The 72,089-nt window shown below is 45.1% G+C and overlaps 1 protein-coding gene across 2 annotated transcripts; it reads left to right on the top strand.

Moving 5' to 3' along the window:
* The first annotated feature begins 16,372 nt into the window (after positions 1 to 16,372).
* On the top strand, positions 16,373 to 49,172 carry LOC138303664 (epidermal differentiation-specific protein-like). 2 transcript variants are annotated; one of them, XM_069242972.1, is made up of 3 exons: positions 16,373 to 16,434; positions 19,462 to 19,562; positions 45,162 to 49,172. In XM_069242972.1, exon 3 carries the CDS (start codon positions 45,206 to 45,208, stop codon positions 46,217 to 46,219), a length of 1,014 nt encoding a protein of 337 aa, XP_069099073.1. In that variant the 5' UTR covers positions 16,373 to 16,434; positions 19,462 to 19,562; positions 45,162 to 45,205; the 3' UTR covers positions 46,220 to 49,172. The 2 variants fall into 2 exon arrangements, with proteins under 2 accessions (XP_069099073.1, XP_069099074.1); XM_069242973.1 differs by lacking the exon at positions 19,462 to 19,562 and having other exon boundaries at positions 16,391 to 16,434.
* The last annotated feature ends 22,917 nt before the right edge of the window (positions 49,173 to 72,089 follow it).

The raw sequence follows: 72,089 nt of genomic DNA, 5'->3' as shown, positions 1-72,089 counted from the left end.
AGTGGAGAGATCCATCCACTACATCTGTTCTTAGCAGGATGAAGTACTCTGGGCACCATGCCCCCTTCAGAACCAGTGGAGACTGTTATCCACTTGAGAGACTGTGGCTTTGCACTCCCCAGGATGGAACAGTGGGCAATCCACCCACTGTGGAGACTTGAGAGACTGTGGCTTTGCACTCCCCAGGATTGAACAGTGGGCAAACCACCCACTGTGGAGACTTGAGAGACTGTGGCTTTGCACTCCCCAGGATGGAACAGTGGGCAACCCACCCACTGTATAGACTTGAGAGACTGTGGCTTTGCACTCCCCAGTATTGAACAGTGGGCATGTGGCCCCCTCGTGAATTTGGCGTTGTGCACTCAACCGGCTGAGGTGCCCCCCTTTTCCCTCCCCCTGAGGTCCCTGTTTTGTTGCTCTCTGATGCCCCTGAAGTGTTACATTCATTTTCTATTGTCTTTGCATTCTTCCGGGGCGGTTGGGGAGAGTAACTGTGATGTATCCATATGCATTAGTGTGTGTGTTGTAGTGGGTGTGGGTGGGGGTGGGGGTGTTGCATGTGTGTGTCCCTGTTTTTTCCCTCCCCCTTCCCCTGTTTCATAGGTGCAGTACTCACCTTGGTCTTCGCCGCCGGCGTTCGTGCTCCTGGTAGAGGAGCAGGAAGACTATTGCAGGGAGAATTTGGAGTTCCGGGTCCATGGTGTCCTCGTTCCTCGTGGGGTGTGTAGAGGTGAGCGTTTTCCCTTCGGAATCCTGTTTCCGCCGTTTTTTTATCCGTGGTGAATCCGCCCCGGAAAAGGTGGCGGATTGGTGGGTTGTAATAGTGTGGGCGGTACATTGTCTCCCAACAGTCTGTTTGCCTGTGTTGGCGATAGGGAGCCCATAAAGTGCCAGTGCAAAAACAGCACATTCCTCCCCTTTCCCATTGAAACAGTGCTGCAAGGTGACTCGCTGTGCTTTACTTTTTCATAAATGTGACCCGCATTCTCACTTAGGAACATGTTTACGAGAGGCTTGCATTGTGTTTGCACCATGCAATGTAGTATATGCGTGACACAATATACCATGAGTTATGATGCCAGGCAATGCCGCTTTGCTTGAGTAGCTTCATAAATCTGGAGTAGTGCCACGCAGCACAAAATGCTGCGTTGCTCTGCTCTGCCCTGTGTAGGTGTTGTGGTAGGTGTCCCCATGCAAATCCCATGGATTTTGATGCATTCCTAGATTTACAAGAGTTTGTAAACCTGTAATGCACGAAATCTTACGCCTTCCACAGCATTCTGTAGCACAGGTGCCCCTTCCTGCACAAAAACAATCCTGCATGCAATGGAGGCACCCTGCATTCAAAGGAGGCACCTTTTCAACATGGTTGAAGGGTACCTGCATTTGTGCTAGGCAGCCTATTGGGCACCTCTGCAGGGGGAATAGTCAGGAATGTGCTGTATGCCTTAGATGAAGCTCATTCTTGCCCTTTCCCAGTGACACATTGAGGTGCAGCAAGGTAACTTGCTGAGTTGCACTGCACCACTTCTTCTTTAATTTGGCCAATACTGTTCTCTTTAGCCACCAAGTCTATACTGGATTTTGAGTGGACTCATGTTATAATTTTCAAGAAGTGAGAACACCTCAGCTGGCAAATGCCTCAGTCCAGTGTCAAACCTAAAGCCAATGCTGCATTTTCAGTCAGCAACACTTTGCATTCATTGACTCACAGCAGATATATCTATAGAAGGAGATGTTTGAACCATCCTGCAGACTTACTGAAGTTACGAGGGTAGGTATTAATAATCGTTCCCCATGTTAAGGGATGTTTTGTGGGAGCAGAAGCTTGCAAACAACACAACTCAATTTAATCAATTGGCTTATTAATTATTTGCTCAGTCAAATGTTTCGTTCTGAAGATAAGAAGCAAACACTATACTGTTTTTTTTAATGTGATGTGCTAATCAGTCTGCAGTTTGCTTAAGTTATTGCATTTGCATCAGACTCTGTGGGAACGTTTTCAGGAGCCCTAGAGTAGGCTGTGATCATGAGCCCACTTGATCATCATTGTAGCAAAATCAACCAGCTGAAGGCTTTTTCAGTGAAGTGGTGTGGGGCTGTAGGCTCAGAACGCATACAAAACATTCAGGCCCATATTTCTGAAAAATGGCGCACAACTGCGCTAACACAGCTGTGCATCATTTTATTTTAATGCCAGCTAATGATATTCCTTAAAGCCCTCCGTGCGCCATATTTATGAAATGACGCACAATGGGGCTAAGGAATGGCTAGTATCACAAAAAAAGACGCTAGCCGGTGGGGGACGGCACTAGGGGGGAATGGTGCTAGTGGGTCAGAAATCACGTTAGGCTGGTTAGCGGCAAAATATCTGCCGCTAATCAGCCTAGCGTCATTTTTTGATGCACAAGCAGCCAGAAAATGACTCCTGTCTCAGTATAGACAGGAGTCATTACCACCACCCCAATGCCCATCACAGGGGACCAGTGCTCCCTGGACAAGCCCTACAAACCCAGTACCAGGCAGGGGGCCCCATGTAAGGGGTCGTGAGTGGCACACCACACACATACACAAACACTTACCTGGGATGGGCTCCCTCCTCCAGTAGTCTCCCTGTGATGTGGGTGGTGGTGTTGCTGGGGGTTGCGGTGGGCATCATTGTGCCCATTCCATGGTGTTTCTCCATGGAAATGGGCCGACCTGCACATTAATGCCTGGTCTGACTAGCCGTTAAATAATGCAGCTAAGAGGCCTCTTACCCACTCATTCCACTTATGCAATATACTGTGAAACTAAGGGCCAGATGTAGGAAACTCCCAAATTGCGACTTGCAATTTGCGAGTCCCTGCGACTCGCAAATTGCAAGTCGCAATTTGGGATTCACAAAGGTGTCTCAGACACCTTCTGCGAGTCGCTATGGGGTCACAAAGACTCAGGCCACTCACGGGGATGGAGGCCTGTTGGGAACAGCAGACCTCCATGTCTGTGACTGCTTTTAAATAAAGCAGTTTTTTTTTTTCAAAGTGCATCCCGTTTCCTTAAAGGAAAACGAGCTGCACTTTGAAAAATAAACCGAAACCTTTTGTTTCGGTATTTTTCAGGGCAGGTAGTGGTCCATTGGACCACTGCCTGCTCTGAAAAATTATTTTTGGGTCCAGTCACAAAGGGGAAGGGGTCCCATGGGGATCCCTTCCTGTTTGCGAGTGGGTTACCATCCACTTCAAGTGGATGGCTTCCACGGTCGCAAATGGAATTGCATACCACTGCGACTCGTAAATAGGAAGGTAACACCCCTTCCTATTTGTGACTCTGAAATGCATTTTGCGAGTCGGTTCCGACTCGCAAAATGCATTTCTACATAGCGACGACGCATTTGCGACTCGCAAACGGCGATTTTCGCCGTTTGCGAGTCGCAAAGTCGTTGCTACATCTGGCCCTAAGTCTCAAACAGAACTCCACCTGCGCTTTGAAGTGGCAGAATGTCTGCAGGCTTTGAGCTGGCTTCAGTCAAAGCCTCCTAATGAGAGCTTCCTTCATTCACTCATAGGCCATATGGTCTGTCACAGGCATCCTTGCAATGATGGATGTACTTTCCAAGGGCATGCACCCCATTAAGGCTCTTTGTGGAGTGGCCGCATTGGACCTTGCTCCCCTATACACCCTCCTCTTCCTCACAGGGCACCCTGTTTTGGATTGCAGGAAGGCGAAGGTGCTCCAAGTTCCATGGCAGGTGAACCTGGTGTCCTGGGTGATGTCCCCTCATCCATCAGGGAGGCTAGCAGGCCTTTGACCCCAGTCCTGATCACAGGCAGAAGACTTGCAGAACTTCCCCTTCTCACACTGCCCATCTGGCTGCTTGGCAGATGACAAATATTTGGGGACTCAACCGCCCCTTCTTATAGTACTTTGGCAGACACCTAATGTAATTTAGGGTCATGCTCTTTGAAGTTTTATATTGAGGTTATGCTTCTTTTGAAGTGGGCAATTTTCTTTAAAGCTTCCTTCATGAAAGTGGTCAGTCACGGAAGGCACGACTCCGAAGCTGATTGTCCACAACATAATTCATTGGAGTGACCAAAGTTTACACGTGGATGTCAGCCACAGTGATATGTGCATCAGTGGGTTAATCCCAGACCCCCCGTCTTACTCTCTATGATTCTGCTATCAGCCCCATCGCTCTTCCAGAGATTTATAAAAAAATCAAAGAGCAGTCTATTGAGATGTAAAGGGAGTCCCTTCCTTCCCTCCAGTGTGTTCCTCCCCAGCTTGCAGTAATGCAGCGATACACAAATCTGTCTGGGGGATTCTCTCCTCATCATGTCTTTACCAGGCAGGCTTGGCCTTCTCAAAATGGAACCCATGGTCCTCCATACATTGTACCATTGCAGGCACACTCACCCCATGTACATTCACTGCACACTTTGGGTCCAGGATTGATACCTCTATAGATTGTACCCTTACATGCACACATGTGTTCATTACACACTCTCAGTCTGCGTGCACAGTTCAGCACTAAGGTGGTCATTACAACCCTGGAGGACGGTGTTAAAGCGGCGGTAAGACCGCCAAAAGGCCTGCATGCATGCAGGATTGTTTTTGTGCACCTTCTTGCACAAAAACAATCCTGACAGTCTTTTCCCTCTTTCTATGTGTGCTGCAGAGGACAAAACGAGGATAAACAAAGATATTTCTCCTTGTTACACCTCTCCTGGGAAAGCGTACCTTTTTGATGCATTTCTAGGTTTACAAGTTCTTGTAAATCTGTGAATGTGTCAAAATCCATAGATGTTGCGTGGGAACACCCACGCAACAACCATGGGAATGCCTCCCTGGCGCAGAGTAAGGCAAAGCAGCGATTTGTACTGCGTTGCAATACCCAAGATTTATGAAGCCACGCAGGGCCACACAAGGTGGCCTAGTATGACTTCATAAATCTAATTTTCCTTTGTGCTGCTCTTACACCATGCTGCGTGGTGCAAAAGCGGTGCAAAGGGGCTCATAAATATGCTGTGTGTAGAGCTAGTCAGTTTTGCGCTGATGTCAGGTAAATTTGCACTACTTTTGAATTGACATTTAAAACTAGCAAAATGGTCTTGCTGCATAATTTGCTTTTACCAGTCTAATTTATGTGATTCAACATTAGCAGGTGCTATAGATAAAATGCAGTTGATGTACACACATTTGAGAAGTCTCAGATGTGGGCTGAGTCTTTGCAACTAAGGATAGCAGAATTGCAGGAGTTGAAGTGGCTGGACTCCACAGTCAATCTCCTAAAATCTTGGGAGGCAATTCAATGTGCAGTTGGACCGGTGGTGCTAGCTGTTCACTGCACATGCAAATTACTATCTGTTAGAAATGGGGTCTTTGGTTGGCAGTCAGGTTACCCCCTGTCCAAGCAAGGACCCTCACTCTAGTCAAGGTAAAGGAAAATCACCCTCAGTTAACCCCGGTTTCCCCCCTTGGTAGCTTTGCACGAGCAGGCAGGCTTAACTTCAGAAGCAATGTGTAAAGTATTTGTACCAACACACACAGTAATACAGTGAAACACTACAAAATGGACACCAAACCAGTTTAGAAAAATAGGTAATATTTATCTAAATCAAACTAGACCAGAACGACAAAAATCCAACATACACAAGTCAAGATATTAATTTAAAAAAGAATAAGAGTCTTATTCCTTAGAAAACAGTGAGAATGCTGTTGTTACACTAAGTACCTGGTTAACGTCAAAAATATAGGCAAGCGTGTGTTAAAAAAGGCCAGTGATGTCTCACTCGCAACCGAGCCCGTGCATCGTTCCTTCTCTGGTCAGGTCAGCGTGCGTTGTTTCTTCTCTCCCATAAGAGAGTGATGCATCGATTCCCAGATGGGCACCTCGGGTCCAGGTGGCTTTGAATTGGTTTTTCACGCCCAGCGATGTTGCTGCGTGGGGCTTGCATCGTTATCAGCAGCCACTAGCAGGTGCTGGCATTGTTTCTTCAGCCACGATGCATCAATCTCCCAGATGGAGCATCGATTTTAGCCGTGAGGCCAGCGGCGCACCGTTTATCAGCCACGTTGCAGATGGTGCGTTGAAAGTTTCCCAGCACGGCGCTCTGTGCTTCACCCTTCAAGGGCCCAGAGACAGGTTAGGGCACCTCTTGGCAGGACAGGAGTCTCAGCAGAGAGTGCAGGTGCTGGCAGGGAGAAGTCTTTGATGTCCCTGAGACTTCAACAACAGGAGGCAAGCTCAGTTCAAGCCCTTGGAGATTCTTCACCAGTGGGAAGTCACACAAAAGTCAGTCTTTGTCCTCTTTCAGGCAGAAGCAGCTACTGCAGGCCAACCCAGCAGAGCACAGTCACACGCAAAGGGGCAGTACTCCTCCTCCAGCTCTCCTCCTTGGCTGAGATTCTTCTTGGTTACGGAACTAATCTAATATTCAGGGGCTTGGGGTTCACTACTTATATCCCTTTCTGCATTTGAAGTTGCCCAACTTCAAACAAAAGTCTCTGTTGTTTACAAGATCTTGCCTTGCCCAGGCCAGGCCCCAGACACACACCAGGGGGTTGGAGACTGCATTGTGAGAGGGCAGGCACAGCCCATTCAGGTGTAAGTGACCACTCCTCCCTCCACTCTAGCACAGATGGCTCATCAGGATATGCAGGCTACATCCCAGCTCCCTTTGTCTCACTGTCTAGAGAGGATTCACAAACAGCCCAAATGTCAAACTCACCCAGACAGGGAATTCACAAACGACAGAGTCACAGAATGGTTTAAGCAAGAAAATGCCTATTTTCTAAAAATCGAAATTTTCTAACTGACAATCTGAAAACCAACTTCACTAACAGATGTATTTTTAAATTGTGAGTTTAGAGACCCCAAACTCCAAATTTCTATCTGCTCTCAAAGGGAATCTGCACTTTAATAATATTTAAAAAGAGCACCCTTGTTAACCTATGAGAGAGATAGGTCTTACAACAGTGAAGACTGAATTTAGCAGTATTTCAATGATAGGACATGTAATCCACATCAGTACATGTCCCACCTTAAGCATACACTGCCCCCTTCTCAAGGGGCTACCTAGGGCTTACCTTAGGGGTGCCTTACATGTTTGAAAAGGGAAGGTTTAGGCCTGGCAAGTGAGTACACATGCAAAGTCGAATTAGCAGTTTAAAACTGCACACACAGACACTGCAGTGGCATGTCTGAGCCACGTTTACAGGGCTAATAATGTGGGTGGCCCAACCAGTGCTGCAGGCCCACTAGTAGCATTTGTTTTACATGCCCTGGGCACCTCTAGTGCTCTTTACTAGAGACTTACCAGTAAATTAAATATGCCAGTCATGGATAAGCCAATCACCAATACAATTTACACAGAGAGCATATGCACTTTAGCACTGGTTAGCAGTGGTAAAGTGCCCAGAGTCCAAAAGCCAACAAAAACAGGTCAGAAAAAGGAAGGAAACAGGGCCATTTCCAACACTATCTTTTTACTACCCTAGTAGTACTTGGAAGAACACATTCATTGCTTTCATTAGATCCCAGTGCACCCTTGCTACACCACTGTCAGCAAGTGGATGTTGACTGTCTTTGACAACATCGCAAGGCAACCGGCCAGTCCAGCTTTATAGGTGACAGCCAAAGTTGACATGCTGAGAAAAAACACTTGTGGCAAACACAGAGCATTTAGCTTTATTTAAAATTGGATTTTACCTTAACACTCACACATTTTGTAGAATTGAGCATGGACTGACCTTTCACCCATAGGGAGTACTGAGCCCACCATTAGCAGGTCCTTCCTACCAGCTTCCATTACCTTGAAGAAAATCTAGCGGGTGGGTCAGTGGACTGTTCTTTTCTCCACATTGAAGAGGGAAAAGAGGAGCAAGGCATCAAAAAGGCCATTGGTAAGAATATGGAGCATTGTGCATGGGAAGAGTGCAGGAATCAGGAGAGTTAGATAAGTAAGATGAGCATTCCACCTTGAAAGGGGTTTCACTGAATCTTTCCCCTTTTAAACTCATTACTATCTCCAGAATGATACACGTTCCCCTCCAATGTGGCAAGGTTTAGAGTGAACAAGAAAGTTAGGGAGTAAGACTGTGCGTTACATTTTGAGTGTGACAACTGAAGGTGACAGAGGGAGTGAGTAAGTTAACAAGCTTGTTAGGGACTTAAGGAGTGAACAAAAGTGACTTAGGTGGAGAATGAGGAGGGAAACACCATGTGAGAGAGGGCTTAACTGGATAACAACAGTCCTTATCAAGGTGAACCACAAATGCCACTTAATTGACCTGTGCTAAACCCTCTGGTAGCTTGGCACAAAACTTAATGTAACTTAGAGGCAATGTGTAAAGTATGTATGCAGCACACAAGCAGTAACAAAGTGAAAACACAACACAATAACAATCCCAAACACATTTAGTAAAATAGTATACATTTTAATAAAATCGTCCAAAATGACAAAAATACAATCAGTAGCACTACCCATATGTAATCGTAGAGGTTTAAATAGAAATAGAACCAAGAAAGAATGAACAAAGTGTTGAAACCTGGTTGCGCTAGACTGTGACAAAGTCACAAGTTCAGGCTAACCACAATGGCAGGCAGGATACAGGGATGAGGTTAGTCCAGCTGAAAAAGTTGCCTTCTCAAAGACCAGTGCAGAGTTAAAAACGTCAAGATTTCACATAAAGAGCTCAACTGAAGCTACCCAATGGTTCAGGATCTGGGAAGACACCTCTTGGGGATAAGCAACTTACTCCAGCAGAAGCCAGCAGGTCCAGCTGCAGGTCCCGGCAGGGCCATTTTCAGAAGGTGAGGGGAAGCCTCTGGTGCTTGTTGTGCCCCTGGCTCAAAACAGGAGGCAAGCCAATTGACCCTTGGTGTCACTCATGTTAGCCTGGGATTAAGGGAGTAGGTCCAGTATTCCTTTTCAGAGAGGTGGGCGGGCTGCAAGGAGCAGGTCAGTCCTCTGAAGAGCAAGGCAGGCTTCAAGCTATTCTTAGGCCAACAAAAACGAGTTCAACAAAGATAGGACTACTTTTTGTGGGTCATACAATGAGTGCTTCTGCCCACCAGTAGTATTTAATTTGCAGGCCCTGGGTACACATAGACACCATATACAAGTAAATTAAATGTACCAATCAGGTGGAAGACAAGTGTACCATGTTTTAGGGGGAGAGCAAAAGCACTTTAGTACTATCTGGAAGTGGTAAAGTGCACAGAGTCCTAAAAAAACTATGAAAACAGGATCAGAAAACAGGAGGGGTGAAACGAAAAAGTATGGTGGTGACCCTGCACAGAGGGTCAAGTTCAACAATACTCCAATCCAGCCAAAGACCTGGGTAGCCAATTAATACTTTGATAGCTTTCCCTGTCTAGGTGATAAAACATAGACAGTGGGTCACTTTTGCAGTGGTACTTATTAGTTCTATGCCCCTCCGATCCAAGTTCGATCCCTCTGTCACTCTCTCCTGAGCCAGTTAGCAGACCTATTGGGAATTCTCCTCACCGGCGGCCCCCTTCTGTGAAGCTTCTAACCGTAACGTGTTCACAAATGCACCCCAGCAGGCAGAGTGTACCACCATGTGCAACAAAATAATGTGGCCCATTCCGCCTCTTGGATCACATTTCTTTCCCCAACCCAAGGAAAACTGTGCCCATAAGGACAGCAACCAACAGAGGCCACTGGCAGCTGTGAGTGCTAACAGCCAGGCCCAGGGTCAACAACTGCCAGGTGGGAGCTCCAAGTGGGGCTTGGGGGTAGTACCCACTCAGAGCTTTCTCAGAGTGGGGGGAACCACTCCAGGTGTTTTGCACCCTTCTTCAACTTTTTCTACCCTCAGTTCAGTGGTGGCATCCTGGCCTCTCAGTCCATGGGCTGTGCCGTCAGGATGAACAGGTACCTGTTAGGCCAGGACTTCTGGAGAGAACCACCACCCCCCAAAAGGGTGACACACTCTGTGCCATGCAGCAGTCTGGATTGTACAGCGCTCCAGCTCTCTATCTCTGTGACTGCACAGGGAGCATCTCCAAGTCAGAAGTTACATCACCATTGTCAGTTTTAGGGTGCTCTGTTGTCCGAGCAGGCAACCCCTGATCTACAGATGCTCCCAATGTGGACTGTTTCCACCTCCTGCCCATCTATTTGGGCATCAGTACTTTCCCTTTGGGTGTAATACCTCCCCCCCCCCAGACACGAGAGCTTTAAGGGCACCCTGGTTGAATGCCCCTCCTAGCACTTTTAATACCGGTGGTTACTCATTTCGTAGAAAGCAATCAATGGCCATCTAGAAATTAACTATGACCCTCATCAGGGTCACTCTCCCACCCTATTCTAGGGGTACTAGAGCCATTGGGCAGACAAAGGCATGCCCAAAGGCCTGATTTATCCAACACACCTGTCCGTGTTCTGATCTGGGGAAGCCAACCTTTTCACTACTATTGTCTGGCTCACACCACTCTGGGGTACCTCAGAGCAGTGACAGAGATCCTATTCACTGTGATCTGATGGAAGTGCCACATCTCACCCTGAGGAATCACAAGCCTACTCTCTGAGTCTATCTTCCAACTAAGGGAGATCAGGGCATGTTCGTTTGCTCCAGGGGGACTACTTACCCCTACGGCCATATTGGTCATCCTTGTAGAGTTTCCACCAGTGGGTAGTTTCTTGGGACAGATAGTTGCCCTGCTTGTGTCCTAACTGGAAACACTCAAAGCAACAAGGTTGGAAATGGGGCACCCTTGGTCTCCATCCACCTGAACTTCCCACCTGCATTTCAGAAGGGGAAGGTGAATGGGAACTCTTTCCCCCTTCTTACTCTGGGACTTGTCTGTGTTACCCTGTACCCTCCCTCACTCTGCTTGGGGTAACCTGGACCACTCTTTTTGGGAGCACCCAAGGGACCTTCACATGGACACTAGTGCTAAGTCAGTAGTCCGCATCCTTGGCAAGCTCCCTGGGATCAGTGAGCTTGCTATCCACTAGGTGTTGGCACAGCTCTGTAAAACACCTGCTAACCATGCCTTCTCTGGCAATTAAAGTGCAAGCTACTTATAATCTTTTGCAACACTGCCCTTTACCCAAAAATACGGTGCCTTGCTAAAGTAGTTGACAAAATCTACCCAGAACTATTGGGGCAAATTGTATCTGCCCCTAACCTTTTACTTATACCTTTCAGGATGCAAGACCATACTTTTCAACAAGGCTGTCGTTCATGAAGGGATACGTCACCCTGTTTCCCTTCTCTATGACCAACAGTGTATCGCTCCAGTCTCTGGAAACGTGCCAATGTAAATCCAGAGATTGGCTCCCCAGTCCTCCCTGTGCATCTCTAGTTCAACCCCATAAGCCTCAAACCACTTCTCAACATCATCCCCCACAACAGAGTTAGGCACCAGGCCTTTGGTAATGTCAACTCTCCTGTCTCCATTGGGCACAGGGGTATCATCATCACCATTGTTGCTGGACACTGAAATCTGCTTGGCTTTAAGATCCAGCTCTTGTTTACTCATTTCATGAGCCAGCAGAATATTCTTCTCCTCCAGGGCCAGATTGTTTTCCTACAGTGCCCTATCAGATCCAGTCTTCTCCATTGTCAAGGCCCTTTCTGCCTCAGCCTTCTCCTTTGCCAAGGCCCTATCTGTCTCAACCTTCTCCCTTGCCAAGGCTCTCTCTGCCTCAGCCTTTCTATACCCACAACCCATAACCATCTGGGCAGCTTCTGCCTCCATTATCATTTTGACCATCTCCAGCCTCAACTCCCTTTCTGCTTTCTTGATCTCTAACTCCTCTGGGGATAGGTTGCAGGGGAGATACTGCTGCTTGCTCTTGATTTGGAAGGGGACCGCACTCTTCTGGCCCATCCTCTCTTCTCTGGGACCACAATCAGGGTATTCTCCTTCACCCACATTTTAATTTTCGCTCTACCCTCAAAGTCTACCTCCTCGTCCTCATGTGCAGTTTACTGTAACTGGTGGGACTCCTCCCAGGCACTGAGGGCCTTCTGTAGATCCTGCTTCTTTAAGTTCTTGTTTGCTGGAAGGCCCCACTGCCAGAAGAATTCTTTGACCTCTGCCACAGTATAGTTCCCCAGGTTGTAGAGCTCAACCACCATGCTTGCAGCAAGCAAAGTCACAGATGCTTAAAGTCTGGTAGAATTGAAGTGAATGTGGAAAAAGCAGAAGAGTCCAATCAAGGAGAATTTAAAAGGAGGTTGAATCTAGTATGAGGTTAATTTTATGGGATTTTAGTGCTACACACAATCACTGAGTGGCACTGCACAAATACAAGCACTGTATGCCGCCACTGAACTCCAATATATGAAATTGGGGTATTTGTTGAGGGGGTGAAACTCCACTCAAGCAACAACCACAGCCTTTTGTCAGGGTGAACGACAAGTCACTAGATTAACTTGTGCTCACCTCTCTGTTAGTTTAACAAAAAAAGCAAGAAATTATCTAATAGCATTTTTTGTATTGTAATTTTATCAGCCTTGAAAAAGTCCTTGTTAGGACGAAACACGTGTCGGCTGAAGTTCATATTCAATGGGCTGAAGTTCATACATATTGGCTGAGTTTTCTCAAAGTTGGAACATCTGAGATCATAAAAATATACATTTTTTATGGAATGAAATCGAATATGTTTTCTCTATACGTGTTGTATACTGTCTGTGTCTTTTTACATTTGTATTGGATTGTATATTTATCATTATGTACATTTATAAATAAATTATGATTTGTATATCACTATTGTGATTATCACCTGGTTAGGAGAACAAACATCCAGCATTGATGTTACTTATTTTGAAACAAAGTTCCTTACTTATCTATAGGACCTGGTGGTTTTCTCTTGTCCCATACAATTACATGTTTAACAATGAAAACATTGTGTGCTCCACTTTTGTTCTACTTTTGTGATTAACTGGTTTGGCTCTGTAGATTCCAGTATGTACATGTTGGCAACAGGTGTACTATAGTGTATGACCACCATCAACGTGTATTACATGCATGGAAAACTTGAGGAATGTGCTTTAGATATTAGTCAGTGTTGCCTCTTTTATGTTCAGTCCTCTAAAGAACAAGGCAGGCCACAGGCAGCAGGACATTACCCTGGGGAACAAGGCAATCCTTCTTCTATAATGTCCACAGATCCAGGAGTGTACTGATAAGTGGCACAGGAGGTCCATTATTTATGCCACCCTTTCAAGATAGGGAAATATCTAGTCCACCTCTACATCTGGTTAGGGAAAGTTCCTTCCTTTCCCTTTTTTCCTCTGCCTAAGTTCAAAGCGGTTTAGGGTGACAAAAGGCTGGTGATTTGTTCCTTTGTGAGTGAGCTGGAGGTAGCCGTTTGAAATGTAAGTGGGACAGAAAACAGCTCTGTTCTCCGATCTTGGCCCAATGGCCCTCTGCCAGCTACAACCAGGTCCTATGGCTCTATTGGGCCCAATTTGCATTCCTGGTAGACCCTAGGCAGCTGGAAACTCCCAGAAGGCCCCAGAAAGTTTAGAGCAGGAAAATACCAACTTTCAGAAAGTGGCATTTTCATATTAGAATCTAAAATCCAACTTCACCATGAAAGTGAATTTTAAATTGCAACCCTTTTGAGTCCAAACAAGGCATTTCTACCTGCATCCACTCAAAAGTTAGCACTGATTGAATGTAATCATGTAATAAGGTAACCCATTTTAACCTTTCGGAGAAATAGGCTGTACAGTAATGAAAATCAAACTTAGGAGGCTTTCACTCCCAGGAAATGTAAAACTTAAAAAATGTCCTACTTTTCAAATACAATGTGTAGGAAAGTGCCCTTTGTGTATGGCCCCCTCCCCACGTTTTGCTCCACTGCTGATAGTTATGACTCTGAAAATGAACTGGAGCCTGCTGCCCAGGCCCCAGTGCCAGTGCTCTCTCCCTAAAACTGATATATTTTAATTGGCAACCCCAATTGGCAAGGGCTTTAACCCCCTTATCAGTCCCTAGCATATGGTACCAGTGGTACCCAGGGCATGGTTGTTAAAGAGGTCACCAAGGCCTGCAGCACTGGTTGTGCCACCCTGGGTAACCCAAGTAAACAGATGACAGCAGCCCAGCCATTGCAGACTGCAGGAGCAATGCGTACTGTTCGGATTCGACTTTGCCCTCACCATCTGTGACGAGACCAAATCACTATCTTTATTATATGCAGTCACACCTAAGGAAGGTCTCCTGCACCCAGAAGGCAGGGTGCATTATATTAAGGGTGTGGACATATAAGTGCAAGTTATTTAGCACTATAGTGATCTTTTCCATTAAAGGCTACTGTAAGTGGTCAGTGATCAGTAGGATAACATGAGCTGCCACATGGGTAAACCCAAGGTCGCCAGCTCCTTTATGGTACCACCGAAATGTGTCATGTTTGGTATCAAACAACATGCCTCCTCACCCTTGACATGATTCTCATATCGAGGACGATGTGGCATGCACCAGGTGACTACCTTAAAGGTTGCCCACCTGGTTGCACCAGCCTTTCTAGAGTGCTGGAAGGCAGACCGCTGCTGAAGCCAACACGACAGGAATCTTACCACCTGTCAGAAGATGTGAACTCTTGCAAGAATCAGAAACAATTGCTTGGATGGGAAGGAGGTCACTCTTCCCTCCTTGACAGTATAACTAGTGAAGTATTCATCAAAGGCGGTGAGCTGCAAAGCTTTCACCGCCTGTGATATTTAACCATGCTGCCACCCAAAAGAGGAAACGGCCTTCACTCTGCCCCGAGGCACAAGCGTACCCGGGCAGGTGGGAAGATTATGTAGTCAATAGATGTACACCACAATAAGGCTAGCCACACTTCTAGGGTGGGCTACCTAGTCTGTACAGCTAAGGAAGGTTTCTGTCATTTTTAGAAGTAGTAAAACAGAGGGTTCTAGGTAGAAAAGGTGACATACACCTCTGGATGGGGTCACCTCAGGGGCGGATTAGCTGCTGTGGATAGTAGCTCTTTGGCCACTTGCACCCACACACCTAAATCTAGGATTTAAAGGGCACCCTGGTCACCAGAACCTCAGTTCTAATCTGACTTGTAACAAAGGACACAGAAGGGACCCAAGTCTGCAACAACAGAAGCTGCACAAACTACAGGCATGATACTCTTCACCTGTGGCAGCCTTCCTGGAACTGCACAACTCCGACAAGTTCCGGACCAAAGACCGGTTCCCTGAGAAAGTGGGAACCATTTGAGAGTCAAAGGCAACTTTAGACTCCCCTGCAATAGTGGCACTAGTCCCCTGCACACTGCAGATAAAACAACATACCAGAACCAAAGAATCGCTGGCCATCAGGCCCTCCAAGGGATCACCCAAAAGTAGATGGTCCAGTATGTTGTTGGAAACGTAGTCCTAAACTCTAGCAAGTTTCAGATGCTACCATTTTCCTCCGGACCTCAGGATGTTGAAATACCTTCTTGCTGACCTTACTGCTGCCAAGGTTTGGTGGTGGTCAGCCTGGCAACCACCAACTTTACCTGATGCTGCAACACGAGAGAACACCACAACACCTTCACCCAACGCCGACAGTGGCCTCGTTATTGACTTTTTGCACCTATTTCCTCACCAGAACTATGTAAGTGGTCACATCAGCTCCCCCCGCAGCTCTCACTTCAGCACCATGGACAGCCAGGACAAATCTGCACCTGGGCTTCTCGAGCCAGGTCAAATCAAACTGACTGTCTGGCTTGGTCCTGGGACCCGCACCTCCTTCACCCTCCTTCTGTTCCACGCACCTCGACCTGCAAGTGACCGATTGCCTCTGGTGCTTTTTACCATTGACTGCGATACTAAAGTTTTGCAGTATTATTTGCAGTGATTTATTATCATTTCTAAAATCCATAAGCCATAACTGTGGTTGTACTTATCTGATTCACTTCATTTTGGTGTCTAAATGTATATAAAAATCTGCTTTGTTGTTGTAAATTGATGTCGGATGTATTACAAAGTATCTAATTTATGCTGTAGACAGTGTAATACACCAAAAGCTACATACGACAAAGCAATGAAAATGAAAATCAAAACAACGTTATTAGGGTTAGATTTGAGGCAGTGTTTCAGTTCAGGTTTAGTGTGTAGGGTAAGATTTAGGGTTAGGTTTAGGATGATTTGATTTGATTTGATTTGTGTTCACTTCTCTGAGCAGTTTGTACACAGCACAGAAGGAGTGGGGCAGCGTGTTCTTACACACGAGATGGAGAAGCAAATAAAAAGGACGCCTGGTCACACATTTTTAGCATCCCCACCTGACCATTTAAATGACTGGAAACAACATGTGATTCTGAGTGATTCATGGCGTCCTGTTTGCTTCTCACACGCCCTAGGGCTGGCATCAGCAGCGAGGCTCATATAAGAGTGGGCACCTGCAACAGTGAGTGTTGCATTGATACCAAGGGATACTGGACGACAGCTACAAGGTCGCCATAGGTGAGTATAGACAGCTAGAATACGCCGGTAAGATGCTGTGATAGGTCTAGGACAGTACAAGAGAGAAAAAAGACCTTTCTTTCAAAATCATGACATAGTGCAATTAGAAATAGCTCCTGATCCCAGCTGGGTCTCGCTAAAGACAGCAGGGATTCAGGCAAATGGTGCTGTGGTGTGTAAAGGGCTGCTTGATGAGACATGACAGGGCTAGCAGTCTCTGGCATTACATTACACTCTAATTTACCACCTCGCTGCTGAACTGCAATCCACCCTTAATCCCGCCAAGCTATCATCACCCATTCTCCGCATGCTTTCCTCTTTCCCGGGGTAGATAATGCCCAGAGCCGTCATCTAACTGGACTAAGGTCTCCTTTCCTTTCTTCTTCCCATATTTCTAGCACCCCTAACTCCTCTCCATTTCCCCTCAGTCCTTAACACATTCTTGCCCCTTAAAGCTGGCTCCTTCTTTCACAGGTGGAAGCAACCCTCCAGTGACCCCTCCAAGGTGTCCCCAACATGCATGCCTAGACTTTACCAAGGCAGCCCCGCCACACAAGTAGAAGTTACAAAACACACCCTAGCTCCCACTCCTAACACCACAACATCCTCTGGCAAGACTACACAGAAATCCCCAGTCCTAATGGACCTCTTCCACTGCTCCAAAAATAGGGAAGGGAACGTGTTGAGAAAAACAACTGATGGCCATAAAGGTGTGCACGGAAGAAGGCATCAAGCATGCCTTCCTCTGTAGATCAACCCTAGCAGTTCCTCTTCCACTTTTAGATGTAGGAGAACCAGTGGAGCTGACACTACTCAATGGTGGTCGTCCTTCTGCAACAGGGCTCCAGCATATTTCCCTGCTGTATTTTGGAAAAGAGGCATGGTGGTGCGAGGCGGGGGAAATAAACAATGTCCTGGTAGAAAGCAGCATACGCCATAGGGCCGTTGTTTTGTGTTCTGCATAAGGAACTATTCTTTTTTAGGTTTCGCCTGCACAGCGCTTGCGCTGGGCTTGTGAAATCTGTTGAATTTAATATAAATCTTAAAAGGGGCTTGCATCCCGCCCCTCTTGCTTTGCTTCCTTTCCATTGGTTCCTGTGATGGCCACTTACTTTTCCTCCATTTCGAGTGGTTGTAGCACGTTTCTGCATTTACTAGTACTGTTCCTCATGTTATTGCTCTTATCCGTGTCTCGAGACCCGAGTACTGTGTTCATCCGCTTTGCTTTCTTCTTCGCTGCTTGTCTTTGATGGATTGAACTTCTTTCATTTGCTTGTGTTTTATTAGCTTCCCCTGGCTGGATGCATTTAAAGCAGCTTACACATAGTAGTTTGTTTGCTTTGGTTCTTCTGTTTGAGCACACTCCTAATAATTAATGTTAACCTGCTTTCCTTTGAAGCCGAATTATTGTAAATAACGGTCGCAAGGCTGTGCGACAGAACTGAACCTAGCTGGACTCCGCAGATGATTACAGCAGATCTGGAGAGGAACGGGCTGGATTTGACCTTAGTCCAGTTTAGGAGGAAGGAGGAACACTATGGTAGTGCAATTCCATTGATGCTAGCTGAGAGATTCAACCCACTGGACAGTGCATGATGGTTAACGGTACTAAATGCAACTGAGAGGCCCAGAAGGAGAAAAGCACAGGGTATACCTTAACATAGCGAGTTGATAAGCGCTTCCTTAATATTTAGAAGCCTGGTTTCTGTGGCTCTCTGAGATTTAAAGCTTGATATAAAGTTGATGACAAAACAATAAATCTGTAGCAGATCTCTTTCTTACAAGTACTAACAAAAGGTGCCTCTAGGATGCCTAGAGGATGTATTTACTAAGTGATGTTTTTTAAAACATCACTTTACAAATATGTTAAGCACTTTCATTAATTTATATCTGTAATATAATGCTTTAAAATTATCCATAGTACAGCAACTCAGCAGTCCACATTTCATAAAAAACAAGAACACACAAACTTTTGAAAATCTCTGAGAAGCTTGTAGAGATAAATAATGCTTTTAATTTAGTAAGGCCTTTCGTACTTTGTATGGCCTCAGGATCATGCTAAAATCAATTGCCATTTTAGTGTGCTATGATATGCAAGCACAGGCATCCACAAACGCAGACCTCTTGTAGTAGCACAATATAGCCAGACCTGTTGACTTTTCCAATCTTTGTCCTACTTATCTCTTTAAAAAAGCGTTAGTTTGATGACACCTTCAGACATTTGTAGGCAACGTGAATGAGGTCTTTTTGATTACTTACTGTCTGCCTCCACATCAGGAAGCGACTATAGGCAACAAGCAAATATGTTTGCAACAGTCAGAAACTTCGGCTGTGTCCCACCCTTGTTGTCACCTTACACCAAGAATAACCAACATCAGATAACTACATTCAAAGTATGAGGCAAGATCACTGTATGGGGTAGAGGTCATGAGGTGGCTGCAGCAAGAGTCACACCACATTTATGTCAGTCATGGCCTCATCATTCCCCATCTTTAGCTCACGATGAGGTTCTTGTTTACTTGTTTATCTTGAGGGATTCATCAGTTGCACTTCGTTTCATGTGACTGCATCCAGTAAGTGAGCACACCAGGCTATATTGCCACTTGTCACACTGCACACGTTAGAGATGACTGATTCTGTGGCCACTGACTAAACTGGTGCTTGAATACACCTTACCCATTTATTCACCTACGCTTCAGTGCTCGGACATAGGGATGTGTACAATGCACAATGGTGGGCTCTAGGGCTTGATGTTGGACCGCCGCTTTTGCAGGACACCACAAACTTATAAAATCTCATTTTTGCAACATGTACCACAAATGCTTCATAGTGCTTTCACGTGCACGTATGGTCAGTTACACTAGTCTCAATGCAATAGATATTTTACTGCCCACTCATAAATATTCTACACCTGGCAGCAGGTCCTGGTGCAGCTGGCCAGAACCTGTTGGTTTTGCTTAATGCACTTCAACAAACTACATTAAATTCATTGATTCAGGTGTGTCTTGTTTTGGCTTCTTCTTCTAGATCTAGTGAGAAGTGTTTGTTGTCCACTACAAGTGTTGTTAAGAGTCAGAAGGAGGCCTTCAGAAACCAACTAAGGTGTTGGGATATCACTTTGTGGAGAGGTAAGTGTGAAAGTTTTCTTATTAGAAAGGACATGCTCAAAGAAAGGTGGGTATAAAAGGCCCAGTGGTTTCAGTGGCGGTTCCTTCACTCTGATGGAGGAGCATCTCCCTCCTGCCCACAGAGCCAAACTGCGGGCAAAATAAAATGATAATAAAACAGTTTTTTAATCATTTTATTTGTCAGCAATAGCTGAGTCTTGGGGGTGGGGCCAGGCAGCATGGAGGAGGAGTGGTGGGCACTGTTTTCAGTGCGCATGTCGATTTGGCTGGCCGTTTTAGGACCGCCAAACCAACATGTGCACTGACATCTCTCCAACCCTAGCTGCATTGCTGGGGGGAGAACAACAGCAGGCACAGGCTCCCAGATGGAGCACAAAACCAGCCCACTCCACCCATACCTGATGCTGCTCCCATAGGTATTGCCACGATGACAGCAGCATCTGGATTGGCCGCAGGGGAGTCTGCGAACATTAGACTGTGCCCAAAGGAGCAGAAGAGTGCTGAGCAGAAGGAAAACAACCATTACAACGCCGTCATTACCATTAACACGCAGACATTACCAAGCATATATCTTTACCACACATGCCTCTACCACACATGCCTTTACACTGAATAAACCTTTACCAAGACTTGCTTTTACAGCTAATTTTGTTGTAAAGGCATGACTGGTAAAGGCATATAAGTGGTAAAGGTTTTAAAGGTAAATATATTTTTTTTAATTTTGTAAAGTCATGAATGGTAAAGATGCTTGCGTGGTACAGGTTCTGCATATCAGTACAGGTAAGTATTTATTGCCTTAAGTCTTTTATACATATATATATATCTATATATATATATAGGGTTTTAGAGCTTTGGGTGGGTACAGGTGTTTGGGTTGTAGGGACATTTCTAAGGTTTAGGCTGAATATAGGTTTTTGGGTGGTAAAGGCATTTTTAGGTTTTAGGGTAGAAATGTTTTTTTGGGTGGTAAGGGCATTTTTAGGTTTTAGGGTGGGTATGAGATTTAGGGTGGGTATGGGTTTTGGGGTAGTAAGGGCATTTTTTATGGTGGGTAGGGTTTTTGGGTGGTAAGGGCATTTTTAGATTTTAGGGTGGTATGGGTTTTTAAGTGGTAACAAAATTTTTAGGTTTTATGGTGGGTATGGGTTTTTGGGTGGTAAGTTTTTTTTTTAGGTTTTAGGGTGAGTATGTTTTTTTTGGGTGGTAAGGGTTTTTTAGGGTTTTTTAGGGTTTTAGGGTTTTAGGGTGTAAAGGGTAGTTTTAGGTTTTTTGGTGGGTATGGATTTTAGCATGTGTATATATATATATATATATATATATACACACACACACGTATATATATATATATATATATATATATATATATATATATATATATATATATATATATAGGATATTCTCCCCCTTTACTTTTTACCACACACATGACTTTACCAATCATGCCTATAACACAAATTTCGTGGTAGGACATATGTGGTAAAAGCATATGTGTAGTTAAAACTTTTGTTTAAACGCATGCGTGGTAATGACCATGCGCTGTAGTGACCGTGTTGTAAATGCGTGTGTGGTAAATGCATGAGAAGTTCCATCATACAACCTGATCAGAAGAGCGGCACGTAAGTTCTTTTTTCTTTTTTGCTTCTGACCCCCCCTCCTGTGCTTCCCCACTACTTTGCCGTGACACCAGCACCTACAGCCTTGTTTCTATGTGGGGTCTGCCAGATCTTAAGTGAAAGGACATTGATGTACTGAAGGAATATCCATTGGTTTTGAGTGCTTTGTCACAGTATGGTTTTTTTTGTGTGCCAAGGGCATTGTTTTCTGCTTGGTGTGGCATGTGTGGGCAGCCTAGTAGCTGCATAGCTTTGCTTCATATAGTCAATGAACTAACCAGGAGAAAAGCATTCAGCACTGATATTACAGTGCTTTCCCCATTTATGCATGTTGGATGCCTAGCGCTACTGTACCTGATGTTACAGCATATTCTAGGCTCAAAAGCATGCTCTAGGCTCTTTTCCTGGGCCCAGACTATAGGGATGCAAACTGGTAGGAGTTCTGTGTAAGTTGAAAGCTAGGAATCTGCGCTGTCAGTTCCCAGGTCTTTCTATTGCCACCATGTCCACACCCACACCAAGTCAACTGAACATCACTTTTTGCCCACTTTCATATTGTAGTGACATTGTATTGCTGCTATACTTAATTTTTACACACAGCTATTCTTCCATTTAAAATTTGCAAATGACTGACCGCTACACAATCAGTCCACTCACAAGTGCAAGTACGACAAGCACCTCAAGAAAGCCCTGGAACATTCATGGTTTCCAGGGTTGACCCACGGCTAAACCTGATTGATAAAAATTAAGCAACGCACTTCAGCGTGGGCCTGATTCACAAAGGTAGACTTAGACCTAAGTTTAAACCTCCAAGTTTGGACTTTTGGTCTACATTTACACCACAAGTCTAAAATTAGACCAAAAGTGTAACTTTACTCGTAATAGAGTTACACTTTTGGTCTAAAAGATTGCCTTTTGGTCTAAGTTTAGACTTTTGGTCTCAACTTAGACTTTTGGTCTCAACTTAAACTTTTGGTCTGAGTTTACCTTTGTGAATCGGGCACAATGTGTTTTAGAATGTCCCACACATTCAGCCTCTCTCTATCTGCACCACATTATCTGAAGAGAGGAGGCAGCGGTGGCTGAGGTGCCATTAAACTGAATTGCTGCTCTGACTGGAACTTCCTTTATTACACTGGCAACGATTTAGAAGGCAAAGTGTCACCTCAACAGACCAGGCATAAAAGATCTGCAGATGCGGACAAGGAGTGACATCCACTTACTGAGATGGAAGAAAACTGATTACTGCTGAAAAGATCATTCGAGATCGTATGAATGTTTTTCCTACATCTTTTTTCAACAGTCTGTGAGTATTTTAAATGAGCATGTTATCTATAAACAACCTTTCATGATCTTTCAGCAATATTACTGGTTCCTTTAACACCATACAACCTATTAAACAGTCACATGTGCCTCACCTAAGGGCATATTTACAAGGCCCTTGCGGCACATTTACACCACTTATGTGGTGCTCCGGAGGTGCAGCGTGTGGCCCATATTTACAAGGCCAAACAATGGCACCCTGCGTGGCTTTTTTAATGGCCTTGTAAATATGGAGTAAGAAGATGCTTTACTCTGTGTGAAAGGGGCATTCTATGGGCGTTCCATGGTTGTTACGGTGGGGGTTCTCATGCAGCACTCATGGATTTTGCTGCAGTCCCAGATTTACAAGGATTTATAAAACTGAGAATGTGTCAAAAGCTAACGCCACCCCAGGGGAGGCGTAAAAGTGGCTCAACAAGGCGAAATACCTTTATTTATCCTCGTTTTTTGCTCTTTCCGTGTGTGATGCATTCTGCAGCACACAGAGGAGGAAAACTCCATCAATGATTGTTTCTGTGCAGGAAGGTGTCTCTTCCTGCACAAACACAATCATTTGTTTAATGCAGGCATCCTTGCACTATGGTGGAAGAGTGCCTGCATTGGCACTAGCCAGTCAATCGTGCACCAGCACTGTGGAAACCACAGGGATGCACCATATTGCTGTGCAATTATTTTGTAAATATGCCCCCTTGTGTACTGGGCCTTGCATGTGTTTGTGGTCCCCTAATACAGATATGGCACACTTTCCCTGTTTGCACCATGGTACACCTTTAACTAGGTGTGCCAAATGCAAACATGAAAAGTGTGCCCTATCATGTAAAATGTGCTGCCCTCTTGGCAACCCCGAACTTGTGATGCCCATAGAGCAGGGCATTATAGTGAAATATGGAGCAGCTGTTTAAAATCTGTTCTGGGTTTCTCTGTGCAACCCGCTTGCACTTATAAGAACGATTAGGGATCCCCTTGCAAGTGGGTGCAACGAATGACCCGTTTGCAAGGGTGTGTCTGGGGGGTAATGGGAACCCCTTTCATATCTCTAGAGGTCTGCCTTTAGGAGGAGCACTGAAGGTGAGGCACCTTTTTATGGCGCACTTTCAGTGGGCCTCCTAAGGGCATGTTTGCCTTTATGCCTGCATCAGTAATAGGGTGCAAGAGATGAGGGACAGAGATTTCTCAACACCCTCTTGAGATATCGCTGGCGCTACATGTGCACCAGTGCTATCTGTATTACCAAAAGGGATGCACAAGTGTTTGCGGCCTTTTCTGTAATACCAAAGAGCTCTGAGGATACACAAAGCAGACGCTAACGCCTGTTGCACAGCTAGGGCACTTCAGTAATACGGCCTGTGGTGCTAATGCGCAATGACTCAGTTAGAACCAGCTACCCCTGCGCTTCCATCCTGCTTTTCTTCAAGTGGTTTAAACTTTGTCAGCGCTCAAGGAAATTATTGACATATTTCCCCTTCTCCTTTAATGACCTTTAATAAGAAGAGTCAACACTCTCTTTTGATCATTTTTATGTCTCGGTTCTGCGTATTCACTGTTGTGGGCCTCCCATTGGCTGGTACCATCGTTGCTCCATTTCTCTACCTTCGCATTTGGTAGGGGGATGCTTACGTCATGCCTTTTCTGAAGTTTAAAACTCTCTCCGTGTGCACCTCCTAAGTTCTTCGTACCAATGCGCACAACCCTTTCAGTGCATTGTTTCTGCACTACTTTTTCCTTTGAGAGCGCATTTCATGAGTGCCGGTTACGGTGTACTTTTCTCCCTATGTTTTTCTTGGAGAACGATCTACACGAGTCATCCTTGATTCATTTTCCCTGTTTTTCTAATTAATGCTTCATTTAGAAAAAAACATAGTGCGGAGGGTGACATAAAACCTGTGCTGGCCTGTACTGGCTATGGTTCACTGTGGTTACCCAAGATATGCTCAGTTCTGAGCCTCAGCCATAACGTACTTCAATTTACAGTGCCTAAACCCTTGTGCCGAGGGATGCAAAACGGCTGTATCTGGGCAGCCACATTATGTTTTAATTCTGGGATTCTGGCTGAATATTTTAAAAATGATTGTATTCTGGGAGCTGAAGTCTTGTTGGGTGCAATTGAACCAATAAGTCTAGCACATCTGACAAAAATGATTTGTTAAAAAAAAAAAAAACGATTCCTGAGCAGCAGACAGCAAACAGTTTGCCCCCGGTACTTATGCCTTCCCACGGCCGACCTTTAGCGTGTTCAAACTGGCCCCATGCCCTCGGACCAGGATCATTGAAAAGTGTGTTTAAACAGCATTTCTGAAGGCTGCTGGCACCACAGTGCTTTTGTTGTTCATTTTTTTAGGGATGAGTGCGCGCAAGCGCTCTGGCCTCTGTTGTAATCTCTCTGTGGGCTTTTAACCACGCCCATGTTTTGCCCATCAGTTTGGTTGGCTCATGGGCTTGCCTTTTAAAAGTCACTTGATTTCATCAGTGAAAGGCATGCATACGTCATGCCTTTTCCAGTTTTAAGCCCTCCTTGAAAGCACCGGTAAACTATTGAAAACGTATGAGGTTCTATGTTTTCTGTATGGTTTCTGGACTACTTTTTATTTTTCCTTCCTACGCAGCGCAATCTTGCTAGGCAGTAGTCAAATTCTTTCCATGTCATTGACCTTGTTACATGGATAATTCTACTTTTGCTGGTTACATGGATAATTCTACTTTTGCCGGTTACATGGATGATTGCACTTTTGCCCATACATTCCACTGCAAGCAAAGTCCTATTTTCTTTTCTGTGTCTCCTTCACGATCATGGTGACCATCGGCTTGCATTTGTGAAACTGTTTTACTTTTCATTATCAGTTTATGTAGCAATAAAAGTCCGGTTAGGAGTTTAAAACCCTAACAGCTCTAACTCGAGCAAATGCGAGACCCATTGCAAATGCTTGTTTCCTTTCTTGGTGGTCATTAATCTTGGCCCTGTCGCCTTCCTCCTACTCCTCCCAACATCTTGATACATAGGCAATTAAACAAGCCAAGAGGGAGCGGGTGCCCTATTTAGTTTCACATGGGGTGTTTCTTTAGCAAAGGCCAACTCTCCCCCTCCCCAGCACATTTCCCGTCTATCTAGGTAAGTGCCCTTATTGTTTCCTTGACCGACTGCCAGCTTTAGGCTTACCACATACAACCTGCAGTAGTCATCAGCTGCCATTACCTATTGTATCCTGGGATGTGGCCTAGTACGGGTGTATCCCGCCACCCATGGATCTCCTGCAATAAACCACAGCTGTGCATGGAGCTGCCGGGAGGCCAAGCTTTGTGTGTCCTGGTCTTTGTAACCAAGTGGAGTGGGCTGCCCCCCATACAAGGAAGGAGCAGCAGGCGAGCAGGTAGTAAATGCATAAAAAGAAAATATTGCAACCCTGGTGGGTGCTGCTTATGGTGGCCCAGCTTTCCTGCAAATAATGCTAGTATGTTATCATGACGCCTTTGCTGTGCTAGCTTATTTTTGCAGCTTTGAACCCTTGTGATGTGTTATATTCTCTGTGGTGCTCGTTTTATCGGCTCCAGGCAGCTAAAGGGTGAATCTATCTTTCAAGGTTGCAGATATTTCGCCTGTAGCTTTCATACTAGAGCTCTAAAACTTCAGCACCGGGTGTGAAAGTGGTTTATCCAGCCTAAGCTTCTTTCTTTGCATTTGCAACTTGTCGTCCTTTATATCAGTCATTTTACTCATTTTCTTCCTTCTGCACATGGATGTCATTACAATATGTTTCTCGGTACTAAGTCAATGGTTCATTGGTACATTGGTACAATGTTTACAACATCATGGATAGAAAATCCATGTTTGGAATAGCACATGCCAGAGATATACTTACAGATATATATTACATTCATTTGATAGTTACACTATTGTGCTTATTTTGATATTTATATATTGGACTTCTCGTTAGTTCCCTGGAATAACATTTTGTGCTATGCAGTGGAAGATGGTTATATTGAGCAATACCTGAGGAGCAGGCTTGTCGATTCTTCAGAGAATGTTAACTTTTCATTTTTCAAATTCTCTGGAATTCTGTGCTAAAAAGTGGCAAGTCCTTTCTTCAGTGCCTAAATTCAACCCTGCCCAAATGTGCCTTTCAGGTTTTGAGGACATAGACTCCAAAGCAGTGTGATATGTGTCAATCCATTAACTGGGGTGGCTATTGTCCCACCCTTATCTGCCTGTTAATTCTGCAAAGCAAGGGCCTGATTCACAAAGTTAAACTTAGACCAAAAGTCAAAGTTTAGATGAAAGGTCTAAGGTTAGACCTCAAGTCTAGCCTTACTCATAGAAAAGTTAGACCTTTGGTCTAAGTTTAGACTTTTGGTCTAAAAGTAGACCAAAAGTCTAACTTTATTACGAGTAAAGTTAGACTTTAGGTCTAAAATCAGACTTTTGGTCTAAACATAGACTTTTGGTCTAAGTTTACCTTTGTGAATCGGGCTCCCAGACTTTATCTCTAACTTATGAATGCAACAAAAATGACGACATCAGAACATATCATTTCAGCTAATGCATGACTGCTGTACCTAGATTTACAGTAAGTGGCCACACATGATTCTTTGGACACAAATTGCTGCAGTTCGCAGGTGCATTTAAGTCATTAAGTCAATGTAAAACTAGTCAAAGTAACACTTGGTCTTGTTTTTTTTTGTTTTTTTTTTTGGGCAGCCTCTGGCTCGGATAACAGGGCTTCTATCCACACTGATAAGTCACTCATCTGATAAGGGTGCATGTATTTCAACAAACCACATAATTCCACTCAACAGCAAAATTACACAGCACACCCCATACACCCAATACACACCATAGAATTCCAAACCATGCCACAAAAAACAGCACACCCCATAATTAAACTCAACTACACACCACTCCCAACCGAAGATACCGATCCACATAATTACACTCAATGACACACAATCCCACTCCACATAACCCCAGTACACTCAATATCACTTAATTGTTATCCACCTATTTCCAATGCACACCATGCCACATAATTCCATCAAACACATCTCCACTAAACACCAAACAATTCCACGCTGCACAATTCCACAACAAACAATTCCAATCTAACCCACATAATTCCACACCACATACATCCACTCCACTCCATAAAACATAGCTAAAAGACATTGCAATTGACAATGCCTAAAGCTCTCGGATTGCAGAGACCAATTGGCACTGCCTGTGATTGCTTTCTATTTGGTTGCCTTAGTTTCTGTTGCAACATCGCCACCTAATCGGGACATATTTAATTCTTTATTCAAGTTTAACTCAGCCTACTTCAGTGATCTGCACACTTTGGCAGGTTGTTTAAAAAACAACATACAAAATAACTACAGTTGAGTTCTACAAATTATTATTGTTTTTCAGTAATTTGCGTTCTTGTGCACATCATTCACTGTACTCTAAGCATGCTTTAACCAGGTCGCCTACCACACACACTGTGGAATCCCTTGAATGTGCATGCATTGTCAGTCTTATGGCTCTAAAGTAAGGGCGGCTCCTCCACCATGACGGAGGAGAGTCACCCCCGCCAGCAGCAGCAGCTGCAACTGCAGCAGCTGCAACTGCAAAACCTTTACAAGAAAACAATAGTAAACTATGTTTATTATCTTTTTCTTGAAAAAGGGGCGAGGCCACCGGCTGTGACGAGCAAGGAAGGGGAGAGCACGACACTCCCCCTCAGTGTGCATGTATGTTTGGCCGGTCAGACACACATGTGCACTAGGCTCTCTCCAACCTAGCAACGCAGGCACTGTATAATAAACCTTAGAAGCATATTTATAGAGTGTTTATGTGTATTTACAGGGGTGGCTTCTCCGCAATGGTGGAAGAGCGTCCTTCCCTGGCTAACAGCCAGTAGCTGTAAAATAAAATAATATTTCAATATTGTTTTATTTTTCATCTGCTGTCACAGTCAGAAGCATGTTCAGGGAGGGTCGGGGCTGGGCCAGTGGAGGGGGGAGAGGGGAAGGGGAGTGGAGTGCACTAAGTGTGTATGTGTGTTTGACCAGCCATCTCAGGCCAGCCAAACACACATGCGCTTAGGTTTCTCCAACCCGGCTCTGCTACACAGCCAGGTTGGAGAAACTGCACAGGCTCCAGAGGGCAGTCTGGGCAGCAGACCAAGCTGCTCAGATTATTCCTTGTGCTGCTCTCATGCTAGGTTTTATCATGAGAGCAGCGCCAGGATTGCTGGGGAGCCTGTGCTGGTGTCCCAGGGAACGCTGAGGCACCAGAAGAGAAGAGGAGCGAGGCGACGGCATTGGGAACTGTAAGTTGAAAAAAAAAATGTTATTATTATTTATTTCCCCCATCCACATCAACACCCCCCCCACCTCGCCCCCCCCCTGCTTGAGATTTGCGACAGTCTCCACTGGTTTTCTATCTAGTCAGGCTAGCTGGCTGATGTTTTAGCAAAAATTTCCTTTTTGATTGGATTTTATATTTTAAGGATGCAAAACGTGACCCCACTCTGCTTTTCTTTAGTTTACCTCGAGAACCACCCAGGAAGTGTTCAAAGCAAAAAAAAGAAGCATTTCCGAACTATGCAAGAGCATGCTGTTTGACCCTAGACGCATAAAGAAAATGGTCACTTTTATTGCATTTTCTGGGTGCAGAAGGGCAGAGGTGTTGGAGCATCTACCTAACCTATCTCGGGATAAAGAAAGAGGATTAAATGAATTTAAGATGTGTATAAAAACTTAAATACACTAAGAGGGTCATTCTGACCCTGGCGGCCGGTGGCCGCCAGGGCCACCGACCACGGGAGCACCGCCAACAGGCTGGCGGTGCTCCAACGAGCATTCTGACCGCGGCGGTTCAGCCGCGGTCAGAAGCGGAAAGTCAGCGGCCTCCCGCCGACTTTCCGCTGCTCGTGTGAATCCTCCATGGCTGCGGAGCCATGAACAGGATGGCGGTAGGGGGGGGTCGCGGGGCCCCTGGGGGCCCCTGCCGGGCCCATGCCAGTGGCATGGGCACGGCAGGGGCCCCCGTAAGAGGGCCCCGCAAAGTATTTCAGTGTCTGCCTTGCAGACACTGAAATACGCGACGGGTGCCACTGCACCCGTCGCACCTTCCCACTCCGCCGGCTCGATTACGAGCCGGCATCCTCGTGGGAAGGTCGTTTTCCCCTGGGCTGGCGGGCGGTTTTTCAGCAACCGCCCGCCAGCCCAGCGAAAACTTGTAATACCCGCTGCGGTCTTTTGACCGCGGCGCGGTATTTCGGAGGGGGGAATTCTGGCGGGCGGCCTCCGCCGCCCGCCAACATTGGAATGACCCCCTATGTACTTAATATAAGTACCATTTTGCAAAGTTATTAATTAAGAAAAAGAAGACAAGAAGAGTCAGTGTATTACGTAACAGCTCTTTGGAAACTGGCAAGCAGCTGTAAATTCAGAGAATAAAGGACGAAGTTGTCAAAGAAATATATGATGAGGTTGTTTTGCAACTAGTGTGCAAAGTTGATGATCATCCTGATTTTGTGTGTGTTCTGCCCTGAACTAGAGCACAAGTATTCCAGCCATCACTTTTTGTAATCTTTAGTGTGTCGCCCTAAGTGGGACCAATATGCCTAGTGGTGGGTCACTTGCACACTGTGTCACTGGAGCCAAGCTATACCTGATTACCCTTAATTAGGGCAAAACCAGTCCTGAGCTGTTTGTGTTCCAGGTCAGGAACATTATGGGGGTCATTCTAACCCTGGCGGTCGGCGACCGCCAGGGCTAAAATGACAGAAGCACCGCCAACAGGCTGGCGGTGCTTCCCAGCCCATTCTGACCGCGGCGGTAAAGCCGCGGTCAGAAAAGGGGATCCGGCGGTTTCCCGCCGGTTTTCCCCTTGCTGGGCTGAATCTCCATGGCGGCGCTGCAAGCATGGAGATTCCGACCCCCTTCCCGCCATCCTGTTTCTGGCGGTTTTTACCGCCAGGAACAGGATGGCGGGAACGGGTGTCGTGGGGCCAATATAGAAAGGAGAGGAACTCAATGTCAGGAAGAGAATTTTGAGGTAGTGTGAGAAACTTAAATACGAAGAGGTATTGAAAGATAAATCAAGTAAATGTTGCTGTGAGGAAGAGAGGAGGTTCACAAAAAGAGGTAAACCAATGCCATAGGTGATACAGAGAAAGAGAGGTGGGGTTGATAGAGAAGAAGAGTAAGATGTGGGTGAGGTAGACAGATAATTGTGAGATACAGACAGAGATGGAGACCAGGGGCTGCTCCTCCATTAGGGCGGATGAGCATCGCCCCCCGCCAGCAGCGGCAGCTGCAAACCTTTTACCAAAAAAACAATAATAAACTATGTTTATTATTGTTTTTTGGTAAAAGGGGTGGGGCCACAGGCTGTGACTAGCACTGAGGAGGAGTGCACAGCACTCCTCCTCAGTGCGCATGTATGGTTGGCCGGCAGTCTCGGGCTAAACACACGTGCGCAGTACGCTCTCTCCAGACCAGCAACACAGTTGCTGGACTGGAGAGAGCATGCACAGGCTCCCAGTCTGCCTGGGAGCACCCTGGCTGGACACTCCCAGCCAATCCAGCTTTGAGCAGCATCAGGATTGGCCGCAGGGCAGGCTGGGAGCCTTGGTCTGCAGCAAAGGAGCGGATGAAGCGGTGCGGTGGCGGCGGCGATGACGGTAAGTGTTTTTAATTTAATCTCCCCCTGCACGTCGTGACTCCCCTTCGGCATGCTATGAGCTGTGACTGATAGAGACATGGATGAGGTAGAGATACGTGTAAAGAAGGAGTTAGAGACATTTAGGTTAGGTAGAAGGTGTGAGTTCAAACAAATAAAGAGGTAGAGAGATGAGTGTGAGAGATATGTAATGAAAGAGAAATAGTTATCAGTAAAGAAATAATAGTGAGAAGGGAGTGCGATACTGAGAGAGGTACGGTAGAAGGAAAGAGGTTGATAGAAGGTGGAATGGTGAGTTAGTAAACAAAAGGTGAGGTGAAATTCTGGCGCTATGTAGTATGAGAGAGTGGTTGAAAGACAAATGAAAAAGTGAGAAAGAGGGTGGTGAGATAGAGAGAGACCTGACAGAGGGTTAAAGAGAAGAAAGGTATAGCGGTATGAAAAGACATATAGCAAGATGAGGTAAAGAGCGATAAAAGGATGAGAGAAATGAGAAGTACATTGAAAAGATATATTGGGCCAGATATACAAGAAGAACAAGTTACTTACCTTCGGTAACGCTTTTTCTGGTGGATACACTGACTACCTGTGGATTCCTCACCTTATGAATTTGATCCTTGCGCCAGCATCCAACGGAAAGTCTTCTTCCTAGCTGTCTACGTCGACGAGGACGTCATAATGGCACGGCTCCGCATGGCTCTGTCTGACGTCAACGTGCCAATAAGAGGTCCTCATCGGCATACTAACGTCAGTTTCACCTCATTTTTTCGTGCCCTTAAAGCAAATAGGAGTAAACCGACCATGAAAATTGATAAATAATATAGAAAGATATACACACACAAAAACCTTGACCATTTAAACTATCCATTCTTATTGAGAGTTTAAATACATGAATATACAAAAATATATAGAGAAATATCACTATATACATATAAATATATATGCGCACTCATATACATACAAATATATATAAATATAAAAATATAAGAATAAATATTATTCTAAATACTGCAAGATAAGAGTGTAACCAGGCAGGCAATGGGGAGGCGGGAGGGACCGGGAGAAATCCACAGGTAGTCAGTGTATCCACCAGAAAAAGCGTTACCGAAGGTAAGTAACTTGTTCTTCTGATGGATACAACTACCTGTGGATTCCTCACCTTATGAATAGAGTCCCAAGCAGTACCGCACTCTGTGGTGGGTGCCCGCCTGATTACACCGAGCGAGCAAAGTGACCGTCCCTCTTCATCTCAGAGTCTAAACAGTAATGTTTTACGAAGGTATGGAGGGACGCCCAAGTTGCCGCTTTGCATATATCTATCAATGGAACTCCCCTCGCCAAAGCCGAGGATGCGGATTTAGCCCTAGTAGAGTGGGCCCTGATACCTTCAGGAGGGACCTTTTTTGCCAAAGAGTAACAGATCTTGATACACAAGATGACCCACCTGGAGAGTGTCCTTTTCTGTACAGCTCTGCCCTTTTGCTGACCAGCATATCCAACAAACAGTTGCTCATCCAAACGAAAGTCTTTAGTTCTTTCGAGATAAAAACTCAGGGCCCTCTTAGGGTCCAACCTATGGAGTCTCTCTTCGTCTTTAGACGGGTGGGGAGGAGGGTAAAAAGCAGGAAGAGTGATATTCTGCCCTAAATGAAAAGGGGTGACAACTTTCGGCAGAAAAGCAGCCCTGGTTTTTAGAACCAATTTATCAGGAAAAAAAATAGTGAAAGGGGGCTTAACGGAAAGTGCCTGAAGCTCTCCAATCCTCCTGCCAGAAGTAATTGCAATCAAGAAAACAGTCTTGAAGGCTAAGGCCCATATTTATACTTTTTGACGCTAAACTGCGCTAACGCAGTTTAGCGTCAAAAAATTTTGCGCCGTCTAACGCCATTCTGAAGCACCATGCGGGCGCCGTATTTATGGAATGGCGTTAGACGGCGCAATCAGACCGGCGCTGCCTGGTGTGCGTGGAAAAAAAACACGTAGACCAGGCAGCGCCGGCGTTGGGAAAAAATGACGTTAGGGCGTCTTAAAATGGCGCAAGTCAGGTTGACGCTAAAAAATCGTCTTAACCCGATTTGCGCCATTTTTTCGACGCCCAGACGCCATTTCATGACTCCTGTCTTAGTAAAGACAGGAGTCATGCCCCCTTGCCCAATGGCCATGCCCAGGGGACTTGTGTCCCCTGGGCATGGTCATTGGGCATAGTGGCATGTAGGGGGGCACAAATAAGGCCCCCCTATGCCACAAAAAAATTAAAAAAATAACAAAAATTATACTTACCTGAACTTACCTGTACTTCACTGGGATGGGTCCCTCCATCCTTGGGTGTCCTCCTGGGGTGGGCAGGGGTGGCAGGGGGGGTCCCTGGGGGCAGGGGAGGGCACCTGTGGGCTCATTCTGAGCCCACAGGTCCCTTAACGCCTACCCTGACCCAGGTGTTAAATTCAGGCGCAAATGCGGGTTTTTTTGACCCGCCCACTCCCGGGCGTGATTTTTGCCCGGGAGTATAAATACGACGCATTTGCGTCGCCGTCATTTTTTTAGACGGGAACGCCTTCCTTGCATCTCATTAACGCAAGGAAGGCGTTCACGCAAAAAAATGACGCTCTTTCTTCATACTTTGGCGCTAGACGCGTCTAACGCCAAAGTATAAATATGGCGTTAGTTTTGCGCCGAATTTGCGTTGAAAAAAACTACGCAAATTCGGCGCAAACGGAGTATAAATACGGGCCTAAATATCTCAATGGACATGAATGCATGGGCTCGAAAGGCAAACCCATTAAGAATGTTAAAACAAGATTTAAGTCCCACTGAGGCATGTGAAAAGGAGTAGGAGGAAAGCTATTCACCAAACCCTTAAGGAACCTATGTACAATGGGAGACTTGAATAAAGACGGCTGATCCGGAAGGCAAAGAAACGCCGGCAGAGCTGCCAAATAACCCTTAACTGTAGCTATAGCACAGCCTTTCTTCGCCAAACTGAGAACAAACAAAAGTACATCTGAAAGATGGGCCTTTAAAGGATCTTTTTGGTTCTCTCCACACCACAACACAAATTTTGCCCACCTTCCGGCATAAATAGATTTAGTGGAGTGTCGCCTGGACGATAGTATAACATCCACTACATCCGGTGGGAGAGAAAAAGAACTCAGGTTGCCCCGTTCAATCTGCAGGCATGAAGGTGCAGGCTCTGGAGGTGGGGGTGTAAAACCTGCCCCTGCGGTTGAGAGAGGAGATCTGCCCTGAGCGGGAGACAGAGCGGGGGGCACTGAGAGAGTTGAAGTAGGTCTGTACACCATACCCTTCTCGGCCAGTCCGGTGCCACCAATATGATTTGGGCCCGGTCCTGACGAACCTTCCTCAAACCCCGAGGAATCAAGGGAATGGGGGGAAACGCGTAAAGCAACTGGCCGCTCCAGTACATCTGAAACGCGTCCCCCAATGCCCCTTGCATCGGAAACTGGAGGCTGCCGAATAACGGGCAATGCGCATTCTCCCGAATGACAAATAAATCCACCTGAGGAGTACCCCACATCTCGAAGATGTGGAGGACTAGATCCGGATGGAGACGCCACTCGTGATCTAATGAGAAGTGACGGCTGAGAACGTCCGCACGTACATTCAACACTCCAGCCAAATGATTTGCCATCAAGCAAATCTGATGGTCCTGAGCCCAGGACCAGAGTCGTAGGGCTTCTCGGCAAAGCAGATACGACCCCACTCCTCCCTGCTTGTTTATATACCACATTGCGGTAGTGTTGTCCGTCAGGATCTGAACTGACTAACCGCGAAGGGAAGGGAGGAAGGCCTTGAGCGCCAAACGTACAGCCCGCAATTCCAACAGATTGATATGCAACATCTGCTCTGCTGGAGACCAACGACCCTTGACCTCCAGGTCCCCCAGGTGAGCTCCCCACCCTAGAGTGGAAGCATCTGATATCACTGTGGCCACTGGAGAGGGCAGTGAAAACGGTTTTCCTTGGGAAAGGTTGCCGTCCTCTGCCCACCACAGGAGATCCGCTACAGCGTCCCTGGAGATCTTTATTGAATCCCTGAGATCCCCCTTGTGCTGGAACTACTGTCTGCGGAGGCACCACTGAAGAGCCCTCATATGCCAGCGAGCATGAGTGACCAACAGAATGCAAGAAGCAAACAGACCTAGCAGGCGTAAGACTTTCAGGACTGGAACTGCCGCTCCACTTTGAAACAAAGGAATCAGCGCCTGAATGTCCCGTACCCGCTGAGGCGGGGGGTAGGCCCGAAACCTTGTCGTGTCCTATACTGCCCCTATGAACAGGAGGCGTTGAGAGGGCTCCAGGTGAGATTTGGGTACGTTCACCGAAAAGCCCAGATCGAACAACAACTGCGTTGTCATTCGCAGATGAGACAACACAATCTCTGGAGACTTGGCTTTGATCAACCAATCGTCCAGGTAGGGAAAAAACGCTAACTCCCTCTTTCTGAGATGTGCTGCAACAACTGCCATCACCTTTGTGAAGACCCGGGGTGCTGAAGTAAGACCAAATGGGAGGACCGCAAACTGGTAATGTTGCGATCCAACCACAAAACGGAGATACTTCCTGTGCGACTTGATTATGGGAACATGAAAGTACGCGTCCTGCAAGTCGACAGACACCATCCAGTCTCCTTCGTTCAACGCCAATAGCACCTGCGCTAGGGTCAGCATTTTGAATTTTTCCTGCTTGAGGAACAAATTCAAAATCCTCAAGTCTAGGATCGGCCTTAGACGACCGTCCACTTTGGGAATCAGGAAATATCTTGAATAACACCCCTGACCCTTTTCCTGCAATGGTACCAACTCTATAGCGCCCTTTGCCAACATGGCTACAACCTCCTGTTGCAACAACAGAAGATGGTCTTCTGAACAAAAGGAGGGACGGGGAGGAAAGGGAGGAGGAAACTCCTGAAAGGGGAGAGCATAGCCCTTTTTCACAATTCCTAGCACCCACGAGTCTGTTGTAATTGACCTCCATTGCTGTAGAAAAAGACTCAATATTCCCCCTACAGGAGAAGTATGACTGATAAAGTGGGGAAAACTAGGGCTGCTTCTGCTGTTGTCCACCAGAGGAGGATGAAGAAGAAGAGTGCTGCTGGGCTGGACCTCTAGACCTACCCCTACCTCGCCCTCTGAAGGCACGATAGGGCGGGTTGGCAGGTTGTTGGGCATAAGATTGAGACCTATGAAAGGCAGAACCTCTAGCAAACCCTCGAAACCTACGAAAAGGTCTGTACAATGTAGCAGAAGGGTTCTGCAAACCCAGGGACTTAGCTGTAGCCTGACAGTCCTTAAACCGTTCAAGGGTAGAGTCTGCCTTGTCCCCAAACAGCTTTTCCCCATCAAATGGAAGGTCCATTAAAGTGGATTGTACATCTGACGAGAAACCCGAAGATCTTAGCCAGGCATGCCTTCTCGTAGCCACCGATGTTCCCATGGCCCTGGCAATAGAATCCGTTGTATTCAAGCCAGATTGAATAATCTGCTGTGCAGCAGCATGCGCATCCAAGAAAAGGGACCCAAAAGATTTTTGCACTTCCTGTGGCAGATCTTTTGCCATCTCCTTAGAAGAGTCCATTAGGGCATGGATGTATCTGCCTAGCACACAGGTGGAATTGGTAGCTTTTAGGGCCATGCTGCAAGAGGGAAAAAAATTATTTGAGGATTGCTCCATCCTCTTGGATTCTCTGTCTGTCGGAACACCAGGGAATGTACCGGGGGCAGACTTTGCAGAACATGATGCCTGAACCACCAAACTCTCTGGAGTCGGGTGACGAGATAGAAAAACTGGATCTCCTGGGGCACTTCTATGCCTTCTCGCCACTGCCCTGTTCACAGCAGGAGATGTCACCGGCTTTTTCCATAGGTCTGTAATAGGCTCAGTCAAAGCCTCATTAAAAGGCAACAAAGGGTCAGCACTGGAGGAAGATGGATGAAGAACCTCTGTGAGCAGGTTAGTCTTAACTTCTGCAGAGGACAAAGGCAAATCCAGGTAGTCAGCTGCCTTCCTCACCACAGCATGGAAAGAGGCGGCCTCCTCAGTAAACTCCCCCGGAGAAGCAATGTCCCACTCCGGGGAAGTATCCAAACCACTTGCAGTGGCAAGTCCCTGGAAATCATCAGAAGGCTCTATCTCACCTTCCTCAAGCCTTCTGCATTCCTCTTCCTCCAGAAGCCTCAACGCCTTCCTTCGAGATCTTAAATGCATCTCCAGAGCCGGCATCTACAAGGACTCCATCGACGCCGCTGATCTTGGACCCCGAACCGGTTCAGGAAGGCTCCCAGATTCAACCGGCGCCGGAGCCGGCCCGAAGTCGGCAGATGACCTCCTCGACGCCGAATGAACAGAAGGAGATGGAGCCTGCCTGGATGAGGCCATCAATGACACCAGATGGCGCGGAGAAGGAGTCGGATGAGAAGCCGACGGATCCACGGTCCCAGGCAAAGGACTCCTGCCAGGGGAAACCCCCGGCGCCGGACCACCAGGCTCTGTAGTGCAGAAGGGCATGAATGGAGCAGTCCTATACGACGCCGGCAAGCCCAAATTGAATGCCAATGGCCCCAGCAGGGGCCATGGATTGAAAAACAGCATACATCGCATTCAAAAATGCGGCCGGATCCGTCCCTGGAGTCGGGGAAAGCCGGGTACTTCTGTGTAGATGTCTGGGGAACATCAGGATCCCTCGGCGCCGGCGAGATGCGAGGACTACCTTGAGTGACCTCATAGACTGAAGGCGCCGGTGACAACCCCGGACTCTCCGGCTGAGGCGTGAACATAGGACTCATCTCCCACGTCTTTTGGCGCCGTGACGAACGAGATCTCGACCTCGAACGACTCCTCGATCAGCTCCGCTCCGAACGGCGCCGAGAGTCATGACAGCGCCGAGAGTCATGATGACGCCGCTTCTTATGTTTTTTGGGAGATGCATGGGAAGAAACCTTCTTGTGTTCCTTCTTCTTTGCCTTGGCCAAGAAGAGCTTCGCTTCACGTTCCTTCAGAGCTTTCGGATTCATGCTCTGGCACGAAGAACAACCTTCCACATCATGTTCGGAGCTTAAACACCAAATACAGTCCGAATGGGGGTCGGTCACTGACATCCGACCCCCGCATTCCCTACACGGCTTAAACCCGGACTTCTTCGGAGGCGACATTGTAACTTCAAGAGATCGCTACAGTTACCAACGGGCCAGGAAGAAAAAAACTTTGGCGTCGAAGCACGGAAAAAGGAAAAACTGACGTTAGTATGCCGACGAGGACCTCCCTTTGGCACGTTGACGTCAGACGGAGTCACGCGGAGCCGTGCCATTATGATGTCCTCGTCGACGTAGACAGGTAGGAAGAAGACTTTCCGTCGGATGCTGGTGCAAAGATCGAATTCATAAGGTGAGGAATCCTCAGGTAGTTGTATCCATCAGAAACTGGTGCATCAGCTGATGCACCAGTTTTTGTGCATCACCGCAAGACACCATTTGTGTGCTCTATTTATAATACGGTGCACCATGCACAGAATCCTTGACCTTATTGTGCGCTTTGCTCTACAAGCATCAAAATTGTTGATGCTAGTGAAGCAAAGTGCAAGAAGGCCCATAGGTTAATACGGGTGTGTCATTTGAATGTCTGTTCTCAACAGGCATTAAAAATGATGCCAAAAATGGTGCAGTGAAATCTTTTTGGTTTTACAGGACGATTTTTGCAGGTCTCCTAACTCCAGAATGCCCCTGTTGCATAAATTATGCCTCACACAGCCACAATGTGGCACAAGGGGTCGCAGAGTGGCTCAATGCATGCATTGCGCCACTTTGTAAATATGGTGTGGTGAAAATTGCCTTCTTGAGCCACATTAGCGTAAAACAAAGGGACGCACTGTGGTGCAAGGAAAGGCTAGGGCCTTGTAAATCTTGCCCATAGTGAGGGGAGATGGGAACAGAGCACTGAGGTGTAGAGTGAAGGGTAAGAGGGACAGAGTTGAGTTTGAGAATGAGCTTTAGAGTTAGATTAAAAAAATAGTACAGAATCAGAAGCAAAATCATGAGGGAGGTAAAGAGCATAGATGTATACTGATAGCGAGGTGAGGTAGAGGAAGTTGACATAGAGTGTGGGTATCTATTCTAAGATGTAGCAGTAAGTGGAGAGATAGTCAAAGGGAGATGGTGTGAGGAAGGAGACAGACATGATACAGACTACAAGCTGAAAGTTTGAGGGTTAATTTCGGGAATGCCAGGCATGCACAGTAGGACACTCAGGAGAGACCCAGTGAATTGCAGCCCCAGTACAGCTGCCTATTAACAGAGGAAACACAATGAAATGTTTAAGTATACCACTCCCAGTGATTGGTGTTCTGAAGCCCAATCCTTAGAGGTAAATGTTAGTACATCAAACATACCGAAACAAAATGAGTTAAAAATGTCAAGTGAAGGACATTTTAACATGATTTTTTCAGAGGACACGCCCACCCCAGCAGTGAAATTCTCTCTTTCTTATTACTAATTTCAAAACTACCTTCTACTGATTTTATTGTTAAACATTTGGAGGAAAATCCTTCCATTTCTACCTCAGGATTTGTGCTCTGCCCTCATATCACATATGCCAATAGAACCAATTCAGACAGCAGACTATAGAGTTTTAAAGCCCAAACTGGCTTTCTTTTAGCTGTTCCCGTGAAAACTGCCTCAGCTTTGATGTAAATCAATAGGGAAAAAGTGCCTCCAATTTTGATTTCCAGTTTCCAAACGATGAGCTGTGGGCTTTACACTGGATTACTGTAACAAAATCTACTTGAGAGAGTCAGGTGCATGATTTGTCACCTCTCGATGCCAGAGAAGTCTGCTTCTCCTTTCCTGTTAAATCTGCTTCATCAGACTCATATTTCCTCTCACTTGAAGTTGCACTGGCTTCCAGTAGGAAAGACAGCATGATGCAGAAGCCCTTGCATTGCCATAAAACACTACAGCATGCCCACATTTCTTACTGGGATCTTTCTCCTTTATCAACTAGCGAGTTTGCTTCATTCTGCCAACTCCTTTGCACTTGTGAAGGAGCGTCACCCCACTGGCTGAGGCAGCAGCTGAAAGATAAAACGATATTTTACTATTGTTTTATTTTTCAGCTGCTGGCTCAGCAAGCACGGTCAGGGAGGGGCGGGGATGGGCCATGGGAGAGAGGAGGGGAAGAAGGAGTGGAGTGCACTAAGTGCACATGTCAGTTTGGCTGGCCTACTTAGGCTGGCCAAACTGACATGCGCACTTAGGTTTCTCCAACCCAGCTGTGTCGACAGTCGGGTTGGAGAAACTGCACAGACTCCCATGCAGTGTCTGAGTGTACGACCAAGCCATTCAGACCAATCCTAGTGCTGCTGTCATACTAGGTATAGCATGACAGCAGTGCCCGGATTGCATGGGAAGCCCATGCTGGTGTCCCAGGGACTGTTGGGACACCAACAATATAACCGGAAGAGAAGCGAGGTGGCTAGTGACAGTGGCAGCGGAAGCAGTAAAGATAATAATGTTTTATTTCCCTCGTCCCCTCTTTCCCCCTACCTGCCCCTCCCCTTGAGATACGCGGCAGCCACCACTGGCATTAACGGTTAGTAAAAGAAAGAAAACAAGGCATGGAGGTGGAGCCTTCACATATCGAACCTGTAAACCTTGGAACTCTTTCTCAAGTCACATTTGAGCAATTATCAATTACCTACAACCGCGTGAAGCTCTCCAGACCCAGCTATTCAATCTGTAGGATCATATTTGCTCCTCCTCAATTTCTTCATCACTACTGTGCTTTCTTGGTAATCTTATGCTTTATAAATTGACAATACTTGGTGCTACAAGGCACGAGGTTCATAGAGATGTCAGCGTGGAGGAGAGGGGTGGAGTGGAGAAGCATCTTCATTTTCCGGGGTGTTGTTCATTAGATAGTGCAAGAGGCAAGAATGGCCTGTAGATATTTGAAGGCAGAGATAATGAGAGATATGGGTGGAAAATTGCCTCCTTACACTTAGAGTAGTTGATTCAATAGAAAAGGCCAATGAGAGTTAGTGAGGATCATGGTCTGGGGCAGGGCAGACACACACTGGAGAGATGAGACAAAGGGAGAGGATGACCAAGGAGATATACTCATATGTCACCTTAAATATTGCATAAGCTTTCAGTAGGAAAAGTCACTGTGAGAGAAGGACTGAGCACTCCCACTGCAGTCAGCTGCCACAAACCACAGTGGTATCATGATCTGGCCCAGGGGATGGTAGTCTCTCTTGACTAAATTATTCCACTTTGAGAGAACCTCCATCTCCAGTAGAGTCAAGTACCCTACAGAGGAGCAATATACTCAAATCAATTATAAATAATTAATTAATAGTCAATAAAGAGTTTGTTAGAAATGGGTCTTTGGTTGACAGTCAGGTTACCCCCGTTCAAGCAAGGACTCTCACTCTTGTCAGGTTAAAAGAAAATCACCCTCAGCTAACCCCTGCTTACCCCCTTGGTAGCTTGGCAGAGCAGTAGGCTTAACTTCAGAGCGCTAGGTGTAAAGTATTTGTACCAACACACACAGTAACTTAATGAAAACACTATAAAATGACACAACACCGGTTTAGAAAAATAGGAAATATTTATCTAAACACAACAAGACCAAAACAACAAAAATCCGACATACACAAGTCAAGTTATGAATTTTTAAAGATTAAACTCAAAAATAGCGCTTAGAAACAAAAATGCTTCGATGAGATGTTAACAAGGCATCGTGACGGAGTCGTTTACAACAATCCGACACCAGCGGCGCCGGACACGTAGTCGTGTAGACCCCCAAGTACAGTACCTTTGGTGAAGAGTGAAAACAAGCCGATGAGCGAAGTCGGGGATCGCGGCGTCTGTGCGAAACGTTGAATCCGTGCACTTCGAGCGGCGTCGGTCACGACGTGGTGCGGCGACTTCCACGGAGTCGCGGACTTCAGCGGGGCTGCAGCGGCGTCGGGCCTGCGAAGAGCGGCGCGTTCCAGCGAAGGTCACGCGTCGGGTGCAGGCGGCGTTACCGGATTCAGCAGCGGCGTCGGTCCAGAGTCGTCCGAAGTCGATTTCCTTGGATTTCCACCAGCTTTCCTTTCAAGGGCCCAGGGACTGGATAGGGCACCACTTGTCAGAGCAGGAGTCTCTCCAGAGACTCCAGGTGCTGGCAGAGAGAAGTCTTTGCTGTCCCTGAGACTTCAAGCAACAGGAGGCAAGTTCTAAATCAAGCCCTTGGAGATTTCTTCACAAGATGGAAGGCACACAAAGTCCAGTCTTTGCTCTATTACTCTGTCAGATGCATCACTGCAGGAAAGCTCCACAAAGCACAGTCACATGCAGGGCAGCACTTCTTCCTCAGCTATCAGCTCTTCTCCAGGCAGAGGTTCCTCTTGGTTCCAGAAGTGTTTCTAAAGTCTGTAGATTTGGGTGCCCTTCTTATACCCATTTTACTCTTTTAAGTCACCTTTCTTCAACAGGGACTCACACCTACTTGTGAATTCCTGCCTTGCCCAGGCAAGGCCTCAGACACACACCAGGGGGTTGGAGTCTGCATTGTCAGAGGCAGGCACAGTCCTTTCAGATGAGAGTGACCACTCCACCCCTCCCTCCTAGCAGAGATGGCTAATCAGGAAATGCAGGTTACACCCCAGCTCCCTTTGTGTCACTGTCTAGTGTGAGGTGAAAAACAACCCAACTGTCAAACTGACCCAGACAGGGAATCCACAAACAAGGCAGAGTCACAGAATGGTTTAAGCAAGAAAATGCTCACTTTCTAAAAGTGGCATTTTCAAACGCACAATCTCAAAATCAACTTTACTAAAAGATGTATTTTTAAATTGTGAGTTCAGGGACCCCAAACTCCACATGGCCATCTACTCTCTAGGGGAATCTACGCTTTAATCACATTTAAAGGTAGCCCCCATATTATCCTATGAGAGAGACAGGCCTTGCAACAGTGAAAAACGAAATTGGCAATATTTCACTGTCAGGACATATAAACCACATTACTATATGTCCTACCTTATCCAGACACTGCACCCTGCTGTTGGGGCTACCTAGGGCCTACCTTAGGGGTGTCTCACATGTAAGAAAAGGGACGGTTTAGGCCTGGCAAGTGGGTACACTTACCAAGTCGAATTTATAGTGTAAAAATACACACACAGACACTGCAGTGGCAGGTCTGAGACATGATTACAGAGCTACTTATGTGGGTGGCACAACCAGTGCTGCAGGCCCACTAGTAACATTTGATTTACAGGCCCTGGGCACCTCTAGTGCACTTTACTAGGGACTTAACAGTAAAACAAATAGGCCAATCATGGAGAACCAATTACATACACATTTTAAACAGGAGCACTTGCACTTTAGCACTGGTTAGCAGTGGTAAAGTGCCCAGAGTAATAAAAACAGCAAAATCAGAGTCCAGCACACATCAATAACCTGGGGAACAGAGGCAAAAAGTTAAGGGAGACCACACCAAGGATGAAAAGTCTAACAGAGTTGGAAAAACCTGATGAAATCAGAAGTAGGTTAGCACAATTGTACAGGCTTAGTGAGTTTGGCCTTACACATTCTTCGACAGATTTGTGGCCCAAATAGTCAATTTGTGTCTATTTCCTCAGCTTTAAAAACATAATTATGGTTAAGACTAAATGCTCGGTAGCATTCCGTTAACACGTTGGAAACAAGTTATGTCTTTGCTCTTGGGTTTGACTGTGTTCTACTCAACAAGTGCCCTTGATCTGCTGATGGTCTTCCAGCTATTTCTTTCCCAATATAGGTCTTTGTCTTTGCCATCCTGAGTCTGCTTTGCTGTATGTACCTTTCAAAGTCATACGTGTTATCTTTCCATTTCACTCAGTTTATTTAGTAAAATGCACTTCACTTTGATGATGCTCTAAACTCAGTTTGTATGTGGTTGTTTGGTAAGTGAGAAAGTAGAAAACGTTTATATTGCATTTGTAATTAAAATAGTTGTATTCTTTTGCAGTTAGTAAAGATACATTTACTACCTGGGAATTCACCACTGATAAAAGGTTTCTCTGATTATTTTGGACTACTTTTATGTTATTCCACCTAAGTATTCTGGCCAATCCTGTGAGTTCCATAGAGTGAACCTTAGGGGTTCCCTGTAACCTACACTTATGCTAAACTCAGAGCCAACTGGTTCGCCTGCAGGAGCCAACTGCTTTATGTATCTGGGCTTCATATTAATAGGAGATTGAAATCTCAGGGGCATATTTATGAGAGACATGCACCGCTGGAGTGTCATTTTATTTGACGCTCCGATGGCACAAACCTCTCAGCCATATCTATGAGGCCCCATAAAGCCACTTTGCGTGGCTTTGCATGGCCTCATATATATGGAGTAAGACAATGCAGTGCAAGTAACTGTATTACCTTACTCTGCACCAGGAAGGTGTTCCATGGACATTGTGGTGGATTTACTTAATCATGTAAACCTGGGGCAGCACCAAAACCTTACCTTGCTGCCAGAACAGGCGTAACTAGAGAAATTCTTAATTTCTCCGAAGTATTACCTCCTTCCATGTGTGTTGCATTCTGCAGCACACACAGAAAGAGAAAAACGCCTCTTGGGATTGTTTTTTGTGCAGGAAGGTGCCCCTACTTGCACAAAAACAATCCAGCATGCAACAGAGGCCCCATTACACCATGAAGCAAGAGTGCTTATGTTGGTACTAGGCAGCCAATTGTGCACTAGCACAGGGAGAAGGACATGATTGCACCATATTTCATAAATACGGTGCACTCCTGCCCTTTCATACTGGCATACGGCAGTGCACAGAAGAAGATTTGCAGCACTGCCCTACGCCGATTCCCCATAATTATGGGCCTTCGTTTGAAAAATAATTTTCTAAACAATGGCAAGGAATGTAATCTTTTCTATTAAAATAAATGAATCCGTGCTAACTTTCAAACAACCCTGCATGATGTTCCTCAATTGAGTGAGTTCCTGTTTTGTATTTCAGGGTCAATTACAGGAAACACATTGGAAAGAACATAGCTGACAACCATGAACACAATCACTCTCTATGAACATCCCAACTTCCAAGGGCTCCATAAGACATTTACTGCAAATGTGCCATTTCTGGGAAATGAGAGCTTTGAAGACTGCATCTCATCTGCAAAAGTGGTGGGGCAGCCATGGCTAATGTACGAGCATCCAGACTATAAGGGATGGTGTACTCCCCTAGAGGAGGGAGAACATTCACAGACTCATATGAATGATAAGGGTTCTTCTCTCATGCTGATCACCGAAGATCTGAGCAATCCAAAGATCACAGTGTATGAACATAATCATTACTATGGGCAAGCAATGGTTCTGACTCAAGAGACTAATCTAACATTTGGAACCATGAATGATAAAATATCCTCCCACAAGGTACAGAGTGGGGCATGGCTTCTGTATGAGCATCCAAACAGAGGTGGATGGTCCATTCTTGCCAAGGCTGGGGAAAATTTGCCTAATTACTGGAATAATGGTTTCAGTGATAAAATCTCGCATGTATATCCTCTGCGTCCTGGTAAATGCTCTGTGACAGCTAAGATACTGTGGGACAAGAAACAGACTGAAAGTCAAAGAAACATTCAGATAGATCAATATTTTTACACTAATAACACAGATGTTGAGCAGGGATTCACTGCTACTTCTACCAAAGAGTTTGAGAAACATGTCTCCCATAGCTTTGAATTTAGCAATGAGACATCAATCAAGGTGGGAACCTCATTTACTTTGAAAGGAGTGGTCAATATTCAGGCAGAGGCGTCCAACACATTCACAGTGAAGAAAGGAGAGTCTGAGTCATTCACCACGAGGAAAAAGGCAGAGTTGAGCATACCGGTGAAGGCCCCGCCACGCACAAAAGTGACTGTGAACTTCATGTGCAAAGAGGTCACGGTCTCAGTACCAGTAGAGCTGACAATTGTCCAGGGCAATAAGACGGTGACTGAAAGGGGAACATACCGATGTGAGACTGGCACAGATACCTACATGGATGTGCAGGCCCAGGCCATTCGTACATGTTAATTTGAGCCACACTTTTTTTCTTAGGGGCCACGCCTCAACATTGTTTTTCTATTCTTTAGGTTATTGTGCTTTTCCTAAAACTGAGAAATTTGAAAATAATCCTTTTATGGCTTCCACCTTTCCTACATTATAACTCAAAAAACATATTTATCTAGAATTTATTCTTCTTGAGACACAATCAATAATCCATGCCAAAAATTGGGTTTCCAGCAGGGTAGCAATGAACTATGACTCTTTACCAGAATTTCAACTAATGCCGTATTTTGCCTGGGTTACTGATTGCTATTGCCCTGTAGCAGTAATACTGTTCGCTGGAGTCAGCGAGCCAAGGCCATGCTCTGAACACTTAATGGGTGTCACTGAGGAGCCAATGTATGACAGGTTGTTCCATAACCTGACCTAGTGCCATCCTGTGACTGGCCAGAGTTCATGTACACTGCACCTCCAGCTGACTCCTCTCTGTAGGTGCTGAGCAGCAATGAATCACTGGCATGTGCATGTGGCCTTGCCTCAGCCATTGCTGTGCCCTCCCTGGCTATTGAGGATCACTGCGGCATCAGTTTATGTCTGCTGCAGGCAGAAACGCTACAAAGACCTTTCTCTGGCCACTTTGTGACCCTGCAGCTGCAATGTCTGCCTCATACACAACGTAAGATAATTCCACACTTGAAATATACCTAAAGCACCTCTGATGAAAAGAGCGCTCTCTGAAAACGTGTACAAATCAGTGTCACATATGCTTGACTCGAGTCAAACCCACACTCTGAATGGGTCTTACTGCTGCTCTGACATCTAACTTCTCTCCCAAGGGCCACAGCTGACCTCACAATGTGATGGGTCACTAGGTGCCTCACTAAGGGGCAGATTTAAGAGCCCCTAGCGCCATCGGAACATCACTTTTCGTGACGCTCCGGTGGCGCTAACTGCTGCTCCATGTTTACAAGGAGGTGCAATGCCACCTTTTGTGGTGCTACTCCTCCTCGTTTTTTGCTTTTTCCATGTGTGCTGCATTCTGCAGCACACATAGAAAGAGCAAAATGTCATGAATGTTTGTTTATGTGGAGGAAGGTGTCCCTTCCTGCACATGAACTATCATTCCAAAGTGACGCTTCCGTACTTCTGTGTGTGCTGCATTTTGCAGCACACATAGAAGTGCCAAGTCGCCATTATAGATTGTTTATGTGCAGGAAGAGACACCTTCCTGCACATAAACAATCTATCCCCTCGTCGCAGACACCCTTGCACTATGGTGCAAGGATGCCTGTGTTGGCACAGGCAGCTTAATTCAGGGCTGGCGCAGGGGGAAACGCAGGGTGCGCCGCATTCCTGTAAATACGGTGCATCCCTGCATTTCAAAGGTGGAGCAGCGCTGCTATTTTTGGCGCAGCAGCCCATAGCGCCACATTTGTATACATCAGGGCCTAAATATTTTAGTTTCAGACACATATTGAAAACAAGAATGTGACTCTGTGAGTGAGTATGACCCTCTCTTTGGTTTTCATTCTAAGAAGAGGGGTCACATTATACATTTTCAAATTTCAGTCTTGCAGACTTTGGACCCAATCTGCAAAGAAAGTTCCAAAGCTCCACTGGCTGATTTACACCCACATGCAGGTGTAGACTTACAACCTTCTGGAATTCTCAAACATTTCTAGGGATATGCTTGGAGCATGGGAAAGTGTTAATATGTATTCTCTGGAGGGTCATGTGACATTCCCAGAAAGATCACGTTCCTGCTCTGCGGAGTTCTCCTTTGCGGCGAAATAAACATTGAGGAACAGAACCCCTTGTGGATATTCGGATACATTTTTCCTTTCAAATTGCTGGTGATCCATAGCCCTTCCCACTTGGCAGCAGTAGTTATCCTTCTCTTTGCAGGCTAAAAGGGGAAGGAAGAGGATTTTGGAAATTGAATTTATCTCTTCAGAGATCTCAGATCCCTGCAACGGCTTATTCCAGACATCACTTTGTGAATTCCTGGGATGTGTAACAGATTTAAAATTGGGTGTAATTCTGTATTCATGGCCGATTTCACACTTGCGAATATGGCCAAATAGGTAGAAATAATTGTTGCAGAGCTGTGAACCAAAGCAGTTCAGATTGAACGAGGTCAAGCATGTTTTTGTGATGTCGTTGACACAACTGTAGGGGATAAACCATTTTTTGGGCAAATTATGACCAACTGCATTGCAAACGTTTTTTTAAAATAACTGATCAATTCATGTTTGGCGAAAATGATTTAAACCATGACGAAAAGGTTCGGGGCAAGGCAGCAGAACTGTCTATATTTTGTGATCGGACACAGTGCGCATGCGCGTTTAAAACGGAAAAAACTCAGATTTACTCGCTACATATCTTGTTTTCACTAAAGGAAAACACATGAACTGGGGTCCGCTGAGCGAACTGCTTGTACAAGTGTCTTTATCCTTCATTGACATGTTTCAATATTCATCCATTTAATGATTCAGTGGCATAGCAAGGGACCTCGGGCCCTAGGGCAAGCATTGACAATGGACCACCTTTACCCCTTTTGAGGGATAAAATACAGACATAATTGTGGTGAAGAGACCCCCTCATGGCCCTCGCCTCAGGTGCCGCTGCACTTGCTGTACAGTTGATAGCTTCACCTTCTCGACTGTCTGTGCTGAACTTTAAATTCCTTTCCATTTTTTTCTCGTTATATTACATCTAAGCTGGTTTAAGTACAATATATGTGTGTTTCTTTCAAATATCAACAAATAACCCTAATCACTTATTTCTAATCCAACTACCAAGTGGATAAAATTAACAAAGTTAATTTTTATATCTGTGTATAAATTAAGGGTGACTTTTGGCTGTGTGCTTTTCTCCAATAAGGCAAAAAAGTCAATGATCTGTTTTTACATTTTATCTATGAATTTGTTTTTGTCTAGTCAATAATAAATAAATCCAATTTCTTAGCAGTTCAAGCGTGCACTGGTGTCATTGTTTTTTTTTGCGTTGGAAGATTTCATTCTCAGCATCATCGCACTGATCCAATGTGACTGGGAAGCAGGTGTGACAGCAGATACTTTTTCCTTCCTCATCATGACGTCACAGGTAATGACCGCACATGAGGTTTGACCCTGTGGCCTCACCGGAAGTTATTCCTTTGAGCCTGATGTTATTAGAGGGAGACACACCACTTAACATTAAACACAGCTGCGATAAAAACAATCATAACAAAGAATAATGATACTGCAGCAGATAAAACTCTAATGAAGATACCATCCATATATCAACTAGGGTCCTGCCATGGTAAGTCAGATGTGGAAAGATGATAACACGGCGGCCCCACCACGAGAGTAGAGGAGCGTCACCCCGTTAGGAAAAATGCCCCCAGAACTGAAAAATAAAATGGTAATAAAGTTTATTTTTTGTCATTTTATTTTTAAGCACCCCGTCCTGAACCGAGTATCAGGGCGGGGAGGGTTAATTGCTGCTGATTGGCAAGTGGAGTTCCCTCCACTTTAGTTTAAAGTGCGCATGTCCCTTTGGCCAGCCGTCCTGCGACATCCAGCCAGACATGCGCATTTTAAATTTCTCTAACCCAGAGAAAGACCAGGGCTCCAGCACTCTTGTGAACACTAAAAGAGGCCACTCCCTCCAATCCTGATACTTCTCTCATGGTGTTAAACGGCATGAGAGCAGCACCATGATTGGTTAGTGCAGTTTCTTAGGTCCCGCATTGGAGCTTCCAGGAGAGACGGACGACGAGAGGAGAGGAAGATGCTGTCAGGTAAGTGCTATTATTTTTTAAAATTATTATTATTGTAACCCCTCCCCCCTCCCACTGTAAATACAAGCTAGCCACCTCTGGATGGTAGACCAAGAACAAGGGCATCCTTGGCCAGCAGTACAGCCATCCTCTAAAGTACAGTCAACATGTTCCCAGACATTGCTTCACCTGAACAGTCATAACCTCATAAGGTCACATGTGCAGAGCCTTGTCTGTCTCTGAACCAGTTTGCACATAGACTGCATGGGTGCAGCCCCTGAGGAAAATGTGTCTGCCAAGAGGTGAAACTGTCCAGCTCACACTAGGTGGCACATCCTGTGCATCTACATGTAACATGAGTGTGTGACAGGAAACCCCAGTGTCTAATTTAGTGACATCAGGCTTAGTTTGATGACTGGATAGTTTAGAATCGAGTCACAGCAAAGCATCTAGATGTTTATAGTGATTTAGTGTTACACATGCATGAAATACATTTGAACATTATAAAGTGCACCCCACAAACTGAGTTGCCTCCTTTGGATTTTCTTTAATCAAAGTGGTGCTTAGTGATTGAAATGCTAAGCTTTCCCTCAAGAAGTCTCTACCATGCATGAATTCATTCGATGGTTGCATGTTAAAACACTGAGTACAGAAACATTGAGCAGCGAAAATATAAGGACATACAGTGCAATGCTGCACATTGTGTAGTTTAGATATCAAGAAAAAGCAAATGCAATGAATTAAGTGACAAAAATTTGCCATCATGCATCAAAATGAAACAAACGAAAAAAGATAACCCTGTGACAGAAATATGGCAAAATAAAAATAATACAATTCGTTATTAAGATATCAAGGGATTCGTGACAATAAAAACTGGAATAAGGTATTATAATAATAAGGTATAAGTGCTCAGTGCTCCTGTGGTCCCACAGTGGGGTAATGGAGTGAATACATTCATCCTTATAGAAAGTAAGGGAAGGTGGGCACACAAACAGCAGTCCTGTTCATTAAGGAATCACATTGAGGGAGTATTACTTCATTTATTTTGCCATTTGTCCAACTGATGCAACACTTCAATCCCTCAAGGAATAGGGGATCACCATCAAGAACAAGTCACAGAAAGATTCAGAGGAATGCAACATATCTAAAGAAATCAATAAAGAGAGAACAACGAGGACCAGTGTTTGCAGAGCAGAAACATGGTAATCAGGGCAAAGAGATAAACCTACATGGAGTGTAACTGGGCAGTGAAACCCTGCAAGTGGGAATGAACCTAATACAAAGACAAGTGGTTCAAAGCATTTTATGAAACCGTCTTCATAAAATTAGCAAACAAAAGTCTGGTAAGTTAGTCCTAATTAGCATGACAAGTTGCCAAGCAAATGTGAAATACATGGCACACCCGTGGTGGGGGGGGTTTAATGTGTCATGTAGGAAAGTGCCCTTTTTAGGTTGAGCGTGCAAAAGCTTTCCGGCCTGTTGTTATCTGTGGGGGTTTAACCATGCCCATCTCCTGCCCATCACTTTCACTTGTTCGTGGGCCTGCCTTTCACAAATCCCTTGACGTAATTAGTAAATGCTTTACATTTGTCCTGCCTTGGGGGGGTTTTGTTACCCCCTTGCAGAGTGACCCTGTAACATGTATAATTGCATGATTTCCGATATACTTCAGCGCAGACAAACTACTTTTTTTTTGTCTCTCCCCATCGTGCTCCATGGCAGCCATGGGGCTCACAGCGGGAACAGTGCCAACAGCAGGAACTCCATCTGCAGTATTGGAGCTTGTCAGATTGTTCACACTGTTACTTAATCCGAGCGTTTTCTTTTGGCTCTCCTTTTTGTGCTCCATAGCGTTCCTAAAAACACTTGTAATTGATAAATGCTTCACTAAAAAAACACAGAAATCCGCAAAGCACCTCTCCTGGCACAGAGGGAGTGCTGATACTACAATATTCACTGCGCTGGGGAAAACGCGCTCCATAATGCTTTGCAAGCATTGATTTTCAAAACATTTTTGCCCATAATCACGCCTGTGGTGGTCCTAGGACAATGGGGCCACCATCAAAACATTCAGCACAACACATTCTTTCTGTTTAGGTCATCTCTGGGTCCCCACACTAGGTTAGTATGGACACCAAAATAATTACCCCTTCCACCATTCAGTACCTTTTTAAGCTCTTATATGGTGGGAGCTTTTGTTTGTTGGAGTAGCTTATGTTTTAAGGGTTTTAGTATTGTACTAGACCTGCTTGGTCTGAAAATGAGTAAGTCACTATGTTCCCTAGGGGCTAAATATATGGTTGCACTGCATTACTTTCTGCCATTCTGTTTTCAAGTGGTTATGGTCTCTAGGGGCTGACTATGTGGTTACATGACTGTTTCTTGCAAATGATATATTTGTTGTGGTGTTCTTTAGGTGCTGTTTTGAACATTACAGTCTAATGCCAAAAGGTTGTTTGTGATAAAAGTTTTTATTGGGTTTATGTGATATTTGTATGTTTTATAATCTCTCCATATTGCAATTATGACCATGATTCAGGCCAACTTAACATCTTTGTTACACTATGACTGTCTGAACATTCTTGATATCTTTGGGTGACCCTTCTAGTTTATTTCTCTCATTACTCCTCCGTGGCTGGCTTGTGTCTTTTTTGGGGAATTTTGTTACCCAGCCAGTAACTCTGATGGTGGGGTGGTGAAAGTGGTATTCTATTGGAATTAAGTGTTTTAGTTATATGCAGGGCGGGGCACTAGAATTATGTGGCAGGAAAAGACCAAATTATGAGGCAGGGCTGACCAACGTATGTGGCCTGAAATGTCAAGTTATGAATTTACAACGCCAATAGCTCTGACTCAAGCAAATGCGAGACTCAGCATTGCAAATACTTGTTTGTATGGTCACCTCCCCCACTTTTTGCTCCAAAGTTAATGGTTATGATTCTGGTCGTGCACTCAAGTCTGCTGCTCAGACCCCAGTGCCTGTGCTCTCTCCTTTAAACTGTAATGTGTAAATTGGTAACCTCAATTGACAAGGACTTTACCCTCCTTGTAAGTTCCTAGTATATGGTACCTGTGGTACCCATTGCAGTGCATCAGTGGTAAAGGGGTCCCCAGGGCTTTGAGCACTGTTTGTGCCACCCTGAGTGACCAAAGTAAACTACTGATATCAGACCTGCCATTGAAAACTGCAGGAGCAGAGTAAACTGCTCCATTTCAACTTTGCCCTCACCATATGTGGCAAAGTAAATGCACTACTTTTAGTATATGTCAGTGATCTCTAGGGATGTGGGCATGTAAGTGCAAGGTTATATATCCCCATAGTGCCCTTTACAATGGAAGCACACTATAAATGATAGGTGGTCCATAGGATAACATGGGCTTGCACCCCGACACACATGGGGTCGCTAGCTCTATTATGGTATCACCTAAATATGTTGAGTTTAGTATCAAACAACATGCCTTCTCACCCCTGACATGAATCTTGTGGCTACGGCTAAGTGGCATACACCCATGTGGTTACTGTAGAGGTTGCCCACCTTGTTATCCCAGCTTCTCTGTGCTCTGGCTGGCAAGCCCACACTTGCTGCAGCCAAAATGGAATTTTGACCTCCTGTCAGGCAGTGTGATCACTGTCAGGGTTCAGGAACAAAGGCCTGGGCAGGAAGGAGGTTACACCTCCTCCCTCCCAGGAATGCTAGTGAAGTGGCACATCAAGGCGGTGAACTTCAAAGGCTACACTGCTTCTTATATTCATCAAGGCTCACTCCCAGCAGAAGAAACTGCCATCCCCCTACTCCATGCACATTTGCACCCGGGCAGATGGGAAAATTAGATAGTCAAGGAGGTACACCCCCGCCCCAAAAGCTAGCCACACCGCATGGGCAACCTGGACTGCAAACTCAAATAAGGATTCTGCCATTTTTAAGTGGTAGAATAGAGGGTTCTGGGTGGAAAGTTGACCCGCACCCTCAGATGTGATCATCTCAGGGATGGATTAGCTGTAGGGACTAGCAGCCCATTGGCTACTTGATCCCACAACTCTAACTCCCCTCAATATATAATTTAGCCCCTCAACACAAGAACCTCAGTTCTGAAACATTCTGCACAAAGTCAGAGACAACAAGACTTTGCTCAAACCAAACCAAACCAAACCAAATCAAAATAGGAATACTCTGGCCCTTTTGCAATGATCTTGAGACAGAGTGATAGAGACTCGCCCTAGGCTAAAGCTCGGTTCCCAAAGATAGAGGGACCTAGATTTCACCTGACTATGCTTGTCCTGCTCAAGCCCCAGGATACCTTCCTGGATGTCTGAACCTCTACAAATACACAGAACATAGCATAGCATAATGGAGGTAATGACCTATAAAAAAATACCTACAAGTGTTGGTGTCCCGCTGGAGCTGCTCCGCTCTTTGTTACATGTCCTTTCAACATGTCCAGCATCTCAACGCTATTACAGCCTCTTCATCCGATTGATTATTGAACCCCAGGGTATTGACGCCACCACAGGAAGAGCATGCACAAGAGAGGCAAAGAGCTTGAGCCATTTTCATCATCCAACAACCTGACGACCACCTTGGCACTTGGGACTTATGATGGGAGTAGCACAAAACAATGTTAAACTATTCTTCAACTATCAGCAGATAAAGTGGAACACTTTGATGAGCAATATGTTTTTTCTTGAGAAAACAGGGCCCTCTTTAATAGCAATTTAAATGTCGCATAGCTTTTCTGCAGTGTTTGTCAACTATTCAGTTAGCTCTACCTCTGTAATATTTCTGTCTTAATGAAAAGATTAATTCCTATTATATTCTAGTTGTTTCTGTCTGCACTGAAGGTGAGAGTATGGCACTAGAGCCACCACAGATCTCTGCATCTAAGACCAGATAAAAATAATACTGAGGGGCATATTTAACAAAAATGGCGATGCACACAGTGCAGCGCCACTTTTCTTGCACCTCTTAGCGCCCCCCACAATGTGTGTGCCGTATTTAAAATACGGCGCACCATGGTGGTAGTTAAGGGATTAGCATCAGACTTTTTTACGCTAGTCTGGCGCTTTGCAGGATTAGCGTCAAAGATTCTGGCGCTAATTCTCAAAGCACCCAGAGGCCCATTGTAAGCAATGGAAGCCTCCCTTTAACACCTGCTTTGAGCAGGCGTTAAAAGTGCCGAAAAAATGGTGCAAGGAAATCTATTCCCCCCTCCCTCTAATAGGTGAATGCCCCCTTTGCATACATTATGCCTGGCGCAGGAATAATGTAGTGCAATGGGTTATAAAGTGGCGCAATGCATGCATTGCGCTACTTTGATAATATGGCACAGCATTTTAGGCCTCGTTGGGCCACATTTGCGCCAAAAAATGATGCAATTGTGGCACCAGGAGGCGCTAGGGGCTCTTAAATATCCCTCTGAGTGCCTCTGTGTATTGCCTTAATTAACGCCCTGTGTACACTTGTAAAGAAGCTGTGCTTTTCAGCTTTTAGGTTTCAGTGCTTTACATCAGTGCTTCTATAGAGCACCACCTACCAGCCAGGTCGGAGAAGTAATATTTTATAGGAAATACTTATTTAAGAGCCAGTGCTAAATATGATGTGTCAAATGGGGCAGGTACGAAGAGGGAGGAGACGGATTCCAGGCAGAAATGAGCTTACTGTGTGAAACTGTTTTTTTGTCTCAAGCAGTGCTTAATTTGGAAATAAAAACGTGTTGATGCCCAAAGCTCTCATCTGAAACACGCAGCTGTTGTAATTAAATGTGCAAGCACTGAATACCGAGGCAGCGTAATCCTGAAGCTATCTGGGTCCTATTTCATCCATTTACAGCCACTCCCTGCCCCTTCAGCTCACTCTTGCAGCTTTGTGCTTTCTCCCTTTGTGAAGTTTTTTCGTTTTTCTCGTCCTCGTCTTTCCCATATGAGGCTTTTGCTTGCAGTAAATGCTTGAGGCAGAAAAATAAGTGCTGGCCCTCAGAAATAATTGCCGGTGCCCCGCACCGGAGCCCTCTGGCTCAAATTAAGCACTGGTGTCAAGTTGATAGCTAACCAATGACTTAAGTGAGGTAGGGTGTCTGTGGCAGCCTGAGATTAATGTAAACATCAAGTTATCTTCAAAAGGTAGGTTCCCCAACTGTAATCAGCACACTTTTGCAAAATAATATATTCTGCCTTCCATTGAATTCCGGTTTTCTTTATATGTTTCCCTCTCTGCTCCTGCTTCCCTGAGATCTGAAGAAGGTCAGGACAGACCGGGCTCAGCTTATCTTGACAGCCTTGAATTTGGGTGGTGCTCCTAACTGCTTAATCTGTGCACCTGTGCTTTTGCAACTTTTGTCTCTTTGTTAAGATCTGCTGTCCCAGCAACAGGGCAGGGTGCTTCATTCGAAACTCCACAACTCCTGTAACTCCACAACCCACAACTCCATCATAGAGACTGAGCAGAACCAACTGAGAGGGGTTGACTTGCCTGTGAAAGTGACGGATATGATTTGGGCTACGTATCGCCTGTCAATGATTCTATTTTGGGCGCTGCTTCAGATGAATATTTCTTATGTACACTGGTGTAACAAATGCCCCCGCAGCCCCCGCCATGCCAGGGTGGGGGGGAGCGAGCTCCAGAGGGCCCCTCAGCACATCACCTGGCCTGAGTGAGTCCTTAGGGAGGCCCCCTCCATGTTGTTTGCAAGGGGCCCCCTCCAGTTTTGTTACGTCACTGCTTACGTATTTCTATATATTCTGTCATTGGCCTCATAAAGCCTTGCCATGGGCACAATTAAAAGTTATTAATTTGCCTTAGAGTCTGGCGAGCGCTCCTTGTTTATCTCATCAGTTTTGACATGTTTTCTCAAAGGGCCTACATATGTATTTCCACTTGTGCCTTTTCTTATGCTGCCATAATTTGGCCCTTTAGTTTCTAATTTGCAGACCTTTAGAACCCAAGCACAGTTGTTCTTTGAGGCTGATGACCCTAAAGACTGTAGGCCAAATTTGACCCTAACACCGTGAGCCGAATTTAAGAAAGTGGTGCTGCATCCAATGCAGCGCCACTTTTCTTTTGCTCCCCTGCGCCCCCCTAATGCCACCATGTGTGCACTGTATTTATGATACTGCGCACCATGGTAGTAGTTAAAACAATAGCGTCAACATTTTTTATGCTATTGTGGTGCTTTGCTACACTAGCATCAAATATTTTGATGCTAGTGTAGCAAAGTGAAAGGAGGCCCATTGATTTAAGTGGGTGCGTCATTTTAACGCCTGATCTGAACAGGCGTTAAAAATGACAGAAAAAATGGTTTAGGGAAATCCTTTTAAATTTCACTGCACCATTTTTCCATGGCCTCCTAATGGAGGAATGACCCCCTTGCGTATATTATACCTGGTGCAGGTATAATGTGCCGCAAGGGTTACAAAGTGGCAGAATGCATGCATTGCTCCACTTTGTAAATATGGCGCGGGGAAAATGCCACCTTAACGCCGCCTTAGCATAAAAAACATGATGCTAAGGCAGCGCTAAAGTGGTGCAAGGGGCTCTTGCATCTGCCCCTGTATTTCTCATAGCAATCACAATGCTACGCTGCCTGCATCAGTGCGATGCAGGCACTGTCATTGCAGCCTACAAAAACTGCCTTTTCCCTGGACAAACTGGTGATCAGGACTTGTTATTCTTTGTTTCAAAAATGCTGTTGCAATTTGATGTGGAATAGTCCCTCCTGCTTCCTGCCTTATTCTCTCAGTCACTTCCCTCTAAGTGGGAGGAAAAACTTAATTGGTTGAATCCAAAGAGGGTGCCCTTAGTTTCTTTATAGATCTCACTAAGGAGCACGGAGTGGATGGCAAGCTCTTTATTGGATTCACCATTGCATAAAAGAGAAGGGCAGTTTAGAAATGAACCTTATTGGTATGGATTATCAGAGCATGTGCTGCACCTTGGCCAAGAATCAGTCACCTATGGGCCTTCTGGCGCATTCTGTCAGAGACAGTGGCCCCAAACTATGGCTTTCCATGAGGGTTCTGCTGCTGGACATCTTTCAGGCTGCATCATGACCATCTATCTGCAGCTTTACCAGGCATTATTGTACCAATTCTTACTTACTTCAGGAGGAGTATTTTGCATGTTCGCTCCTGCAGGATTTCTTTGTACAAAGTGCACTCCCGTCACCCAGCCTCCTTTTGGTGGGTACTATTTGACTTTTATTTTTTTAAAGATGAGGAATCTGAAGTTAGAAGTATCCACCAGGAGAACAAGTTACTTATGTTTGGTAACACTACTTCTTGGAGATACCCAATCACCCACATCCTTCCCATTCAATGGAGCGGATTTCTGATGGGTTGTATGGTTCAACTTTAGTTTCTGCACACTGCCTGATTACCAACACATCTGATGTTGCAGAAGTTATTTTTAAACAACTTGGGGCCAGATGTAGCAAACCATTTGCGACTCGCAAACGGCGAAAATCACCGTTTGCGAGTTGCAAACGTGGGTTTGCTATGCAGAAATGCATTTTGCGAGTCGGAACCGACTCGCAAAATGCATTTCCGACTCGCAAATAGGAAGGGGTGTTCCCTTCCTATTTGCGAGTCGCAGTGGTATGCAACTCCATTTGCGACCGCATACGCGGTCGCAAATGGAGTCGCAGTTACCATCCACTTGAAGTGGTTGGTAACCCACTCGCAAACGGGAAGGGGTCCCCATGGGACCCCTTCCCCTTTGTGACTGGACCCCATATTATATTTTCAGGGCAGGTAGTGGTCCAAGGGACCACTACCTGCCCTGAAAAAATTCCGAAACAAAAGGTTTCGGATTTTTTTTAAGTGCAGCTCGTTTTCCTTTAAGGAAAACGGGCTACACTTAAAAAAAAAAAAAACTGCTTTATTTAAAAGCAGTCACGAACATGGAGGTCTGCTGACGACAGCAGGCCTCCATGTTTGCGAGTGCCTATACTCGCTATTGGGCCGCAATTTGCGACCCACCTCATGAATATTGATGAGGTGGGTCATTGCGACCCCATAGCGAGTCGCAGTCGGTGTCTGAGACACCGTACTGCATACCAATTTGCGACTTGCAAATTGCGAGTCGCAGAGACTCGCAATTTGCAAGTCGCAAATTGGTTCGTTGCTACATCTGGCCCTTGATGTCGACATGAAGAGATGGTGCCAATATACAGCTCTGAGTCATCACTTTCTGAGGCAGGATGAATAGGTGTATTTAAAAAGCACTTATTCACCCTGATCTTTTTATCACTGAAATAACAGATGCGTGTTATCTAACTCATTGGTACTGGTTTTATTGACCTCGGAAGGATGGAAGACTGAGTGGACCCACCAAGATTTGAACCTGTGACAATGAGGTCAAACACAGAACTTTGCAGTGGATGCATTAACCCACACAAGCACCAGATCCAGCTATTGAGCTCTGTTTCTTTTTAAACCTACTCAGACTTACCTTTTTCGGCAATGGAAACCATATCTGGGTGCAGAGCCAGCTTTAGCGCTGGTGGCGCCTGGTGCAAAATCATTTTTGGTGCCTTCCCACCCCCATGTTTATATCCTCGGATTCCCTTACTACCACCCAGCAAACGTGACCCCCATCTCTCCATAGCCCATCTTTCACATTAATTTCATTTGTTTAAAGAGCTGCAAAGGAGAGCTTTATTAATTCACTCAGCTGTCCACTTAAAATGCAGACCTGTTCTTTGCAGTAGGCATATTAACCCTCTGCTCTACTTTCTGGTGAGTCAAAAGTGCCACTAGACAAAACTTCGATCTCTCTCTAGAGCAGGAACATTAATCAGAAGAGTTAGCTTAACGTTTTCATTGCTGCCTGAATGCTGGACACACAAGGAACTCTGCAGCAGGTGCTTTTACATCGTAAGTTGATGCTAAATACAGTGCCCCGCCCCTGAGGCTTTTCACCAGTCACAGGTTTCTTAAACGTGACCTCGACGCTTACGCGCCCGTCCCGGTTATCCTGTTTTTTGCCGCTCACATGGGGCGAAACACGTGTTGGCTGACCTTCTCTTCCCTTGTCATCATTTTGGATATTATTTTTGTTTCGAAAATAAGTGACTCTTTGAGCGTATGAAATCACAACGTCTGTACAACAATGAAATACATTTCTAATTTGATAACTTCAATTCTTTGAGTGGGACTTTACCTTTTGTTTGTACTTTATACCCTTCCTAGCGGACGTGGGTCCTTGTCCTCTGGTCAAGTCTCCCACCTCATGAACAAGGCATTCCTACCGGAGAATAGTGAACTTGGACCCTCTCCAGTATTGGAGCTTTGACTTTCATTTACATGGTTTAACTATTCTTTTCCTGTAATAAACCTAGAATCTTTGCAAGATGTCCTCTCATATCAATAGACATGAATAACGTGATCACAAACTACAACAAGTTTTTAATTCGTCTGGGGTGGGTATTCCTCACTTCTCCACTCCCAATCTACTATCTGCCAAAAGCACGTTCTTGGTGTTGGAAAAATCACTGAAGAAGGAAACATCAAAGTGGTGAGAAATTGCCTCATTGAAAAAATATTTGGAAAATGACCGCATCCCACGGGGTCTCCGCATTTTGATCTTTCCACCTATGGATACCACCTCTCAAGAACATTTACAGAAATGAGAAATCAATTTTAAAATGGCATCAATTAACATGATTAAACAGTTAATAGAAATCTCCAAGGAAGAATATGACAAACATCGAAAGGAAGTTGATAATTTGACTCAACGTATAGAAGAAGCGAACTGGGGAGAAATCACCACTAAAAATTATGCTATTTTGAACAATGTTATAGATCGATATGAGGAAGATATAATACAGAGAAAGAACAGGAAGTTTAGAAGAGACCTACATGATTATCAACACGGGAGAGTGTATACGTTTAGTAGGAAATATGACAATGTTAAGGACTCGAATCTCTCTTTAGAAACACAAACCAGTCATGATGCTCCTCCATCATCTGAAGTTGAGTCAACAGATGACTCCCCAAATTGCACTCTGACCAGGCCACAAGTGAATTTTTTAGAAGAGGCAAGACTTCATCGCCTGGGAACTTTAAAGGACACAAGAGCAAAACCACCAGATATTACTCAAGTTACCCCAAGTACCTCAGGCATACAAACCAGAGCTCGGAGCAAAACAACCCAACCCTGAATTCAGAAAATCTGACTGTGAACCTTTCTAATTACGAATTATCCACAGCTGACCAATTAATTCTCAATCGGGGTCTGTGCTTTTGTCCAACTAACTTCTGGGACATCACTCAAACTAAAAAAGAGATTTCTTCAAATTTATTCATCACCCTAAACTAAAATCTTTTTTCGCCTCTATCCCTACATCTTCCATTTCACCACCTCTTATAGATTCCTCACATGACATTATAGTTCAAGATCTGTCTGATATCTCTTTTCTATGCAATCTCTCTAACACTACTGAACCAGATGCCACACTATCTTCTATTGCTCAAGAACTTGACCTTAACACTAACCAATACGTTTCTTCTGATTTTCGTACTAAATCTACATTTACTCCTACTCTCCCGGCGGGTAATTCTATTGATTTGTTCTCAACAGCAGTATTACGTGACCTTGATCGTCAATACAAACGGTACAGTGACCGAAGAAGATATTTACCTACCAATATCCATGGTGACCATGTAGCGGCAGTAAAACATTTGAGAACCAACAGCAATAATATCATAAAAGAGGCCGATAAATGTGGAAATATTGTTATTCTTAATACTGATGACTACCTTACTGAAGCCTATCGTCAGCTTCAAGACAAGACATGTTATAAGAAACTCTCACACAATCCTACAGCTGAAATACAACAAAAATTGCTTGAACTTCTGGAGCATTGGCACTCCTGTCAAACGCTTTCCAGCTCTGAAAAATCTGCTCTTTTTCTCCAATTCTCTACCATCCCGACATTGTATCTTCTACCCAAAATTGATAAAGCAGGACATCCACCAAAGGGTAGACCTATAATCTCAGGAGTAAACTCTATATGCTCTAAGCTGGGATCCCTTATTGATAAAGAACTTCAACCATTTATGACTAATTTGTCCTCTTATGTTAGAGAACCTAAAGATATCTTACAAAAGCTACAAGAAATAGAGTGGCAATCAGACTACTTTCTTGCAACCATTGATGTTGTTAGTCTTTATACTTCTGTCAAACATAATGATGGCCTTGCAGCAGTGAGCAAATGCTAGTCTACTAGATCGGTGCAGTACCTGACACGGAACGCTATGATTTTGGACTTTCTTAAATTCAGCCTTGAAAACAATTATTTTCTCTTTGATGGCAATTTTTACTTACATCTCCAAGGGACTGCGATGGGGGCAAAATTTGCTCCACCCTACGCTTGTATCCTGATGGGAGCTGTGGAAAACTATTGGCTCTGGTCAGATCGCTCGGAATACTTTACCAAACATATTATCTTTTGGGGATGATATATTGATGATATCCTGCTTATTTGGCAAGGTTCAGAGGCCCACCTTCGTCAGTTTATTCAGTCCCTCAAACCAAACCCTTGGGAGATAGAGGTAACTTATCAAATTTCCAATTCTTCAATTGAGTATCAAGATTTATTGATTTTTGTTGAAGATAATAAACTCCAGACCAAGTTTTTTCGTAAAACGACATCTGCTAACTCAATTCTTCATGCCACCAGTTGTCATTCTCGAGCACTATTCAAAATATACCCAAAGGCGGATTTAGACGAGCTAGACTCAACTGCACTAACATCTCTGATTATGACAAAACATCTTTTGAAATGACCATGAGACTTACATCTAGGGGTTACAATAGGGCCTCCCTAAATACCATCAGAAATGAAGTAAGAAGTATGAATAAACCCAAACAAACCACTAAGAATACAACTGTTCGCTTTATTACAGCCTTTTATAATGGTCACAAACATATTCGAAAATCACTAAGAAAATATTGGTTCTTACTCCTGAACAACTCTTCTATCAACCAATATATCACTAACCACCCTCAAGTAGGTTTTAGGCGGGCACCTAACCTTTGTAATAAACTTTGCCCCTCATTTTTTCAACGAAGGCCTTCTACTACCTTTCTACCCTCTAAACCACAAGGTTTCTACACCTGCAGTAAATGCTCTGTATGTAAATTGGGTCTTTCTAAATCTACGTTAGTCAACATCAACAACTGTACTCACCGGATTACTGACTTCATTAACTGTGCTAGTACTCATGTTGTTTATGGTATTTGGTGCTCTTGCAACCTAACTCATATTGGCAGTACGATCCGTCCTTTAAAAATCAGAATCCAGGAACATTTTCAGAACATACAAAAGTCTGATACTCAAGCACCACTGGTTGAACACGTTATTAATTATCATCAACACCAACGCATCTTTACCTTCAGTGGCCTATGACGCATTACACCCTCTCCAAGAGGTGGCAACACATTACTGCGACTACGCCAAGAAAAAAGCCACCTAAAAATTAAATATGATACATTTAACAATGGCCTCAACAAAGATCATGAATGGCATTTTTGGTTAATGTAAACAACATAAGGTTTTCTGCTTTATCTTCTTTCGCTTCTCAGGAACTGCCATCTGAAATGTATTGATATTTGCCAAACCTTATCTTAGGCGCTTCTTTTGAGATACACATATTATAGTATTGTAGTGTTTTGTTGTACATCTGTGACACTATTGTTTTTTACTAGCTTATTGTTCTCCCACCTTAATTTAATACATTTTCACAAAAAATGTTGGCTCTTCTGCCCTATTTTTAGTCCCCGTTTATGTATTTCACTTCTCTCCCCCTTTTAACTCACTTTCTCTTCGTAGAATGCTCTATTAACTTTCATTATGTTTCTTTATCAAGCATCAGACCATTATAAAATGATAACCCTTGGTCCCCAAAGATGGCGGGATTTTAGTCTTGATGTTTTATTTTGTCACATAAAGATGGCACTCGTTTTTCTCCTTTCTTTTCCTTTTTCGGCTCACAAAGATAGCGCCCATCACCCTTGGGATCGGTTAGTCCATCGTTTGTTTTTATTCTAATCACAACGACGTGATAGGGCCTTTTCACCAGTCACAGGTTTCTTAAACGTGACCTCGACGCTTACGCACCCGTCCCGGTTATCCTGTTTTTTGCCGCTTACCTGCGGCGGTCCGATCCTCGTGTATTTTAAAGGTGAGGCTGGTAACGTTTGCTGTTACATGCACACGTTTTACTAAAACACGGAGATGTCGCTCATTCTATCTAGCTTTTAACATTAGTTTTCCATTATTTTCTCAACACATTTCACTTTCAAAAGGTGGTTTTTCTGGTCTATATTTATAATTTTCGTGAACACTGAATGTTTCTCTAAACAGCAGAATACATTTTGTATGTCCTTCTCAGCCAGTATTTTACTTATCTATACCACACTTATTACCATTGTTACACGTAGTTTGTCTCACATTATTTTTAAAGTCTGATATGCTTCAATAATTGACTTTGTTTCCTTACAGAATATGACTAATTCAGTATCCAAATAATAAATGTTTGTCTTATCCTTTACGGTATGTTTGCTAACACTTTAATACTTTTCTATCATTGTTTCTCACTGTTACGTATTGGTTTATCTTATATCTCTTGTGACATCTTTAGGTTTCTCTGGACTTGAGTACTACATGCCTAATTGATATTCACCTTCCTTCGTAAATCACTTTTAAAGTAGAGTGAATATGATACTAGGTGAGTGATCGTTGGTTACCGCTTGGTTTAATACTTTCGCTGTAATCACAGTTCTTCTTCTTTTTTAACAAGACAGATTTTGACACATCATAGTTTTAGTAGCACGTCTGGCCCTTCCCTTTCTATTGTTCTTGTTTTTGACTCTTATGGACCAGTCAAGTCTCGAATTCCACTCTAATCACTTACTAACTCCTCTTACGCCGGAATTTTTCCAATTCTGGAACATCACATTAGAATCTATTTCGCATGGGATAAGTTCTTTGGCTCACCAATTGGTGGAGTCTTGGTATCTGCTTTTTTTCTGCCATACTTGATTAACTCTATCAGAGAATTTGACTTTGCTCTTCTTTTTCAGCCTTGAGAAAGCCCCGGCTTATATAGCCAAAGGGGGCGAAACACGTGTTGGCTGACCTTCTCTTCCCTTGTCATCATTTTGGATATTATTTTTGTTTCGAAAATAAGTGACTCTTTGAGCGTATGAAATCACAACGTCTGTACAACAATGAAATACATTTCTAATTTGATAACTTCAAGAATTCTTTTAGTGGGACTTTACCTTTTGTTTGTACTTTAGACCCCCCGCCCCTGAGATCACTGCCCCCCTCAAGGTCAGCACCCAGTGCGGCTGCAGTGGTTGCACTTGCCTCAAGATGGCCCTGTCTGTGTGACATATGACAGATGTCTCGGAAACCAAGGCTGAAATTAAGCTTCTTCAAAATCCTACATGACTGGCATTAGTCACCATATAAATTACATAGAGCAAAGCCAACCCCTAATACCCAATGCTGGGGTTGTGGTCACACTATAGGGGACACAGCCCATATACTATGATCGTAGTATCAAATCCAGCCATGATAGGAATCAGCATGGCAACTACCGCAAGACGCCACAGATCTTCATTTACAACTCTCTATTGAGCTTGCACTGCTCCATGATACATACGATATAGAAGATATCATCGGCCACCAAAAGCGATGGCTAGAAACATCCCTAGCAGTGGCAACACTATGTATACTTTGACACTGGAAGCAGCATTGCCTCCAAAGCTGGAGGAGAGGTCTACAATCATGGCAAGCATAGCTTTTCATGAATGGGTGAAATACCAGCTAAACAATCAGCTACAGAAATGTGAAGATATCTGTGGAGTTTTTTACATTATACTACACAAAGGCATAGGGGTGACCATCTCCTCTTGGCTATGCTGAGTACCTATTTCTAAATGTACAATGGTCTGACCTCTTAGCTGAGCATACTAACAGAGATAACTGCTTTTCTTTCCTCTTCATGATGCCCTGTCTCTTCCTGTAAGACAGTGGAGGATGATGTATGAAGTTCCTATGGAATGGCATATGTAAGCAAATTCTAGCTACCAATATGTTTACCATGTACGTACATTATAGGTTTCGTTTTGTGTTCATGAGTCTGGTATTTCTGCAACATACTATCTATCCACTATAAGACATTAACCATTTACAAACAGTAGGGGGATGAGAGTATTATTTCACTGTGATGATTATGGTTTTGTGCATTGCCTCCTTGGTGGTTCTGGGATGGGTCTTGTTGGGGGTAGGGAATACCCACTTTCGAAGGCCCTTATTACCAATTGCAAGGTACAGGCAAGGAGAAAACGTTGCATCCATAATTAGCAGTACTGTGTGGTAACACTCTGCCAGTAATGTGCAATTACAAGAAAAACCCATTGGAATGGGAAAAACTGTCTTATAGAGTATAAAACTAAACAGAATTTCCAATTACATGGAATTTAAAGCTTCCATTAACCACCTGCTCTATGTGCTTCAAGATCTGGAAAACCCGGTGCGAAAACACCAGCCCATTCGTAATCATACATACTGGAACTCCATATAGGAACTCCATTACACTTGACTCATAATGAGGACCACAGGATGCTAGTGGTTTAGGTTTGTGGAGATGGCTCTTCTATCATAGCTATCGAGAATCAGGGCGCCTAATGCCAGAGGTACATGTTGACTTGATGACAATCTATTGCATGATGTTATCCTTAAGAAAAGACTCTGGAGACCAACAACACTAACTTGCTAAAGAAGGGGTTATAATACTTTGTGCTACGAGACATACTTAAAGCAGTACTTGGGATGTCTAGGTCATTTCAGCTCCATCTTGTTTGTAAAGAGCAGAGTCTGAACTAGGGTATTTCTTTAATAGGAATTGACCACACTGGAAGCAGAACATAAATATAGAGGGCCTGATTCACAAAGTTCATCTTAAACCTGAAGTCTAAAATTAGACCTAAAGTCTATGGTTAGACCTGAAGCCTAAGGTTAGACCTAAAGTCTGTCTTTAGACATTCTGTGCCTCATTACAAGTTTGACGGAGGGGATTACTCTATCATAAACGTGACTGATATCCCCTCTACCATATTGCAGGTTCCATAGGATATAATGGAACTTGCATTACGGTGGACAGGATATCCGTCACTTTTGTGATAGAGTAATCCCCTCCGCCAAACTTGTAATGAGGCCCAACGTCTAAGTTTAGACCTGAAGTCTAAACTTAGACTTCAATTGTGAAGTTAGACTTCAGGTCTAAAGTTAGACTTCAGGTTTAAAGTTAGATCTAAAGTGAGATGTTAGATGTAAAGTTAGACTTTAGGTCTAAACCTAAGCTTCCGGTTTAAACCTAGATTTTAGCTCTAAACCTAGACTTCATGTCTAAAGCAGACTTCAGGGCAAAATGTACCTTTGTGAATCAGGTCCAGATTGTTTACTATGACAAGTGCTTAGGTCCCAAGTATGCACCTTTGATATGGACAAGGTGGAATATGCTTTCAATCAGACAAAGCCAAAGCATTATACATTACCTATGGTGGTGGGCAGACTTATAGCTTCTTAACATAAGGTAACGGTGGCAAGGGAGAGGGTATGAGAATGGAAAAATGAGAAGAGCAAGCAGATGCTTCACATGGCTTTTATGAGAAGTTCCATAGCAAGAACCCTGTTGTTAATGCAGAGTTGAAATGATATAGCACACCTTGGGTAGAAAGTCACTATCAGTCACACCAGCGCTTTAATTGCCCAATCGCAACAGCTATATCAAGAAGTTAAATTTGGGCAAATCCCCTGATCCTGAACCTCTAGTGCAGTGTTTTACAAAACTTTCTGCAAAGTCCTGGCACAGATTCTGGTCAGGCATTTGAGGAAACAGGTGCCATAACTGACTTGATGGTGGATGCTGCTATCATCATGATCCTGAAGCCAAACCATGACCATACACGGAGGGGTTCACAAAAGCCCATTCCTGATTAATGTAGATGAACGAGTTACTTACCTTCGGTAACGACTTTTCTGGTGGATACATTAGCTACCTGTGTGATTTTCTCACCTAATGAATAGTCCCATGGCGCCAGCATTCGACGGAAATCTTCTTCCTAGCTTCTGCACGTCGACGAGGACGTCACACTAGCCCACACGACGCCGTCTGACGTCATACAGGCAATAAGAGGTCCTCGCCGACGTGCCGACGTCAGTACCAACATTTTTTACGTGCATGAGAATAATAACCCAATGCAATGAAAGAGCAAGGCAACATCCCATAACATTGTAAATCACACAACATTGCAATAAAATGGCTGTAGATTTAATATGTCTTCTTTTTTTTTTAAATCAAACAACAATATATGCAAATCATGTATATACACAAAGAAAGATATATATATATATATTTATATATATATATATATATATATATATATATATATATATATATATATATATATACAAGTGTCCATATTTACAAACTCTATTGCAACCTTGAAGACCAAGAGGAGCACACTCAAGGATTGCTTGGTAAGACCAAAAAGGCAATGGGGAGGCGGGTGGGACCGTGAGGAATCCACAGGTAGCTAATGTATCCACCAGAAAAGTCGTTACCGAAGGTAAGTAACTTGCTCTTCTGATGGATACAACTACCTGTGGATTCCTCTGAATATGGTCAAACCAAGAAATCCTGCAGCACTGACCGTGCAAAATGGCCGTCCCTTCTGACCTCAGAGTCCAAACAGTAATGTTTCGCAAAAGTGTGAAGGGGCGACCAAGTTGCGGCCTTGCAGATGTCGACCACAGGAACACCTCTGGCCAAGGCCGAAGTGGCCGACTTAGCTCTGGTGGAATGAGCTCTAATGCCATCAGGAGGATCCTTCTTTGCCAAAGAGTAACAGATTTTAATGCAAAGAACAACCCACCTGGAGAGTGTTCTCTTGTGGACTGCCTTTCCTCTCCTCTTGCCCACGTATCCGATGAACAGCTGATCCTCCAGCCTGAAATCCTTCGTTCTATCAATGAAGAAGCTTAACGCCCTCTTTGGGTCCAAGCGATGTAGTCTCTCTTCCTCCTTAGAAGGATGAGGCAGAGGATAGAACGTGGACAAAGTAATTGTCTGGGCCAAATGGAAAGGTGAAACAACCTTCGGGAGGAAAGCAGCCTTGGTCCTCAACACCACCTTATCCCCATAAAAAGTTGTATAAGGGGGTTTTACCGATAAGGCCTGCAACTCACTCACTCTCCTTGCAGATGTTATAGCTACCAGGAAGACTGTTTTAATAACCAAATACCTTAAGGGGCAAGAATGCATAGGCTCAAAAGGGGACCCCATAAGGAAAGTCAGGACCAAGGACAAATCCCATTGCGGCATAACGAATGGTTTTGGAGGATATTTATTTAAAAGACCTTTCAAGAATCTGAGAACAATAGGGGATTTAAATAACGATGGTTGGTCTGGAAGACAAATGAAGGCTGACAAGGCCGACAAATAACCCTTAATGGTAGCCACTGCACAACCTTTCTGCGCTAGAGACAGAGCAAAAGACAAAACGTCCGACAGATGAGCATGTAAAGGATCAATCTGCCTCTCTCCACACCACATAACAAATTTAGACCACCTATTAGCGTAGATAGATTTAGTGGAGTGTCGCCTGGCCGCTAATATAACATCCACTACATCAGGCGGGAGAGAGAAGGAACTCAGGTTGCCCCGTTCAATCTCCAGGCATGTAGGTGCAGACTCTGGAGGTTGGGGTGTAAAACCTGCCCCTGCGACTGCGAGAGGAGGTCTGCCCTGAGAGGGAGACGGAGCGGAGGGCACAGCGAGAGTTGGAGAAGGTCGGAGTACCACACCCTCCTTGGCCAATCCGGAGCTATTAAGATGACTAGGGCCCGGTCTTGGCAAATCTTCCTCAACACTCGAGGAATCAAGGGTATGGGGGGAAACGCGTAAAGCAACTGGCCACACCAGGTTATTTGAAACGCGTCCCCCAACGCTCCCTGCATCGGATACTGGAGGCTGCAGAATAACGGACAATGCGCGTTCTCCAGAGTGGCAAACAGATCTATACGAGGAAACCCCCACATCTGGAAGATTAAACGGACTTGATCTGGATGGAGACGCCACTCGTGGTCTGCCGAGAATTGGCGACTGAGACTGTCCGCACGTACATTCAAGACCCCGGCCAGATGATTTGCTACCAAGCAAATCTGATGGTCCTTTGCCCAGGACCATAGTCGAAGAGCTTCTCTGCAGAGAAGGTACGACCCTACTCCTCCCTGTTTGTTTATGTACCACATCGTGGTAGTATTGTCCGACAGGACCTGTACCGACTGACCACGAAGGGAAGGGAGGAAGGCCTTGAGAGCCAGACGTACAGCCCGTAACTCTAACAGATTGATATGAAACATCTGTTCCTCTGGAGACCAAAGCCCTTTGATCTCCAGATCCCCCAGATGAGCTCCCCACCGTAGAGTGGAAGCATCCGTTATGACCGTGGCCACTGGTGGCGACTGCGCGAACGGCTTTCCTTGTGAAAGATTGTTGCCCGCAATCCACCACTTCAAGTCCACAGCAGCATCTCTGGAGATCTTGACAGCACCTTCTAGATCTCCTTTGTGTTGAGACCACTGCCTTCGGAGGCACCACTGAAGTGCCCTCATGTGCCAGCGAGCATGCGTGACCAACAGAATGCTGGAGGCAAACAGACCGAGCAGACGAAGGACCTTGAGGACTGGAACTACCGCTCCATTTCGAAACATTGGAACCAATTCCTGAATATCTTGAATCCGCTGAGGTGGAGGAAAGGCTCGACTCAATGTTGTATCCAGTACTGCCCCTATGAACAGGAGGCGCTGAGAGGGCTCCAGGTGAGATTTGGGCACGTTCACCGAAAAGCCCAGGTCGAACAACTGAGTTGTTGACTGCAGATGATGCGACACAAACTCCGGAGACTTGGTTTTGATCAACCAGTCGTCCAAGTAAGGGAATACTGCTATCCACTTCCTTCTGAGCTCTGCCGCAACCACCGACATCACCTTCGTGAAGACTCGAGGTGCTGAAGTAAGACCAAACGGAAGGACCGCAAACTGATAGTGCTGCGACCCTACCACAAACCGGAGATACTTCCTGTGCGACTTGAGTATCGGGATATGAAAGTAAGCATCCTGCAAGTCGACAGACACCATCCAATCTTCCTTGTTCAACGCCAAAAGCACCTGAGCTAGGGTCAGCATCTTGAACTTTTCCTGCTTGAGGAACCAATTCAAGATCCTCAGATCCAGGATTGGTCTCAACCGACCATCCTTCTTGGGAATCAGGAAATACCTTGAGTAACAACCTCGACCCCTTTCCTGCTCTGGGACCAACTCCACCGCGCCCTTTGAAAGGAGGACTTGCACCTCCTGTTCTAGCAACAGGAGGTGTTCTTCTGAACAATAAGATGGGCGGGGCGGGATGGGGGGCGGAAACTCCCAAAAGGGAAGGGTGTAGCCTTTTCCCACAATACTGAGAACCCAAGTGTCCATTGTAATAGTCTTCCACTTGTGGAGAAAATGCTGTAATCTTCCCCCTACAGGAGAGGAGTGAGTGGGAAATGGTGGAAGCCTAAGGCTGCTTTCCCTGCTGCACCCCTCCAGAGGACGAGGAAGATGCAGAGTGCTTCTGAGAAGCTCCTCTGGTGCGGGCCCTACCTCTCTCTCTAAATGATCTATAGGGATGGGAAGAGGCGGGTTGCTAGAATCTCTCCCGAAAGGAAGAGGAGGAAGAGCCACGCCCAAATCCACGAAAGCTCCTGGAAAACCTGGAAGAGGCAGAGGAAGAAGGAGCTTGGAGCCCTAACGATTTGGCTGTGGCCCTGCTCTCCTTAAATCGCTCCAAGGCGGAATCTGCCTTGGCTCCAAACAGTTGGTCCCCATCAAACGGGAGGTCCAACAGGGTCGACTGCACGTCCTCAGAAAACCCTGAATTACGGAGCCAGGCCTGTCTCCTTGCCACCACAGCCGTGCCCATCGCCCTGGCCACCGAGTCGGTCGTGTCCAGCCCAGACTGGATAATCTGGGTTGCGGCAGCCTGGGCGTCCGAAACAACATCCAAGAGTCCCTGGGGAAGCT

This window comes from Pleurodeles waltl, chromosome 7, assembly GCF_031143425.1.
Source record: "Pleurodeles waltl isolate 20211129_DDA chromosome 7, aPleWal1.hap1.20221129, whole genome shotgun sequence".
Taxonomy (NCBI): domain Eukaryota; kingdom Metazoa; phylum Chordata; class Amphibia; order Caudata; family Salamandridae; genus Pleurodeles; species Pleurodeles waltl.
This window is presented reverse-complemented; position numbering and strand designations above follow the sequence as displayed.

Excerpts from the sequence above, each read along its gene's own strand:
- LOC138303664 (XM_069242972.1), top strand. The coding sequence starts at position 45,206 with ATGAACACAATCACTCTCTATGAACATCCCAACTTCCAAGGGCTCCAT.